The sequence below is a fragment of the Alnus glutinosa genome, chromosome 1 (assembly GCF_958979055.1).
Source record: "Alnus glutinosa chromosome 1, dhAlnGlut1.1, whole genome shotgun sequence".
Lineage (NCBI taxonomy): Eukaryota > Viridiplantae > Streptophyta > Magnoliopsida > Fagales > Betulaceae > Alnus > Alnus glutinosa.
In genome coordinates, this window is record NC_084886.1 from 3,450,699 (window position 1) to 3,521,924 (window position 71,226).

At 35.1% G+C, this 71,226-nt stretch overlaps 7 protein-coding genes across 10 annotated transcripts in view; 2 read left to right on the forward strand and 5 right to left on the reverse strand.

The window, feature by feature from the left end:
* LOC133866263 (protein NSP-INTERACTING KINASE 3) overlaps positions 1-1,156 on the reverse strand; it is a 7,148-nt gene extending 5,992 nt beyond the window's left edge. Inside the window, exon 1 of the mRNA XM_062302795.1 lies at positions 209-1,156. Coding sequence (XP_062158779.1) covers positions 209-308 — 100 coding nt within the window. The 5' untranslated portion in view covers positions 309-1,156. The remainder of the gene's footprint in view (positions 1-208) is intronic.
* A 12,765-nt stretch (positions 1,157-13,921) lies between these two features.
* On the reverse strand, positions 13,922-19,048 carry LOC133858471 (F-box/kelch-repeat protein At1g23390-like). Its single transcript, XM_062293942.1, has 3 exons — positions 18,868-19,048; positions 18,698-18,774; positions 13,922-15,028 (listed from the first exon to the last, which is right to left on the reverse strand). Exons 1-3 carry the CDS (start codon positions 19,046-19,048, stop codon positions 13,922-13,924), a joined length of 1,365 nt encoding a protein of 454 aa, XP_062149926.1.
* Positions 19,049-26,292: 7,244 nt separating this feature from the next.
* Positions 26,293-27,877, reverse strand: LOC133866272 (F-box/kelch-repeat protein At1g23390-like). Its single transcript, XM_062302804.1, has one exon. It carries the CDS (start codon positions 27,841-27,843, stop codon positions 26,719-26,721), a length of 1,125 nt encoding a protein of 374 aa, XP_062158788.1. The 5' UTR covers positions 27,844-27,877; the 3' UTR covers positions 26,293-26,718.
* Positions 27,878-33,981: 6,104 nt separating this feature from the next.
* On the reverse strand, positions 33,982-39,733 carry LOC133866280 (ATP-citrate synthase alpha chain protein 1). The gene is made up of 13 exons (XM_062302809.1): positions 39,587-39,733; positions 39,343-39,449; positions 39,004-39,180; positions 37,509-37,670; positions 37,291-37,371; positions 37,089-37,140; positions 36,870-36,984; positions 36,651-36,732; positions 35,654-35,749; positions 35,430-35,531; positions 34,870-34,986; positions 34,663-34,779; positions 33,982-34,295 (listed from the first exon to the last, which is right to left on the reverse strand). The coding sequence occupies exons 2-13, from the start codon at positions 39,439-39,441 to the stop codon at positions 34,224-34,226; spliced, it is 1,272 nt and encodes a 423-aa protein (XP_062158793.1). The 5' UTR covers positions 39,442-39,449; positions 39,587-39,733; the 3' UTR covers positions 33,982-34,223.
* A 12,155-nt stretch (positions 39,734-51,888) lies between these two features.
* LOC133858480 (uncharacterized) lies at positions 51,889-52,950 on the forward strand. Its single transcript, XM_062293953.1, has 3 exons — positions 51,889-52,215; positions 52,301-52,528; positions 52,606-52,950. The coding sequence occupies exons 1-3, from the start codon at positions 51,889-51,891 to the stop codon at positions 52,948-52,950; spliced, it is 900 nt and encodes a 299-aa protein (XP_062149937.1).
* An 8,082-nt stretch (positions 52,951-61,032) lies between these two features.
* On the forward strand, positions 61,033-65,841 carry LOC133866285 (uncharacterized). Of its 2 annotated transcripts, none has more exons than XM_062302815.1 (7): positions 61,033-61,231; positions 62,287-62,495; positions 62,590-62,672; positions 63,794-63,880; positions 64,125-64,273; positions 64,518-64,649; positions 65,321-65,841. In XM_062302815.1, the coding sequence occupies exons 2-7, from the start codon at positions 62,315-62,317 to the stop codon at positions 65,508-65,510; spliced, it is 822 nt and encodes a 273-aa protein (XP_062158799.1). In that variant the 5' UTR covers positions 61,033-61,231; positions 62,287-62,314; the 3' UTR covers positions 65,511-65,841. The 2 variants fall into 2 exon arrangements, with proteins under 2 accessions (XP_062158799.1, XP_062158804.1); XM_062302820.1 differs by having other exon boundaries at positions 62,312-62,495.
* A 1,713-nt stretch (positions 65,842-67,554) lies between these two features.
* The window catches only part of LOC133866296 (uncharacterized), a 5,026-nt gene continuing 1,354 nt past the window's right edge, over positions 67,555-71,226 (reverse strand). For all 3 annotated transcript variants that reach the window (XM_062302835.1, XM_062302825.1, XM_062302830.1), the window contains 7 exons: positions 70,913-70,946; positions 70,354-70,578; positions 69,677-69,766; positions 68,993-69,058; positions 68,807-68,898; positions 68,608-68,655; positions 67,555-67,975 (listed from right to left, as the gene is read on the reverse strand). In XM_062302835.1, coding sequence (XP_062158819.1) covers positions 67,858-67,975; positions 68,608-68,655; positions 68,807-68,898; positions 68,993-69,058; positions 69,677-69,766; positions 70,354-70,578; positions 70,913-70,946 — 673 coding nt within the window. In that variant the 3' untranslated portion in view covers positions 67,555-67,857. The remainder of the gene's footprint in view (positions 67,976-68,607; positions 68,656-68,806; positions 68,899-68,992; positions 69,059-69,676; positions 69,767-70,353; positions 70,579-70,912; positions 70,947-71,226) is intronic.

The following is a 71,226-nucleotide window of genomic DNA, read 5'->3' on the forward strand; positions in this document are numbered from 1 at the left end:
AAGGGTTAAACTTTTCATTGTCCCCTTTTTTCCTCGAAAAGTCTCACCAAAAATTGTAAAAATGAGAAATGAACTTCTTACCTATCTCTGAATTACAATTCTAAAGAACAGTATTACTTACAAAGAAAAATGAAAGGATGAGTAATAATGAGAAAAAAAAAAATGCTAAGGTAAAGATAATCAGAAAAAAAATCCTCAGAGAACTTACCTTCATAGTTTATACCAGTTGGAGAAAGAGTAGCAGAAGAAGTCCCCATCAATGCCAAAACCAACAGACCCACTTTCCAGAAGATGAAACTACTTTCCATACTCTATTCTCAGTTCAGTAAAAAGATTTACTATCTTTTCCCAGCCAGTACCCACTGATCAAGACCACCATAACCAACAAGCACAAAAGCCATTCTCACAAGAACGTCTGAACATTTTCCTTATCCAAACAAAAAGTCACTCTCAGAATCAGAAGCCCATAAAGCATTACCATAACAGGAAGTCAGGGGTTACTAAAACAAAACTCTGTTACTTTTTGATAAAACTTGAAGATACCAAAACCCAGATGCTAAAATAACTTGGCCACAAAATACCCAGCTCGGAAACAGAATTTTGATTCAAACTGGGCGGAATGGGCACCAAATGAGCTGGGACAAACAGCAAAACGGAAGAGAATTTCTCGAGAAAGCAAGCGAACAAACATCTAAGCCTGAAATTCTGAGATCCTAGAGATCTGGGAATGCTGAATGTGATTTCTATATGTTTTGGCCGATCCCCACAAATTCCATGTGGGAAGGCTGTGGGTTTCTACTAGCCCTGCTCTGCTCGTCCCCTACTCCCCTGTGATTCCCATACCATTATCTTCTTCTTTTCTTTCACGCTCACAGATAAAGATCTATGAATATCACTCACGCAGATGGAACCAAACACGCAAAGGCCAAAACAAAATGCCAAAGTGGACACAGATACAGATGCAGACCTATTACCGAAATTTTTTCCTGTTTTTGTTTTTTCTTTTCTGAAAAAAACAGAGACGCAGTGAAAAATCGAAAATGGGTTTTGATGGCCTAGTACAATAAGAGAATTCAAAAAAAAAAAAAAATTGTGCAATTTAAAAATTCAGTGATTGGACTGAAGGGATGCGTGGGATTGTTCAGATTCAGAGAGAACAATGGGATGGATGTCCATATGCGGAAGAAAAAAGTTGCAGGTAAGTTTTTGGCAGGTCACGTGCTTTCATTGTCTTGGCCTCTGTTGGCTTTTTGGCTTCAGATTGCTTTTTTCAAATTTTAATAATCGCATTCTGTTAAAGTTTTTGCAGTCCATGCCCCACCGCGCTAAATTGCGCCAGATAAAATTTAAATGGTGTTTTAACGGAAACCCTTCTTAGCCTTACTCTGTTACTCAGTTTCTCTTACCAAAAAGGAAAGTTAAATACCATCATCTTTAATTTGCTGTTCTTGTTGCTGTATTTAAAAAAAAATAAAAAATCTTTAATGAGTAATATTTACTCACTAACTTTCTCACAAATTTTTTTTTTTTTTTCTCTCTCACATGATTAGCACACTTTTTTCTCTCATTTTCTTCCCTCATCTTTCATTTCTCTCACACAATGGTATCCTTATTTAATGGATACGAAGGTTTCTTTATTCCTGACATAAACTTTGTGGTTCTTTCCTTTATCTTTTTTTTTTTTTTTTTTTTTGAATTTGGTTGAGAAGTAAATGAAAACTGATAGCTTGTTGTATAAAAAGATTAAATAGAGAAGAATAAAGAAATCTAAAAAAGTATTATTTAAATGATATAGTGATAGTAAATAATTAAAATAGTGAGGCTGCTGGAGGAACTTTAAAAAAGTGACTCACCAAAATAAAGAAAAGTGGTTTTTAGCTACTTTTGGTAAGGCTACTTTTGGTAAGCCTACTAGGAATGCTTTACAACCTAAGTTTTTAGTTGTTCAACCATATCTATGTTCTTCTGCAAATTAGGTAAGATCGGATAATTTTTTAACCCATCTTGTGTATTCTGTAGTTTGGGTTTCAAAAACCCATGGCATTGAGAAAGAAAATGAATAATTGCACCATCGGTCCCATGAGTTTACCTAAATTACAAATTACTCCATACAGTACAAAAAGTTCATGAAATTTCCATGTGGTAAACTATAATTATAAAACACTCCTCGAACCTGTTTTGCGTTCACCAAATTAACAAATTCAATTAGTTTGCTGCATCATACCCAATAGAAAATCGACGCGTGTTCATTATAATAAAAAAAATAAATAAATAAAACCACCCCATGCTTGGGGTGGCGCACGGCCTCCCACAAGCCTTAGGGAGGCCTTTGGGCAACCCCTAGATGCATCTGGGAGTAGCCCCATTGGTTGGGAGTGGTTGTCCAACTAGCAGCTACTTCTTCACTATTTTCTATTTTCTATTTTCTATTTAAAATAAATAAATAAATAAAAAGTTATATTTATTTATATTTTTAATATATATATATATATATATATATATATATATATATATAATGAACACATGTCGATTTCCTATTAGGTATAACATGACAAACTAGAAGAATTTGTTAACTTAGTGGGCGAAAAAACGGGTTTAGGAAGTGATTTGTAATTATAGTTTACCATCGGGAGTAATTTGTAATTTAGGCCAACCCCAATGACCAATGGTGCAATTATCACGAAAGAAAATCACTAGTTGTTTCGAGTTATGGCATAACAAAAATTATGCTCTTTGCCAAATGGTCTCATCTAGATAGATAAGAGAGAGATGAGAGAATGGGGGAAAATGTAGATTAAAATAAAATAAAATAAATAGCAAGAGATAATGTTTCAAAGTTAGCATAGAATGTAATAGATAACCTGTTAGAGTATATATTTAAAAAAATAAATAATTAAAATACGAAAGTATGTATTTTGAATAGCTAAAATAGATAATATTGCTGGAGATGCTCTTATACATACAAAAACCAATGTTGATCCCAATGAAAATGCAGCGATTAGCTACCTACTTCTTCGCCAGATGCATCTAGGGGTTGCCCAAAGGCCTCCCTAAGGCTTGTGGGAGGCCGTGCGCCACCCCAAGCATGGGGTGGTTTTATTTATTTATTTTTTTTATTATAATGAACACGCGTCGATTTTCTATTGGGTATGATGCAGCAAACTAATTGAATTTGTTAATTTGGTGAACGCAAAACAGGTTCGAGGAGTGTTTTATAATTATAGTTTACCACATGGAAATTTCATGAACTTTTTGTACTGTATGGAGTAATTTGTAATTTAGGTAAACTCATGGGACCGATGGTGCAATTATTCATTTTCTTTCTCAATGCCATGGGTTTTTGAAACCCAAACTACAGAATACACAAGATGGGTTAAAAAATTATCCGATCTTACCTAATTTGCAGAAGAACATAGATATGGTTGAACAACTAAAAACTTAGGTTGTAAAGCATTCCTAGTAGGCTTACCAAAAGTAGCCTTACCAAAAGTAGCTAAAAACCACTTTTCTTTATTTTGGTGAGTCACTTTTTTAAAGTTCCTCCAGCAGCCTCACTATTTTAATTATTTACTATCACTATATCATTTAAATAATACTTTTTTAGATTTCTTTATTCTTCTCTATTTAATCTTTTTATACAACAAGCTATCAGTTTTCATTTACTTCTCAACCAAATTCAAAAAAAAAAAAAAAAAAAAAGATAAAGGAAAGAACCACAAAGTTTATGTCAGGAATAAAGAAACCTTCGTATCCATTAAATAAGGATACCATTGTGTGAGAGAAATGAAAGATGAGGGAAGAAAATGAGAGAAAAAAGTGTGCTAATCATGTGAGAGAGAAAAAAAAAAAAAAATTTGTGAGAAAGTTAGTGAGTAAATATTACTCATTAAAGATTTTTTATTTTTTTTTAAATACAGCAACAAGAACAGCAAATTAAAGATGATGGTATTTAACTTTCCCACAAGCCTTAGGGAGGCCTTTGGGCAACCCCTAGATGCATCTGGGAGTAGCCCCATTGGTTGGGAGTGGTTGTCCAACTAGCAGCTACTTCTTCACTATTTTCTATTTTCTATTTTCTATTTAAAATAAATAAATAAATAAAAAGTTATATTTATTTATATTTTTAATATATATATATATATATATATATATATATATATATATATATATATATATATATATATATATATATATATATATATATATATATATATATATATATATATATATATATATAATGAACACATGTCGATTTCCTATTAGGTATAACATGACAAACTAGAAGAATTTGTTAACTTAGTGGGCGAAAAAACGGGTTTAGGAAGTGATTTGTAATTATAGTTTACCATCGGGAGTAATTTGTAATTTAGGCCAACCCCAATGACCAATGGTGCAATTATCACGAAAGAAAATCACTAGTTGTTTCGAGTTATGGCATAACAAAAATTATGCTCTTTGCCAAATGGTCTCATCTAGATAGATAAGAGAGAGATGAGAGAATGGGGGAAAATGTAGATTAAAATAAAATAAAATAAATAGCAAGAGATAATGTTTCAAAGTTAGCATAGAATGTAATAGATAATCTGTTAGAGTATATATTTAAAAAAATAAATAATTAAAATACGAAAGTATGTATTTTGAATAGCTAAAATAGATAATATTGCTGGAGATGCTCTTATACATACAAAAACCAATGTTGATCCCAATGAAAATGCAGCGATTAGCTACCTACTTCTTCGTCTAGAAGCACGGGGGCAATGACAACGAATTAGGCATAAGCTACCCCTCTATTCGGCGATGGGTTATGTGTGATTTGTTTTTTGTGATGTGGCGAGGATGAAGTAGAGGTAGGGTTCTTGATGAAAAGTTGATATGACAATATTTGAGTATTTGGCAAAGATTATGTGGAGGTGATACACATGACGCAAAGTGATTGGACCAACTCATTTGTTTATTTACACGTGACAAATGGTCACTCGAAAGCAGACAGAAAGATTGATTTTACATTGTACGTCACAACGCACAAAAATTTAATTTCATCACTTTTAAAAATTCAACGAATGATTTGATACAATGCTGACAATTTTTTACACGACTTGCAAATTTGACACGAACTCAATACAAAATTAGCGGGTTACGATTGATGAATTTGACACGTTTAATTAAATAGGTTTGTATTAGATTTAACTTATATAGTCTTAGATACCTATGTCTAAACACTACCCAAACGAACATACAAACACAAATTGTCGCGTAATCACCAAATGCATATGTACCAATTTTTTAATTAACCTATTTTTTAAAACGAAATAAAACTTAAGTTTTATTTTTAAAAACCAAAGGATTACAAGCAACAACAACCCAAAAAAGTTCATTAAGTGTGCGTTTCCCAACAAAAACATATCCAAACCATATAAGCACTGTTTTTTTTTAAAAAAAAAATTTATTTGAAACCATATAAACACTGCTGAGTGCTGGAATTGATAAAAATAAATAAATAAGAAATGGGTTATATATAGTGACTACCCGTCACATCAAATAAGCCAGGTGAAATCTCAATTATATTATATATATATATAAAACACGAAAAAAAGGGAGTTGAGGGGTGTTCGGACCGCCAAGAAAAAGCCTTGAGGGAATGGTAAATTTTTTAGAGTGCGGTGGTCCGTGTGGTACCACCCCAAACCCAATATATTTATTATTATTATTTATTTATAATTTCGGAGGTATGGTTGGAATTTCATATTTAATTGAAATATGAAAACAGCCAAAACTTATATCCTGATTTGGCAAGGCCAAGGGTGAGCCTAAATTGTCCTATTTATTTATTTTTATGAAAGAAATCTTTTGTGACCCAAACAACAAGAAAATACATACCAGGAAAAAATAACTGGTCCAAACAATACAGAAAAAAGAAACAAAAAAATCTCACAAAGCCCTACAAACATGACAACAATTGCTAAACACCAATACAACACAAGGAAAACAATCACATGAAAGAAACTATATATTGAGAAGAAATCTGTATGAAATTCGTGACGCTTCTATTCGTGTTAAGGGTCCTCGGTTTGTGACTATTGAAGACATCATCTTATTGCCTTATATGAAAATGATTGATAATACACAACACATAACTAACTTAATGGAACTAATTAATTTGTGTATTGAATTATAAATCGAGAAGAATCTTGTATATAATATAAAACACCAAATAACCCTCTAGATTAAAGTTATCTTTATAGATTTTGTATTTATGCTTGTTCCAAATGCAAATCATGGTATTTATTCTTGTGTAAGTTGGAATTAATGGAAAACAAGAGCCATTGTTTAAAATATGGCATCAAAAAAGACACATAAATTATAAATATATAATATATGGGTGGTGTCCAGCATTATTCTTATATTTATCCGTAAATGAATTTTGGCCGATAGTAGAGGAAAATAAAATAAGAAAAAGATAGGCATGGAGCTTGAGGAGGGAAAAAGATCCTTGCATGACGATTGACGACCGTCCGTTTTGGATGCATTGGAAAGTCCCATCAACGGATACGATGAATCGAATAGTCTCAATGGTGGTTGCTTTTCAGAGCTCTACAGGGCATGGGCATGTGAGTACCAATCTTTGTCTATCTGGGCCATATCTTTTTTCCCAAGCAAAAATAATAATAATTTAATACGAGTATTTTTTATTTTTCATTTTTAAAAAAAAGGAAGGAAAAACTAACGTACGCCGTGGTGGAGGTGCGTGATGGTTTTTGTACCCTTGTTATTCTCCGTTGGATACCGTGAGAGAATCTCCAAAATGCGACCACCGGGACACATGCCCCATGCCTTGGGCCACATGGAGAATACAGTGATTTTATTATTATTGTTCTTGTAAAGCCAGGTTTTTTTTTTTTTTTTTTTTTTTTTTAACTGGAGTAAATTTTTTTACTCAATTTATTAAATTAATTTTAGAGTATTTGAGTTAATTCAATAGATTAATTTTTTTTTAAAAAAAATCATTTGGTTCTCTAAGAGTTTTCAAAGTTTACTTATAAAAAATAATGAAAAAAAAAAATCAAATGGATTTTTATCCTTTTATCGACAAAGTGAAAGATATATATATATATATATAGTATTGGCTAAAGTGGAAAGTGGTGTGTAATCGGAAAATAATAATTTGATATTTGGTTGATGCCTTGATGTGATCCGGGCTTAGGAAGCTGAGCCCAAGGGTATGTTTGTCGCTTTAGCAAAACTAAATATTCTCCAATCTATTAACCTTTAAATAATCATATTTCCCCGATGCTCAAACCATTCTCACAAATAAATGCCAGAGAATTCCAAACCAATGATTCGAGACTCGGAACTCGGAAGCCAAATCTAAGGGGGCAAGGGCATTTTGGCCGCTTAGGATTATAAACAAAAAGGGTAAAGTCCCCGAATTCCATTTCCGCCTGTTGGCTGCAGAATATAAGGAACAGTTTTTTTTTTTAAAAAAAAAATTATTAGTATTTTTTTTTTATAGATAATAAAGAACAGGTTTTACTCGGAACGTGTCCTGTTTACCACGTAGACACATGAAGCGGTATTTATTTAAAACTCAGGGGAAAATGCTTCATTGTCGGTGAGAGATGATAGTTTATTAATGTTTTTATTTTGGTATTTTTCGGATGGAGTAAAAATGATAATCAACCGAGAAATAATTTTTGTTTGAAAAAAAAATGCTTAAGTAAATTTTGAAAAATAATTTACACATTTTAAAAGCATAAATCATTTTTTTTTTTTTAGACGGCAGAAGCATTCGTCCATCTTTTAAGAATAGACTTTACCGTTCAAGCAGTCGACCACCTCTAGAAACGGAGCATAAATGTTTACTAAGTTTCAAAAATTATTAATATTTCGCCCAATTTTGATAAACTTTTAACAATAGTGCCATGCAATATACAATCAAACCAAGACACATCCAAGAAACTAAAAATATTTTTTAAAACGTGTTTGTGTTTTGTTGATTTGTGCTTTTGTAATTGTTCCATAATTAAATTTATATTCACAAAAGAGGAAGGAAAAAAATCGATCGAGGCAACTTCTTTGGAGGAATACAATCAATACATTGAAAAATAAAAATTGGATTTTAAAAATTTATAGAGGAAATCCAACGAAAACCAAATTTCATAAAACTTAATAAACACACTTGCAACATTCTCTCCACATACAGCCCAACATCCCGCATTTGGGGATCTCCCATCTCTAAAACAACGCATTGGGGCCTTTTTCTCTTTCTGTGTTCTTCCATCTCCATACCGACTGTTTTGGGCACCAGAAAGCAACATTTCATGTATAAAAAAAAAAAAAAAAAAAGGTGTAATGTTTTATATTACATTTTTATTTTAGAGTAATTATAAAAAAAAACATTCACATTACTCATCCCATGTGAATAGAGGTATGTAATGAATGTTTCTGTATCATCTCTTTTGTTTTAATTTATTTCATTGGGTTGTTGACCAATATTGTTACATCAATTGAGTCTAATGGAGTTGAAATAAACATGTAATATATAATATTTTTTTGAAGAAAAACAATGCCAAAAACTAAATTTTTAATTTCATAATTAATTATCTTACCAAAAAACCACCGCCATTGAATTAGTATTTAGGACTGTCACATCAATATTATCAAATTATTATGAAATAAAAATATAATATATAATGTTATTAGTGTAAAAAAAAAATAAAAATTTGCCCTTTAATTTACGTAATTAATTTTTAAAGGATGGTCAATATATTATAGGTGAGACCGTGAGAGAGGGAAAGGAGGGATGACCTTTGACTCTTGTCGCTTGTTTGGTTGAAAAAAATAAAAGAGGAGAGAGAAGGAGGAGAAAGGAAAGGACATGTCCTTTCCAGTTTCCACCACCTCACTATTTTATCAATCTGTCACAGGTTGGATATTGAAATGAGAAATAGGGGTTGATTTTTTTTGTTTGTGGAATTTTGAATTCAAAATTTACGACTATCACTCTCCAATCAAAGTGACTGGTAGACGGACCCCATCTTATGGTCAGAGCAGGAAGAAAAAAAGAAACCTGTCGTCACTTTTCTTGATTTTTTTTCCCCTCCATAATTCATATTTTTACTCATTCCTTTTACTTTTTTATCGTGGGAGAAAACCCAACTCCCCATAATATGGTTTTTATTATGTAAGATTTTAGGTAAATTGATAAAATTATTGAACAAATTACTACTCACCAATCGATGGGGTGAGGAGAGCTGAAAAAACATTCATTAGCACCTTTTATTTGACCTTTAATGAATAAATATTTTCATTAATTTTGATAGAATTCAAGCACACTTGATGGGCTTTGCTGCTTCCCATTCACCGTTTGACCTAATGCGGAAATGGCTGACTCTGACGCGGTCGTCGTTGTTGTCGTCTTCTCTCGATGGCAAAATTTTCTTGTTGGGTGAGCAGATGAGATGGAAGATCTTTGACGTGTATGCTTTCATCAAACAACAAGTCCATGAGGGGCCCAAATCAACTTCCGCCAAACTCTACGAGACTAAAAAGATCGACGTTGATGAAGATATATATATGTATACTCCTGCCGTCTGCTGATTGATCGGGAAAATGTGGTCCAGCATAGATGCTGCTCTGCATGATTCCGCGATAGCTTTTGAAAACTTTTCCTCCCGAAAAGCGAATGAAAAGACGAAAAAGGCAGACTTTGAATGATGAAAAAGAAATCCCACAAACAATAGTAGTATAAAGCAGGCCCAACAGTAGCCAGAGATAATTAAATTAACTGGTCACTTTTCGTGTAAATAACTCTCTAACTATGCAAAAATTTGTAATTTTTTTAATATTTTAATTTTTGCAATCTTCTCTTAATTTTCCATTGATATTTACATATTTGCTTGCAGTTAATGCCACATTTTAACTATTGTAAACATTTTTTTTTTTTTTTTTTTAGAACTTCACTTATAATTTTTAAACTTTTACCAATTTTAAAAGAAGGTACTTCAATTTTAAAACGTCTCAATTTAATGTATCTATTTTTCAGAAAGTTTCAATCTTAGTCTTTTGTTAAATTTTTTTGTTAAATCCTATCAAAAATTTTAAAATACCCTGTGTTTATTTTTTTAAAAAAAAAATTATAATAATTTTTAGAGATTCAAGCATAAGTATTTTTATAAAATTTTGTTAAATTCTAACCAACATCTAAATCCTTACATTTTATTTTCTTAAGAAAAAGGAGAGACATTTTTAAAATTTTTACAGGATTTAACGGAAAATTCTAACGAATTAGTTTAGATTAAAACTTTCAAAAAAATAAATATTTTTAAATTAAAACGTTTTAAAATTTAAATACCTTTTTTTAAGAAGGATAGAAGTTTCAAAGGGTTAAAAGTGATTTTTTTTTTTTTTTTTTAAGAAAAAGTTGATCAAATGTATTAACACGTGTAGCGTGTTGATCACATATATAAATAATGAAAATTTTAAATGGGTGCCCGTGATTCATGAACATATATATATATATATATTTAAATTCTACTTAAATCTTTTAATAATACTCTATAGATGGGACTACGGTAGCCACTAGCCAGGCATATGAAATCCAAGAGAGAGAGAGAGAGAGAGAGAATTGAGATGATTTCGAGGGGGCCCGTGAGTGAGCAAGTTGAGCAGTTTGTTGGGGTGGTGGGGTCCATCCGGCAGTGATGGATCCATCCTGATGAACTGTAAACCAACTGTCTCTACCAACTCGGGTCATCTTCTTCTTTTTTCTGCCTGGTTGGTGGTTTGGTAACGTGGGTTATATTCTGTTTTATTATACCCCGAAATGCCAATTCAAACAAAGTAATTCTTAAATAAAATAAAATAAAAAAGTAAACAAAATGACCTGGAATCAATTCACATATTTCACAGTGAAATTCTATTATAGTCTACTTACTTTTCTTTTATCCAAAGCCAAAGGGGTCCCCCTATTCTAAGAGGAGTGTAATTTGGAAAACTCTTTTTTCTTAAAAAAAAAAAAAAAATCTATAAGAAGAAAACAACCATGAAAGGAATGCTTGTGAGAATAAATATATTTTTTACACAAGTCAGTTTAATAAATTTAAAGAAAAATCTCTACTTTTTAAACTCCTTAATTGTTGCATCATTTATAATTACTTTTCAAAACTTAAAAAACTCTTAATTTGATATATTCATCTTTTATTTTTTTTTTCAATTTTATTACTCTGTTCCATTGAGAATTTTCATTAAATTCTGTCAAAATTCTCAAAATATCATTTTAAAAAAAAAAAAAAAGATTCAAGAGTGTATATTTTTTGCAAATTCTATTAAATCATTACTAATGCCTAAATCTTTAAAATTTTATTCTTTTTCCTTTTTTCCTAAAAAAAAAAAAAAAAAAAAAGAAAATAAAAGGGTTATACACCTCTTTGCTAGGATTCACGTGAAATTGAAAGAAATTTAAAAGATGAATACAATAAATTAAGAAAAATTTTAAAGTAAGAAAAGAAAACTCTGTGGATTAATTAAAAGGTTATATATATCATTGTTTATTTAATTGTTTGCTTTGCTAGTTGATTGCTCTAAGTAATCCAAGATAATGGTGACGGACCACTTATCGAGATGGCTACTCAACTATTTTCAACGGGGTTTGGAATGATTTCGGCTTTTCAAAAGAAACAGATTTTTGTTTTTTTTTGGCGAAAAGTTGTAGTCGTTTTGAGTTGGTTCTCAAAAGCTATCTAAAAAAGCAAAAGCACCCTCATGATCACTAAACAAACTTCAAGTAATTTATGCTTTTAAAAAAACTTAAAAAGAAAAATAATATGCATATTACACTTTGAATTGGTTTGTAAAAATTTTTTTACAACCCACATATAAGATTGATATGTGTATTTTGACATGTGTTTACAAAACACGTGTTATTTTTATATGTAAATTGTAAAAAATTTCTTACAAATCAATTTTTAAGAAATTTCTGTTCTTACACTTTTTACTATAACTTTTCTTATGAATTTACGTGAAAGCAACAAAATTTAATGGGTAAATAAAAATGTTTATTAAATAAAACCTTAAAACTTGAGACGGCTAGTCGGCTACATCATCTTGAAGCCGGTCGTTCGGGCGAAACCTGTTATTCAATATTCAATATATCAAGTGGCATAGGGTATTGGGCTGAAAATTGGTCTGGTGGATCTTGGCTAAACCTCTACGCTCAGTATTACCACTTTTTGTGGGTTAATTCGAAATACTGTTTGGCTTATTGGTTAAATTAGGATAATAACAACAAAAAAAAGAAAAAGAAAAAAGAAAAAAGAAAGAAGAAAGAAGCCGCCATCCTAAAAACCATGTGTTACTTTTCTCATGTAGAGAGGAAAAAGACTATCGAAGGTTCAACTATGAAAAGGTGTAATTAAAAAAATAATAATAAAATAAAACTATTGAAAAGGTGTTAGACCCAAATCACAATGTCAGTCGTGGTCCTCGAAGAATGAAGCCCAAAACTAAGATTTTGGGTTCGTGGGAATGAACACAAATGCTCCAGATAAATGAACTCTCGGCTTGGGCCTGGCGTCCGGGTTGCGATTGTGGACGTTGATCCGGAGAACTCAATAGCTTACTAGACTTGGTGTTTGGGTTGGGTTTTCAACCGGAGGAGTCACAACAAAAGGATGATCAGGATCCGTGGAAGATTTTTTTTTTTTTTTTTTTAATTCAATTTATTAAATTGATGTCTTTAGAATATGTTTTTTTTTTCTTTCTTTCTTTTTATGTATTTTCAATTTTTATATGCTTTAAAAATATATATCAATTTAATAAACTGTGTTCGAATATTTTTTTCCAATGTAATTTGTAAAATAAACTTTGTCACACATAAACTATCAATGATGTACGAATCTGATGGCAAAGTGTAGTTGATGTTTAACAGAAGTTACTCACACGTGAAGGGGAGCGTAAAAGTATTGATTAAATAATTAAATTTGCTTCTCTCAATTGACTTGAGCTTTGAGAAAAGTAGTGATTTAACAATTCCGATTGCCAAATGACATGGTCAATAGTCTCTGCACACAAATCACATTCGGGATAAATGGCATCCTGCATTATCCTTTTTTTCCAAAAAAAGATTTTATTTGGTGGGTAGTAAATTGTGACATTGACATCTTCACCGTCCTCAAATTCTCATTTTCCAAACCCTATATCACACGTTAATGTAAATTGAACCATTCAAATTTTTCTTCCAGACTTCTCTCTTTGAAATTGTAAGCACTTTTTACCGAAATTTTTTCATTCAAAGTGCATATCCACATCATTTGAACTCTTTTTCTACGAAGACTGATGCCCCAAACTGCATGCCACATACAAAGCATCCTTAGAAGATATGGACTTTATAGCTTTAGTAAATCAACTTAATTAATAGCGTGATGATCTAATGGAAGCATATATAATTAACCTTCTTATGATAGGTGAGTTGCATGTAGTTAGATTTAAACATCAAGGGATGATTGCCACCATCCAACTGCCTATTTATATACTGTACGTACAAAGGATCCTTAGAAGATATGGACTTTATAGCTAAATCAACTTAATAGCGTGATGATCTAATGGAAGCATAATTAATTAACCTTCTTATGATAGGTGATCGAGTTGCATGTAGTTAGATTTAAACATCAAGGGATGAATATTGCCACCATCCAACTGCCTATTTATATACTGTACAGTATATAACATGTTATTTGCTTCTTCTTACATGTATATCAGTATATGTAAAAATAAATCAGTAAATAATATAAAAAAACAAATAATAATAATTATAAAAAAAACAAACAAATAAACTAAAAACAACAGAAAGCGGACACGACTTCCAAATCAAAGCTGCCATGCCGCGTATGCCATTGCGAATCTCCGTCGGTCTCTGTGTTCCATGTTACTCCTTGTTATAATAGCGAAACTGGAGATTCCCAGACCTCAATGCCTCATGCAAATCTGCGAGTCCGACATTCGAACACGTGAACACTAAACTCTGCAACCCACTCCCATCTTTCACGACCACATTCCGTACACTCCCCCATGTGCACACACCGTTGGATACCTCGCACACAATCAACTCCCCAGGGTCCGACGGATTGTGCAAATACGCCAAATCACCCATCGATGTCATAGTAATCGACAGCACACGAGGGCTCTGACCCTTCAGCTTTCCCACAAGCTCCGTTGGCATCTCACCCATCTCCCTCAGCTCTGACATTTCACTATTCACTTCCCACATTTTTACGCCGTTGTCATTCTCAGCGTCTATGATAAGACCCGCCACAACCATGCGTTCATTGACGAATCCTATCACGGAGGAGAAAACCTTCTTGCCGGGCCGCAGATCGTAAGGTCCGCGCCAGGTCTTGGAGCTAGGATCGAAAGAGTACGTCACACCGGAACTCTTCTCCATCACGTACATTCTGTGCTTGTCCACGGCTATCGAGAGGCACGTGGAAGCGGCGGTATCCTCAAGGATCGCGGGTATCGAGTTGCACGTGTCCCACCTTTGGGTCCTCAGGTCGTAGGTCTCCAATGGTATCGGGTCGTTCCCGAAGTCGCACATGCCGCCCGCTACCACGACGAGGTGGCCAACCACCGCGACTATTGGGTCAGACCGCCACACGATCGGAGCGTCTGCCCGGTGCCACGTCAGGTGGAGTGGATCGACGGAGAAGGCGAACCTGAAGGGCGAGAGCATGTAGAGGAGGGTCGAGTGCGACGATTGGAGGGCCGAGACGTGGTCGATCGAGGGCTGCTGGATCTCCACCCACACGTGCGAGCGTGTGTCGTACGCGTGGGCCGTCGTCTCGTACGGGTGCCGGGAGCTTTGCGTGTGGACAATGAGCCACGGTTTTATTTTGTTGAAGCCTTCAAGGGAGGATAGCACGGGTTGTTTCCAGGTATCGGACACGTGGCATGCGAGTGCGAGGTCTACGAGAGGCACCTGCGACAGAATGGCCTCTAGTATGTCTCCATATATGCATTGGATCTTCTTTTTCTTCTTCCGCCATCGTTGATTCGTTTTACGTTTCAGAGAATCACTCGTACGTTGTTCGTAGGTTGAGTTGATGGTCGGGGAAGGAAAGCTTTGTTTGGAAGTTGGTTATATAGATGGAGCCTAGAGGAGGAAATACAACGGTATATATGAATAATGATAGTTGGTTCATACAACACCCCTTCACAAGGGATAGGTCCCATAGTGTATGGGACCTACCCCTTGTGAAGGGGTGTTGTATGATTGTTGTACACTTGGTGTACAACAATCACTCCCCCGGTATATATAGGGTGATTTGAAATAGTGGTCGACTTGGGGAGTCGTCGTGGCTCTCGTCCAATTAATTTGCGTTTGCGTAAAAGTGTATGTCTTTGGAGTAATTATTGGAGAAAAATATGAGATGGTTGATGGATAAAAGAATGAGAAAAATTATGTTTCAAACTATTATTTCTTGGATGATATATATATGCTCAGTCCTGTCGATGCATGCGATTGACATAATTTAAATTATGTACGTGGCAATTAATGTCAATGCCATATATTGTCATGACTCATGAATTAATACTTATATATTTTAGATTGTGACTCAAGATTTTGGCTCTTAATTTTAACTTGGTGTTTGAATAAGTTAATAAAAAAATAAATAATAATAATCATACGACACGTAGCCTGCCCTGTTTGACGCCGCGTTCTTGAGCCCTGACCTTGTAATATTAATTAATTAAAGCCGCTTTCAAGTTTCAACAATGTTTAGGCCAGGCAACGTACACTAATATATTAACTAAACCACATGCATTTCCCACGTTTAGCCGTTTAGGCCAACAAATCACCAAAACCAATTTCCAAATTTGTGAGTTCAAAGAAAAGGAAGTTGAACGTACGGGCCCTTAAGCCCTTTCCTGGCCTTTTCTATTTATATGTAAGAGCCGTATGCTGTACGTACACAACGACGCAGGACAAAAAAAAAAAAAATAGTGGATGATGTATATAATAATATATTATACCATAGAGCATGACATTAATTAGTATATATATACCATGCACTTTTTCATGGGATCTTCTTTGAGATGAAGGCGTACAATGCATCATCAAAAAATCGAGTAGCTAGGATTTAAATATGGAACATAATTGTCATGATCAAACATTTATCGTAAATATGTAGCGACGAAAAGGAATCTGTTATGTCTTATTGGATATATCTGAGCTTAATTTATTCAGAACAAGAATTTTTTTGTAGATAAATGAGAATTTTGAGGAATATGATCCTGTACATTTTAAGTGAAATAAAGAACGATCATTTTATGGTTTAGATTAAATTTTACAATATTTAATGGTGTATATGTTGTCAAGTTATTTAAAATTTTTAAATGACATGACAACGTAAGCAACATATACACGGGATGATTGCTTGGGGAGGGGCTCGGAGAAAAAAAAAAAAGGGTTTAATTTCGAGGTAGGCAATAACGCTATCTATTTCCTTATATATGGTATTATAAATGGGATCTTAATTATTGGCCCTGGCCTCTTTAATGCAAGTTTGATGATCGAGATCGGATTTTACTGGCCGGCCTTTCAGGATAAGGAAATGAAGCAAAGGTTGGGGTTATTAATTACTAAGGGTACGTTCTAATTGAGACGTCGATCTTCTCGTTCCCATATATATATATATATATGCATGATGACGAACGTGGACGTAGTAATATATTTTATGCCTAACATTATAAACAAAAAAAAATTAATTGTTAGTCTCCAACCCTTTTGGGATGATTTTGATGCAGCTGTCAAGGAAAAAAAATTGATGTGTAATACAACATAATGCGAAAAAAAATTGTTGGACATTGAAGACTCATCATGGTGTAATTCTTATATTATGCACAATGTAAACAATGAGAATTTATGCACTTTGAAGACTCTTCATATTTATCTAAATATTCAATTCAAATAAACGTTTGATAGAAAATTATGCACGTTGGATTAATTTTATTAATGTAAAAATTAGGCTTTTAAAATATAGTAAATAAGTGAAACTTTTCAAGAATTTATGGATTTTTTTTTTTTTTTTTTTTTTTTTTTTTTTTTTTTTTTATGAATGTGAATAATGAGACTTAATTTCAATTTCTAATTAAGGGCCTTAGTTAGAAACTATTTATTAAATTTTTACCATATTAAAGTCTTAAAATTTGTTTTAGAAATAACCTTTATTGTATAATTATTAAGTGCGAAAATTAATTAAAGAGTATTTTATTAACTTTTTACCATATTAGAGGTTTAAAATGCTTTTTTGAGCCTTTATATTAAATTTTTCAATATTTATTTTGATTTTTAGATTTATTTTTTTTTTTTTGGTTAATTTAGTTTTACATAAATGCGCATGCAGACATTAATTGGCCTGCCACAGTGGACCGACAGAAGGCTTAGAGCATTCACATTGGATCATGTAAAATTTCATCTAGAATAGCTAACGAAAATCCACTTTTGCTAGTTTAGCTAATGGATTTTAAAAAGCATCATACATCCGATTATCTATTCTTAACTCTATATTCTTTTTTTACTCTTATTTTATTATTTTTATCTTTTTTCTACTTTTTGTCATTTTACTTTTTTCACTTTTTTGTATGTAGAAAACAATAAAATAATGGATAGATTAGTGAATAGTGCAACTCCACATGTAGAGTTGCACTATTCACAAATCTACCAAAATTATATTTTAGATTTAGGATAGATAATTCAATGGAGGGATGTTTTTGTGAGTTTGTTATCTATTATAGATTTAGAGGGACTTTTACATGATCCAATGTGAGTGCTCTTAGTTTGATCTTTTTGTTAATGTGATAACGAGAAATGCTAGGCACTTTCATTTTTAGCTTAAATGATTTTTTTTTTTTCACATAAAACTAAAAATTCTCATTACATTTTGAAAAAATAATTATTTAATGATGATTTTTAGTGTGGTAAAAGAGTACATATTTGAGGGTGTGTGAGTGAAAATTTGTAGCATTTCTCATGTGGTGAGAGCCGTGGACTGGTGTAACTGTCATATCAGAGTGTGATATAAATATTAATCAAGTGTCTATCAAATAATGAAGTGAATTTAAAATTACTAATAGGGTTGTGATTGATCAAATAATGGGTTAAATATATTTTAGCTTCCCAAACTACCACCCTTTCTCCGGATGGCCTTCCAAACTACCGATGCTTAGATTATGGCCGCCCAAACTATCACTTTCTGATTTTTTGGTCCCATCCGTCTATTTATGCAGTCAATTCTAACAGAAATTGGCCAAAAACCTTAAAATATTCTTCCCTTAACCGTGAGAATTTCAAAGTGTATGAGGGGTATTTTCGGATTTCTGTTTAGAATTAACGGCATAAATGAACGGATGAAGCCAAAAAATCAGAAAGTGGTAGTTTGGGAGGCCATCCGAAAAAAAAAGGTGGTAGTTTGGGGGGCTAAAATATATTTATCCCTCAAATAATAATTTTAAAAACTACTTTATTATTTAATATGCAATTAATAAACATTTATATCGCAAAATTACTCGCCAATCGTGATACAAGCATCAGTGTCACTCATATTCACCATTCATGTGGCTCAACTACGCACTATAACTGCCAAATCGTCGTACAAACACCGGAATCACACATATTCATCATTCATTTGGCTCAACCACCTACCGACGACTTTGAATGAAAGCAGTTTGAACTAGAAGGATGCACAAAATCTGGGATCCGGCTTATGTGCAGCACATTTGCTGTTAAAACAATTGATGGTTCAGATTTAAAGTATTCTCTTTAAGATAAAACGACATCGTGTAACATAGAGACGAACGTTTAAACAAAAAGACACTTCGACGCCGTAAACCGAGAAGGGAAAAACCCTTCCCTTCCGGCAAATGTTCCTGTTTTTCCAAACCCATCATAGTTCGGCAACAGCATCTTCAACTTCAGCCTTTTCTTCCTCGTCTGCTGCTGATTCGAGACACAAACTGAGAAACACACACGGTTGGATGGACTGATGGAGCCCATTTCCCGGAGAGACGAAAGACCTCTCTTTGAGGGTTGTAGATTTCCTGTGGCCTCCGGCCCTCCATCCTTTGCAAGCCGTTTGATGCACTCAGAATAAGATGTTCACATGAATTTAATTGAAAAAATATTCTATAAACTGTTGACGTTGAAAGTTCAAATCAGATAAAGTTGCAGACTTTGAAGAGATAAATTTTGAAAGGCTTTTCTTTTGTGGTTGGAAGATTTGGGCTCTCATATATATGCAAGCCATGTGGCGAGCTTAGGAAAAACAAAATAAAAAAAATAAAAAAAGAAGAAGAAGAAGAAGAAGAATTGTGCATAGATCTAATGTTCTCAGCCTTTTCTGATTCAAACGAGCAAAAAAAAAAAAGGGCTCTTTAACTTGACTCCATGAGTTTCTTCACAACGAGAAGGCATGAAATATGTGCAGATCACCTTGCCGTGTGCGTTGTTATTTGGTGCAGATCTATCCGTGTGTGTTGTCATTTTAGGTCTTGAATCAACAGGACGAGTAAGAAGAAGGTGAAGTTGAAGATTTTGTTGCCGATGAACAACTAGAGTTTTTAAGGTTGGAATTGAGGAAGAAGTTGTCAAACTGACATGGGTTTGGAAGAACAGGTACAATTGCCGAATGAGGGGTTTTTCCTTTCTCCGTTTACGGCGTCATGAAAGTGTCTTTTTGTAACTTTGTTTAAAGGGAAAAATATATTTTAGCCCCCAAACTACTACCTTTTTTTTGGATGGCCCTTCAAACTATTAATGCTTAATTTTTGGCCCCCCAAACTACCACTTTTTGATTTTTTGGCGTCATCCATTCATTTATGCCGTCAATTCTAAACAGAAATCCAAAAATACCCCTCATACACTTTGAAATTCCCACAGTTAAGGGAGGGGTATTTTCGGATTTTTAGCCAATTTCTGTTAGAATTGACGGCATAAATAGACGGATGGGGCCAAAAAATCAAAAAGTAGTAGTTTGGGGGCCATAATCTAAGCATTAGTAGTTTGGGGGCCATCCGGAAAAAGTGTGGTATTTTGGGGGGCTAAAACATATTTAACCCTTGTTTAAACGTTTGTCTTTATGTTACACGATGTCGTTTTGTCTTAAAGAGAATACTTTTAAATCTGAACCATCAATTCTTTTAACAGCAGATATACTGTAGTAAAAACTACAGCACATAAGCCGGATCCCAAAATCTGTTGCATTATCTGTTTTAGGCAAAAGCTAGCGTAGATGATGTTAGAATATTATTAAAATAATTAAATTTAGGGTTAAATACTCTGATGGTCCATGAGTTTTGAAAATCTTATTTTTTAGACACTAAGTTTTAATTTGCATCACAGATGATACCTCAATTTTTGGAAATGACAAAATTAGTATCTCGGTTAACTTCTCTGTCCAAAAACTAACGGCCCGCCACTTATCAACTTTAGAGGTTGACACGTGTCACTGTATAAAAATAATTAAAAAGTAATAAAATTAATATATATATATATATATATATATATATATATATATATATATATATATATATATATATTAAAAATTTTAAAAAAAAATTGAAAAAAAAAAAAAAAAACAAGCCAGCCCCTTGGTTTGCAGCATTCTACTAACACCTGATAGTGTTTGGTTTGGTTTAAAAAAAATCCCTTGAGATAACGTTGATTCTCTAAAAGTTACCCATTTTTGGCAGACCCTTTTAATTATGCTTAATTAATTTATTTTATCATTAGTTTATATTATTATGTATTTATTATGCCGTTATATTAAATTTTTTAATATTTATTTTGATTTTTTGATTTTTTTTTTTTGGTTAATTTAGTTTTACATAAATGCGCATGCAGACATTAATGGGCCTGCCACAGTGGACCGACAGAAGGCTTAGTTTGATCTTTTTGTTAATGTGATAACGAGAAATGCTAAGCACTTTCATTTTTAGCTTAAATGCATTTTTTTTTTATTTTTTTCACATAAAACTAAAAATTCTCATTACATTTTGAAAATATAATTATTTAATGATGATTTTTAGTGTGGTAAAAGAGTACATATTTGAGGGTGTGTGAGTGAAAATTTGTAGCATTTCTCATGTGGTGAGAGCTGTGGACCAGTGTAACTGTTAGATCAGAGTATGATATAAATATTCATCAAGTATCTATCAAATAATGAAGTGACTTTTAAAATTATTATTGAACTTGTGATTGATCAAATGATAATTTTAAAAGTCACTTCATTATTTGATAAGCACTTAATAAACATTTATATCACATGCAAAATTACTCGCCAATCGTGATACAAGCATCAGTGTCACTCATATTTGTTAAGGTTGGGTGACTTGAAAATCAAATCGGTGGACCCACCTGTTTGCTCTTTCCTTCTCAAGTGTTTGAAAATCATGTACAAGTTACTTTTTTGGATTTGGTCATTTATGTGTTGACCAATTACTTGCAGGAGAGGAAAAGATTGCACCGCCTATTGATTACTTTTCCAAATTGGGGATTCTTTTATTCCTTGGTTGATTCCTTTACAGGAAATAAGAGGAAAAGGTGCGGACCTCAACCACTACAAAAGGAGAAGTGTGCAAACAATGACCGCAGAGAACAAAAGGAGAAGAGCCACACGGTGAAGTGAGGGTTGCTGTGTTCTCAAGAGGAGTGAGCAAAAATTTGAGAGAAAATGAAAACGTGAGAGCTCCATAAAAAGAGAGGTTTTTTTTTTTTTTTTTTTTTTTTTTTTTTTTTTTTTTATTATTCTCCTTTTGGGTTGAAGTGAGACTTTGGTGTATTGGGGCTTTGGGTTTGAGTGATTTTCTCACCCTGTTATTTCCTTGTATTCACCTTTTGGTTGATTTTATCCGGAATTGCCTACGCTAATAGACGTACTTCAATTTAAATGAACCACTTAAATCTAGTATCGTGTGTGATTACTTATCTTTGTTATTCCGTATTTTTTTTTTTTTTTTTTTGCATCTCACCGATTCAGGGAAATAGGACAAAACTTCCCAACGATATTGACCATTCATGTGGCTCAACTACGCACTATAACTGCCAAATCGTCGTACAAACATCGGAATCACACATATTCATTTGGCTCAACCACCCACCGACGACTTTGAATGAAAGCAGTTTGAACTAGAAGGAGGCACAGAATCTGTTGCATTATCTGTTTTAGGCAAAAGCTAGCGTAGATGATGTTAGAATATTATTAAAATAATTAAATTTAGGGTTAAATATTTTCATGGTCACTGAGTTTTGAAAATCTTATTTTTTAGTTATTAAGTTTCAATTTGCATTACATATGATATCTCAATTTTTCAAAATGACAAAATTAGTACTTCGGTTAACTTTTTCGTCCAAAAACTAACGGAACGCCACGTGTCAACTTTAGAGATTGACATGTGTCACTATATAAAAAAATTAAAAAATAATAAAATAATAATAACATTTAAAATATATATATATATATATATATATATATATATATATATATATATATATATATATATATATATATATAAATTTAAAAATTGAAACAATAAAAAAACAAGCCACCCTCTTGGCCGGTCGTGGGGTGGTTCGGCCACCCCTTGACAAAAAAAGAAAAAATCAAGATCGGCTTTGGCCCTTGGGGGTGGTTCGGCGACCCCCAAGGGCCAAACCCTCCAAATTTTATTTTTTTCGTTTTGCTCTTGGGGTAGCCGAACCACCCCCAGACTAGCCAATCTAGGGGTGGCCGAACCACCACCATGACACTTAAGGGTGCCCCCAATGGCAAAACTGATCTTTTTTTTATTCTTTTTTTTTTTCTGTCCAGGGAGTGGCCCATGGTGGTTCGGCCACCCCAGACTGGCCAGCCACCCCCTTGGCCAAAATGGGGGTCACCAGCCACCCCCTTTTTTTTTAAAAAAAAAAAAATTATTATTTTTTATATAATGCCACGTGTCAATCTCTGATGTTGACACGTGACGGACAATTAATTTTTGGACGGAGAAGTTAATTTGGTCATTTTTCAAAATTGATATATCATCTGTTATGCAAATTGAAATTCAGGGACTAAAAAATAAAGTTTTCAAACTCAATGACTAAAAAGGTGTTAAGCCCTTAAATTTATTATTATTTTAAAAAATTTAAGTTTTGAGATAAGTAATGAGTTACTAAATTAAGTATGGTCCTTACTAATTTATGTGTTAAAATGTCTCCATAATTATCTTTTTATTTTATTTAAATATTTCACATAGAGCTTACTTGTTCAGTGAAAAATGTTACAATATCAATTAAATAGTTAAATTTATTATTTATGAGCAATTAATAATTTAATATACAGAGAAATTTTAAAGACCAAACTTCTTTGAAGTTCAGGATTTCTTTCCCGTGAACGAACGAGCCTGCAGAGACTCGCGTTCTCATTTTGATTGGCCATTTCCATTTTCCCGTGTTGCCGCGTCACAGGCGCCACTTCGACTCAATGCAAACATCAGAATCACTCATATTCATGAGGCCGGATCCGGCTACTATGCGGTAATGTTGTTACTATTTATGTAATTTTTTATTTTTTATTTTTTTTTTATATTTTTCACTATTAATCAACGTTAAAACATTCTCACTTTTTATATCACATTAATAATTTTTTATTACAATTCAAATAAAAAAATTCATTACAATACAAAACTTTTTTACTTTTTTATACAAATTCTTTTTATTTTATATCACATCATCACTTTTTTACTAATTCCAAAACTAACAACTCACTACTCTGTTATGTTCTATTCTTTGCCAAGCAAGCCCAAAACAGTTGAGATTCATTAGAGTACTAGTAGCAGATGCCCTATTATGCATCTTTATCCTTGGGTAGCTACAATGCTACCCAATCCAATATTTTAATAGAAAAAAACACATCTCTCTCTAACTCTTCTGTAGCTGTGCCCTCACTCGCCGGATCCTCTTCCCTCCTCTTCTTCACCAAATTCCCCCTTGTAGCCCACTGCAACACTGTCCGTCAACAAGATGTGCCTGTCCACTCTCACGGCCACCGCCACTTCACCGATTCATGGTTCCTCTGCTTCATTGCCTGCCGATACAGCCCTTTCCAGTAGAGCCAAGAAAAAAACAATGCGATAATCGCCAGTGAGTTGTCGTCCCTCTCCAAGTTCAATCTCTCCAGCGCGCTCTTGCCGAACTTCGGCCATTTGCACTTCCTCTCCAACCTTTCGTCGCTACCAACCAGCTCTTCAGGCCCATCCCTGTCCTCCACGACAAGCTGAGCGACGCCATCTGCTCGCTCTCAGGAACTCAACTCCGTCAAATCCTTGAGGAAGCCTCCAGAGAAGAAGAACAAGCTCTATGGTAGCAACAACACTGGCAAACTAAACGACGCCATTGAGGAAAACGGCCAGGCCGGGTTCGTTTTCGTGAAGGATTTATGGGGATCATCGAAGAAGACGACTGACGAAGAAGACTACTCGGCCATTCAAGACTCAGGAGGCCAAGAGCCTCCACGCAATGGTGACGGAAATAAATGAGAGAGAGTGAGAGTGAGATACAGCCGGATTTGCTACGCGTAACCCATGCGGCTAACTGCAAGCGACTAAAAACAAAGTTTTTTGTAGTGTATATATGCACGAATCACCAAGTCCTTCCTTTTCTGGATGACAAATTTTGAGTGCTGGCATGGGATTTTCCACTTTTTTGTGAATTTTTCTTTTTTTTAAAAAAAAAACGCAAAGATATTTTTAAAATTTTTATAGGATTTAACGGAAAATTCTAATAGATGGTTGAAATTAAAAAAAAAAATGAAAGATAAATACCATAAATTAACACTTTTTAAAGTTTGAATATCTTAATTGCAAAAGTGATAAAAAAAAAATAGAGATTATAAATTAAGTTTTCCCAATTGTTTCTCTCCATTTGAAGCCTATTCGGATCACATGCATGACCAAATCTTTTCGATCTGCCAATAATTATTGGAAAGCCCAAATGTTGTTATCGTCGAGCTAGAGTGTTTTGAAGAAGACATGTTATTTAGTACATTTGAATTTTTCTTCTATCATCCAATTTTAAAAATTAATCATTAAATCTGTAGAATCTACAGAGGACGTGAGTCCTACAAATTAAATGTATAATTTTCAAATTAAAAAAAAAATTGTCGGATTTTCTCTTTGGGCTAGACGAATTATAGTGTTGGTCCAAGCCCATTGCGGACCTCAAGATAAATTATATAGGCCACATCTAGCATTGTTCGGTCCATTAACGAAATGTTTCTTCGACTAATTCTAATGCTCCGTTTGTTTCGACGTAAAATGATTTTTGAAAAATAGTTCGGTATTTTCCGGTGTTTGGTAGAGGCGAAAATAATGGTCAATCGAAAAATGATGGTCAATCGAAAAATGATTTCCGTTTGACAAAAAATGCTTAATAAATTTCGAAAAATGATTTATGCTTTTTAAAAGCGTAAATCATTTTTCATAGATGGTAGATGCAGTCGACTCTCTTTTAAACAACGCAGTCGACCTTTACGTTCAAGCAGTTGACTATTGCCGAATTTCAACAAGTCAAATTCCGACTCCAGTCGGTGCCGAAATTCGACAAATTAAACCGGAATTATTTTACAACGAAACAAACGGAGCATATGATAAATTCACATGTGCATTTACAATTCCTGTGACCCGTCCATTTTTTTGGAAAATTTAAATCTTCAAAGTGTCGCTCAAATGGGGCAACCGTTGGATCGTTATGCAAACATCGGAATCACTCATATTCATGCGGCCCAACAACGTGACCCACTGACGACTTTTAGCATACTGCAATTTGAACCAGATGGGGCCAGAGCCTTTAATATCTGTTTGTTTTGTTTTTTCATAAATTTTTGTAAATTATAATAATGCACGTGTTTGTAAATCTTATCTATATGACCCAAACCTCTATAAAAAAAAAAAAAAGAAAAAAGAAAAAAAAAAGAAACAAAATGACAAAAAGAAAAACAGTGGAAATTAATGAAGGGTTTTGAATTTGGGTAATGATTGCTGCACCACTGGTGCCGGAATACAACCCTTCGGCTTTTGTCAAATTTATAGCTTTGCCTCGTACATCGTTTTTAGAATGATTGGTGAAGCTTTTTGCGGACCGGCAGGCAGGCAGGCACTATATATGTACGGATCATCACCAAGTCCTTCCTCTTGTGGATGACAAATTTTGAGTGCTGGCATGGGATTTTCCACTTTTTTGTGAATTTTAAAACAAAAAAACAAAAAAACACAAACATATTTTTAGAAAAGTTGGGTGAATACCCAATTATTACACACAACCTCTTATTACAAATTTTAAGTTTCTACTAACATGCATACGTAAAAATAAATAAATAAACAAATAAAAAGGTTAAAAAAAAAAAAAAAAAAACCAGCAACAAAAATAAAAAAATGCTAAAGAAAATGATAGATTTACAACACCACCATAGTAATTATACAACACCTTCTAACATGGGTGTGGCTCAGTGTGTGGAGCCCAGTATGTGGGGTCCACTCTCATGTGACTCTCATGTGAGGGAGTATTATGTAATTATTGTGGTGGTGTTGTGTAGGAATCAAATACCAAATGCTAATAACAGGAAGCGCAAACTCCAGTTCACCAATCGGCCGGTGCCACGTATCCCTTTAGGAATCTCTTAGTGCTCCATACAGTTACTCCATGTCTTTAATGGCGAATCTCCGACGCCCAGACCTGAGTGAGTCCTCCACATCTCCGAGTCCTACGTTCGAACACGAGAAGACTAAGTTCTGCATCCGAGTCGCATCGTTCACCACCACATTACGTACACTCCCCCACTTGCACACACCGTTGGATACCTCGCACCAAATCAACTCCCCAGGGTCCGACGGGTTGTGCAAATACGCGAAATCACCCATCGAAGTCATACCAATCGACGTCACACAAGGGCTCTCACCCTTCAGCTTTTTCACCAGCTCCTTCGGCATCTCACCCATCTCCTTCAACTCTGACATTTCACCATTCACTTCCCACAATTTTACGCCTTTGACATTCTCAGCGTCTCCGATTAGACCCACCAGAACCATCCGGTCGTTGACGAACCCGATCACGGAGGAGAAAACTTGCTTACCGGGCCGCAGATCGAACGGTCCGTGCCAGGTCTTGGTGCTGGGATCGAACACGTGCGTCACGCCGGAACTTTTCTCCATCACGTACATTCTGTGCTCGTCCACGGCCACCGAGAGCCACGTGGAAGCCGCCGATTCCTTGAGAATCGCTGGCATCGAGTTGCACGTGTCCCATGTGCGGGTCCTCAGGTCGTAGGTCTCCATCGCGAGCGGGTCGTCCCCGAAGTCGCACGTGCCGCCCGTGACCACTACGTGGTGGCCAACAAGCGCGACAATTGGGTCGGGCCGCCAAACGAGCATAGCGTCTTCCCGGTGCCAGGTCAGGTGGAGCGGGTCGAAGGAGAAGGCCAGCTTGAACGGCGACAGCATGTAGAGGAGGGTCGAGTGCGACGACCGGAGAGTGGAGACGTGATTGATCGACGGCTGCTGGATCTCCACCCAATCGCTCGAGCGTGGGTCATAGGCATGGATGGTTGTCGCGTACGGCGACCGAGTGCTCTGAGTGTGGACAAGGAGCCACGGCTTTGTTGGGTTCAAGTGTCGGAGAGACGATGAAACGGCGCGTTCCCATGTCTTGGACACGTGACATGAAGGCGCGAGGTCGATGAGAGACACGTGCGATAGTATGGTCTCTAAGATGTCTCCATGGATTGGAGCTGCTTCTTCTTTCACCTCTCTCTCTTTGGCCATTGAAAAGAAGCTTGTTGGTGCGAGAAGGAAAGGATGCTCAGGGTGCTCCTTATATCGAGTGTGACATGGAGCAGTGTGTGGTTGGATTTAGTTCTTCAAATTTTAAAAATATCTCAATATTATTGTTATGTTATGTCGTTATTATTATTATTATTATTATTATTATTATTATTATTATTATTATTATTAGGGAAAAGTACACATAACCCCCTCAAATTACCACCTCATTATTATTATTATTAGGGAAAAGTACACATAACCCCCTCAAATTACCACCTCATTGTCAATGTACTCCACAAACTACCAATTGTGTCAATGTCCCCCCTAAACTACCAAAAAATGTCAATGTCTCCCTAATGACAAAAATGCCCTTCATAAAATTATTAAAATAAAATAAAACTAAAACTAAAAAATATTAAAAAAAATTTAAAATAACAAAAATTTATTCCAAAAAATAATAAAAAATTTAAAACTGTTTTTTATTTTTTATTTTTTTAAAAAAATAATAATTTTCAGTTTTTTTTTTCTTTTAAAAAAATTGCTCTTTTTCGTTTTTTATTATTTTAATAAAAACTGTTTTTTTTAATTTGTTTTATTTCTTTTAAAAAAAAAATAAATAAATTTCAGTTATTTTTTGTTTTTCTTTTAAAAAAAAATTGTTCTTTTTCATTTTTTAATTTAATAAAAACTGGTTTTTCTTTTTCTTTTTTTCATTTGTTTTATTTTTTTTAAAAAAAAATAAAAATAAAAATAAATTTCAGTTATTTTTTGTTTGCTTTTTTTTTTTTTAAAAAAAAATGTTCTTTTTTCTTTTCTTTTTTTTCGTTTTTTATTTAATTTTTTTTTTTAGTTTTTTATTTAATTTTTTAGTTTTAGTTTTAATTTTTTGAATTTATGAGGACATTTTTGTCTTATTCAAAAAAAATTAAGGTCATTTTTGTCTTTTTGTTGGTCTTAGGGGGGACATTGACATTTTTTGGTAATTTAGAGGGAGACATTGACACAATTGGTAGTTTGGGGGGTACATTGACAATTGAGTAGTAGTTTAAGGAGGTTATGTGTACTTTTCCCTATTATTATTTTTTTAAAAAAAAAACAACAAAAACTTCACTTACTACAATTAATTTTTCATTATTTTTATAATTATATCCTTAAACTTTTAAAAATGCCAATTTAGTGTATCAATTATTCAATTTTTTTTTTTTCAATTTCAACAATCCGTTAAAATTTTTCGTTAAATCCTAATAGAGATGTGTCAAAATTCCTAAAATAAACATTTTTTTTTAGGAAAAAAAAAATACAAGGATTTAAGAGTTTGTTAGGATTTAACAGAAATTTGCAAAAATACTCATACTTGAATCTTTGAATCTTTTTTATAATTTTTTATTATAAAAAAAAAAAAAAAAAATACGGGACAGAATTTAATAGAAACTTCTAACAGATGATTGAAATTGAAAAATTTATACATTAAATTGATATTTTTTAAAGTTTAAAGATATGATTGTAAAAATAATGAAAAATTCGAAATGGTAAGTAAAATTTTTAATTTTTAATTTTTTTTTAATGACATAAATCCATGTAACCACAAAACTTCGTATACTTACTCGAGTCATGCAAATCTCATATCTATACAAAGTGATCTCCGCACCCGAATTGGGCAAACGTGATCTTAAAGAATTGTTTGTACAAGAGGATAATTGAGATTTGAGATGCCACCGACCCACCAATATCATTCACAAGTTGAACGTGCACGTGAAAGTGGCGTACAATATTCTTTCAAAAAAAAAAAAAAAAAAAAGTGGCGTAAAATATGAAAAGTATATTGGGAATTAAGTGGGCAACCAGAGTGGACCGGCCGGCAGCAAATCCACGGCTGGGTGCTGACTTCTTCGTATTAATATTTTTTGGTGGACAAAACTGACTGAGAATGAGAATTAATTTCAGTTTTACGTTGATTACCCACGTCAATGGGGGTACTTATCCATTTGGAGACGACCCAAAAATCTCTTTCTTTATTCCTTCATCCAGTGGTCGACCCAGGCTTGAAAAAATAGAGAGGTCAAATTGAAAAAAATAAAAATAAATTGAAGGGGTAAAACTAAAAAACAAATTTTTAAAAGAAAATTTTGGGGCTGGGGGCGGGCCCCCTTGGCCCATATGCAGGTCCACCCCTGCTTAAACCTTTTTATGGTCGGGTGGAATAGGTCTTTCTACCAATTTCTTATCAAAACGAGCAATGATACATGGGGAACAAATAACCGTTTTTCATCATCCATTTTTTTTCATTTTTTAAGTAAAAAAAAATTAAAATTTATCCTTTGATGTTACATCAAAAGACAAATTTTTAAATTTTTTAATTAAAAAATAACAAAAAAGAGTGATGGAGAATGATTGTTTGTGCCCCACTTATCATTTTCCTTCAAGCATCTTTTTCTCTTTTTCTTTTATACATATATAAAAAGGGTTAAATATATTTTAGCCCCCCAAACTACCACCCTTTATCCCGATGGTCCATCAAACTACCAATGCTTAGATTCTGACCCCCTAAACTACCACTTTTTGATTTTTTTGCCTCATCCGTCTATTTATGCTGTCAATTCTAACAGAAATTTGTCAAAAATCCGAAAATACCCCTCCCTTAACCATGGAAATTTCAAAGTGTAAGAGGGGTATTTTTGAATTTTTATTTAGAATTGACGGCATAAATGGACGAATGTGGCCAATAAATCAGAAAGTTGTAATTTGGGGGCCTAGAATCTAAGCATTGGTAGTTTGGAGAGTCATTCAAAAATATAATAATAATTTAAGTGGGTAAAATGCTTTTAACCCATATAAAAATCATTCCTGAGTTGTGCACATGAGGGACTGAGGCACCCAATAACAAAATCCACAAAATTAAAAAAGTAAAAAATAAAATAAAAATGCGAGAATCGAAATTTTCAAGTGTGGCCTATAATCTCTTCCAGCATATCCAACAATAAAATATTCGACCCACGTTTTAACGTTGGCATGCACATGGTGGGCTACGCATGCCTGTCAATTTATTTATTTTTTTATTATTATTTTTATGAGAGCTCTCAATCTACGTTCTCAATGCCTGAACTGTTTGCTTAATTTATTTTTAAGATAATTATTGATCGAATTAACTAGATCAATTAGTTTTTTTCACTTATGAAATTATCAAAACAAAATTAAAAAACTCTTTGTTCCTTGCGCATGCATGTTGTAATATTTGAGTTTGTGTTAATTAATTTTTAAAGTAATCTCTAAAAAAATGAGCCTAAACTTTATTTGTTCGCAGATTAAATTAAAAAAAAAAAAAAAAAAAAAATTTAGAGTTAAGTTTTTAATTTTTTTCGAGTTTTGCTTAAGTTGATCATTTGTGTGAATATATTACGTTGGAAATGGACCTTCCTGGGTAGGTGAGTTGCCGTCATATATTTGGTGACTAATTTGGTGACTCTTAGAGCTTCGAAGGGCAAGCTTGTTGGTCTTCCGTGGAAAGAGTTGGGAGGATGAAGATTCAACACCCACCTACCCATTACCAACACCAACTCCTGGATTCTTTTCCGTGCTATAAAAGTATAAATGATACGTCGCCGCTTCAAAGTAAATCACCAACCAAACACAGCTTACCAATCAATGAACAACTCCTAAACCCCCTCCTCAACACCCATCCCCGTCGTATCCTACCAAAACGTGGACTCCTCTTTTTTTTTTTTTTTAAAATAAATAAATAAAACATTGAGTGTAGCACAGAGGATAATTATTTTCGGTTTCGTATTAAGGATTCCGGCTCATCGTAACTTAATAGTAAACCATAATTCGGCGCCACGATTAGACAAGATCGTACCCCGTCATCGTGCCATACCTAGCCTAGGCCTTAGTCCATCATACAAGAACTTATTAGTAAAATTAAAGCGTACGATCAAACTGCATCATCAAATATTGAGTTACTAGAATCGAATTAGAGCTGTCGCCGTGACGAAGATACAATGAATTAAAATCCATTGTATAAATTGTTGAATTCGAATAATTTGATTCGATGAACAATATGATATCAGATTACGAGAAGAAAGAAAAAAAAAAAAAAATGAGGAAAGCAAGATTAAATGTTTGAGCAGAAAAAGAACTAGGGTGCCAGCTAATAATGCTAATCTAACGAATGTTTTACAGCTAATCAAACCCGTGGTTTACATGTGTAACTCAATATAAACGCAGAAGATGTTTAATTTGACGAGGACATGACAATGATATATATGACAATTAGCCGTGCTTGTTTCCTATCTTAAAGTAGTTTAATGGGTTGGGGGGACCACGACTTTTGTGTTACAGATCAAGCTGAGAATGCCAGCAATTTATAATGAAACGTGTTTTTTTCATGGCATTATTTTACATTAATTTTATATTAAGATAGATCCATATATATGGATCTACATATATATAAGGCTCATATATATAAATCTTACCTCCCATGTGTTTAGATATAAGATTAATGTAATGTAACGTGATTATTTCTCATTTATAATACTGTTTGCGTAATTAATTAGACAGCTTCTCATCAAGATTAGATATTAAAGAAAAACGAAAGGATCTCCTCTTTTTTTTCTTTTTTTCTTTTTGAACGTAAAAGCCTTCTTCATTGTTGGATCAAAAGCCCGAAAAACAACCGAATGGTTACAATAACAGAATAAATACACATAAAGAAAGAAGACAATTACAGCCGCTCAAATGATTAACGTCCCCAGGAACTCATTTATATTAAAAAAAAAAAATTGTTTTTAAATGAAAAAGTTGTCTCTGATGTGATCAGAGACAACTTTTTGATTTAAAAATGAAAGGATCTCCTCCTCTTGAAAATGGGAAATGATAAACGTCCTCCAAGAACCCATTTATATTAAAAAAATTGTTTTTAAATCAATCTGAGACAACTTTTTGATTTAAAAAAATGAAAGGATCTCCTCCTCTTGAAAATGAGAAATTATTAACGTCCCCAGGAACCCATTTATATTAAAAAAAAAAAATTGTTTTTAAATCAAAAAGTTGTCTTAGATGTGATTAGAGACAATTTTTTTTATTTAAAAACAAAATTTTTAATATAAATGGCCTGCAGGGGGACGATTGAATGTCCCCGCATATCAGGCCTCCTTGAAAATGGTCACCAAACGTGTCAGATCATAATTCATAAGGATGGTCCCTTTTCACTTTCTTTCCTCATAAATATTCTCACCTAACAATGTAGATAAGATTTCATCCAATTCCATCCTATTGAGTTGGCGTTGCAGTTGATTTCAATCAGCTGGATACCACACCTTAATAAGTAGAAGTTATTAATTTGAATCTTTTTTTCCTTTTTTTGTGTAAAAATGAAAAAAAAAACAAAAATAAGGGTTGATTTAAATACTGATAGACACTGTCACATTAGCCTAATACAATAACGACGGAATAAATGTGTCATTTTGAGCATTGCTTGTGATATATTTAAAATTCTCAAAATACCCATTTTTGGGGTTAATAATAATAAAAAAAAGTTACAAAGATTTAGACATAAATGTTTTTGAAAATTTCATTAAATCTTTATCAACGCTTGGATCTTCGCATTTTTTTCTTCTTTTCTAAAAAAAATATGGAGAGTATTTTGGTAATGTAGACACCTATCCGTTAGGATTTAACGAAAAAAATTTAAAAGAGTTGTGACATTACAAAAAATTGAAAGTTCGATACATTAAATTGAGAGCTTTTGAATTTTGATGAGGTAATTGCAAAAATAATGAAAGTTCAGATGATTAAGTGAATTGAAGTTTCTTCTAAAATGATTAAAATTTTAAGAATTACACACGAAGTTATCTTAATTTTTTTTTTTAAGAGATCACAATTCGAAAAGAAATGATATTTTTAAATAGCATTTACTAGAATATTAATCAATGATAATATTAGCGAAGCTCTTTGGGGAAAAAATTAAGTAGAATTAGACAATATCATTTCCAAGATAAATAATGTTATATATTAAATTCTCATTGCACCTCTATTTTATTGGTGCATTAGGCTGATGAGGCACCAATAAAATAGAGGTGGAATTAGGGTTTAATATATAACAGTTATCTTCCCAAGATATATATAACTCAAGAGAAACAAAAATGTATCAATGTGAGCTCTTTATTATGGTAAAACAGCACCATCAGTTTGATGATAATAAGAGTAATAATAAAAAGCACCATCAACATTACATCTAATTCTCGGACACCATTATTTTTGGCCCATTAACATATAAAATTACATTTTTCTGGTACAAGGAAAATGGAAGTAAGATTTAATAAACACTTGAAACTTAGCACAAAAATGAAAATAAAATACAACAGAGAGAAATCTTCAAGATTTTATTATGCAGCTGCAGTGATGCACTGAATTGCCTGTTTGCATATTCCGGTCATTGTTGCTTCAGGCCCGTAAACCTACGAGAGAAAATAGAATCAAGAGACGTTTAAGAGGCATTTTAAATCCTAATATCCACAATAAGGTTAGCCCCCCCAACCCAAAGATTAGGGCCTAAACATTGGGCTTGGCTCCTATCAAAATTATAGAAGTCACTCTTGTGTCCCTTCAAGAATGATGTGACTTTTAAAATTACTACTTGATTAAAATTCAATAGTAATTAATCACACGTTTAATGATGGTTTTAAAAGTTACATCATTTTTTGAGGGATACAAGAATGACTTATAGTATTACTCAAAATTAGATGCGTTGACCCCGACAAGAAATCTTAGTTCCATCCCAGCATATCAGCACAAAAGCTATGGAGGGTTCAGTTATAATATTACCTCGATTGGGATGCCAATTTCGTCTCCAAGTGCCCGCATTTTTGCGAGGCCACTTTGGTAGTTAGGACCTCCTCTCCTCACATATACGTGCATCCTGGCTGCTTTAAGTTTTGATTCCTGATTTATTAACATTCCATAATCAATTACTCTTATTACAAGTAAAGGAACAGAGTGAAATCAAGCGAAGTTTCATTAGATTAAGCTCACCTTCTCCTTCATGGCACGAATTATACCATTAAATGTAGCAGCAACATCAGTAAAGTTGGCTATTCCTCCTCCAACTACAAGGGCTCTCTTCCGGCCATCAGGATTAGCAGTTGCACACTGTAGAAGAACAATGAGAGTATTTGAAGAGCCAACAGGTAAGAGATTATGAAATTCTGAAGGCGCACACATAAATTGGAATGTGATCCTCATGCTAATTTTAAGAAAATTTATGGGACAAAATAAGCTGATCAAGCACAAAAATAGTGTTTATGTGGTCCTGACGAGGACGTCAAGGGTTTAAGGGGAGGAGTTTGTAACACCCTGGTCCCATATTGGGAAGAGATAAATAACTCACATAGAGTAAGTGGTTTATAAGAGATAGATGAGTACTTAAGTCCTACATTGTTTAATTATTAGGTGAAATTGGGCTTTATAAGTGATTATAGGGAAAGCTTCAAATTGACTAGTCTTTTTGGGGTGATAACGCAGATGTGGCTAGCGCTTTTCCTTTGGTCATTACAGACAGAAAACTAAAAAGAGTGTCGATGGTATGTCCTTACATCAATTACAACTCTGGCATACTGTAACACTTCCTCTTCTTTGGGAGCTCCACTATATTCTGCATAGTTTCCAAGGTCAGAAGCATAGCCAAGATCTCCAACCTGATTAAGCAATATGAATCAGCACACAAGAAATTTATGCTAAGGTGAAACAAAAAGTTAAAAATAATAGGAATTTCACTCCTGTTAAATATATTTCTAGGTCTAAACAAAGAGAAACACACCGTATCTGCATAGATGACACTTGCACCTCCTCCAGCTACCATAGTCCAAATTCGTCCCTTTGGGTTCAAAACTGTGAATTTCAAAGATGCACTTGTCTGCAAACAGAAAAAAACAAAACAAAACAAAAAATTAATTAAGAAACTTAATAAGATTCTCATAAAGGAAGGTAGAAACATGTTTCACTGAGATGGCATAGAAATCATCAATACGAATATACAATAGAGAGATATTGAAATATGAGAATTTTAATTTTAGAGTGACATATCCAGAAGCCAAAGATGATTTGCAATGCCTTATTAAGAACTTAGCGGATTAATATGTTTTTGAACACTGAAATATAATCCTAAAGATACTATTTACATAAAAAGTTGTAGCAATGGCGGATTTAAGGTGCAGTCAGTTTTTGGCTATACAAATGGATTAACATGTTTTTAAACACTGTATATAATCCTATAGATACTATTTACACCAAAAGTTGTAGCAATGGCTGATTTAAGGTGCAGTCCGTTTTTGGCAATACAAACACTTTCACAAATATACTGCCTAAGGCTAATTGTTGTAGACGTTTCTTCACAATAACTATGATAGAGAAAATGATGATCCAGAAAATGTCCATTCAAACTGAAAGGATTCAAAACAATGTTACTGCATGGATCGGAGTGTAAATTTTATTATTTTCATCCATTAAAGAATATTTAAGTATTTAAAAAGTCTTTTTAGAATTGTCAAGTTGTAAATATTTAGTTACCGAAATTTAATTATAAGTTATTAAATGGTAAAATTAATAGAAATACACAACTTAGGTTTTCTTTATTTTTTATTTTTTATAATAGAAATACAAAACTTAGTTTCGGCAAGAGATAGAGATCTCAAGATTGAAGAAGAAATAGAGAGGCAAAGGATGTTTTCTTGAGACAAATAAAATAAAAACTAAATATTGTTTGAATTTTTCTCAGGACTAGATGATTAGTGAATGGAAACAGATTTCAATAGTACCTTTTCATCTAGTCCATGAATAAAGCTCTCTGTAGGACTCATAACTCTTCCAAAAGGCATTGGAAATTCAATATTGCCCCACCTGCAAAATCAAGTCATGTAAGATGAGATTAAAGGTGGCAATCCATGCACTAAAAGTATCAATCTTCACAAATTGTTTCATTCACAATGAAACAAAGCAAGAATGGTAGAAATCAACAAGTCAAAAACGGAACATACTTCTTAAAGTTCTTGAAAGCAGCAGTGTCATCCAACTCGCCTCTCATATCTAAAGGATAAGGCTTTCCATTGACAAATGTGAACGGATTCATCTCTAAGAAAGTGAAGTCCAGGTCTGGCACATTAAAACTTAAAAAGTTAACTTTGAATTTAATTGGTTGATAAATTTGTCTTCAAAAATACAGTATGATATCGATTTGTCAAGTATTCTTAATGTACCTTGAAACAGTGTAAAAACTGTTTTGATAAATTCTTCGATCTCTACTTTGATCTGGATGATGAAAAAAAAAATTGTCAGTGATTTCAACTTTGAACTAATGCAAGTGTCCACAAACATTAAGAATGATATTCAAGAGACAATGAGGCTATAATTATGAACAAGAAGAAATTGGCCGAAGATCATCAATTAAGTATAAATTACCTCCAAAGGAAGGGTTGCAACAAGTGGAGCACATAATTCTGAGGTTATAGACACTCCTGTTGGGAGAAATATAGTCTTAACCTGGATAAAGTATTTATATTCCTTTGTAAATTATAGAGCTCTAAGGTTGAAATAATATAAGAAAGCAAAGAGAAAGTACAATTTAAAAATTACAAAGCTCTTTAATATAATGAATTCAAATTCATATTGAAGAGAACCTTGTCCCAGTTCTCCTCGATTTCAATTCCTCCACATTCCGAAAAGCTTAAGCTGTTTCCAAGTCGCTCTGAGACGATGTTAAGGTAAAACTCTTCATTGTGAGGGATGAAAGGTTCGACAATGAATGTTGTTATAGGTCCTCTGCATCCACCCATTTCTACCTATAAACCAAGCACATATAAAATTATGTCAAACACCCAAAATCCTTTAAATGAATGAATGTCGTTATAGGTCCTCTGCATAACTTCCTGAAGTATTTCTTTTTGATAAGTAATAACTTCCTGAAGTATTTCACCAACAATCTAATCTTTTTCTCAAATTTTACTCTCAGCAACTCCTATGTTTGAAGCAAGATGTTGTCTAATTAGACCGTGAATTACAAATGACTCTGTACACAAACGAGCGTGAGTAGTTAAGCTTCACATCAAATAGAAGCTCAGTGGCTGATATAACTGTTGAAAATTATTTCATGAAAATCTAAATTTATCTCTTATTTGAATATATATGAAAATTTAAGTTTATCTTAAATTTGAATATTTAAATTTCCCTCTATTTCTTTTTATTATTCTTTGTCCCACATTGAAAAGCTATGAGTATTTTTTATGCTTTATAAGCATTTATCAAGCTCTTATATTAAATAAAATTTTGAGTATGCATGTGCTAGTTGTGCTAATTGCGTCACCCAGTACGAGGCACTGGTCGTCGCACGCACGTACGCGTGTCGCTTAGTCGCTTTGACGCTTTAGACGCACTTAGCACGTTCGCATTGTCGCACACGAGATTATTAATTAATTACGTGTGTATTTTTCCTGATGTGTACAACTGCTTTTCTAACAGTAATATTTTCAAATACGTAACTGTCAGAAACTATATTTTCTAACTGCTTTTTCAACAGTCAGAAAACTGTGTTTTCAACAGTTAGAAAATGTATCAAAACTGTTGTAAACTGATTATGGGTTTTTTTGATAAAAAACTATATTTTCCAGCAGATTACAGAGTTCTTCTTCTTCTCTTCTTTTTGTTTTTTCTTTGCTGTTACAGAATTTCGATATTCAGAGTAGTGTTCAGAATTTGCAATCTGCACACTACATTCGGGCAGTATTATATCCTGAGGACAAAATTGTTGTATTCTCTTTTGCAAAACTTATTGTTTAAGTGGGAGACAATATTTGTCTAAGAGACAGATTTACATTCGCCTTACTGTCCAGTGTTCTTTCTACACAGTTTTTTAATTTTTATTTTTCTTCAATTTTCTGTAGTTCCACATCTTTAGGTTTTTTCCAACAATAACATGACTGAACCCACCATAAGCTTTTGGCTAAAGCACTGTCTCAACATGCTATATTAAAATCTCACTTAAAAGACTGATAAAATTGTACTTCAATGGTTGATATAACATGAACGAACCCAAAACTATAGGCTTCAAGATCTCGCTTGCAAATATATAGAACAACTAAATCATATGTAAGAATGATAAAGGGGAAAGTAAAACACCTCTTTGCCAAGGCGCTCCTTGACAAAAGTAGAGACTTGAGACAAATCCAGATTCAAGGCAACCAAACCGCTCTTCCCACGCTTTCCGAACAACATATCAGGTTTCACAACCAGTTTTGTCGACAAAAGCCAAGGTTCCTTCTGCGCCAGCTCATTGAAATCAGTGGATTGTGTCACCTGAGGCACAAACACCACAACAAATAAACAAACAAACGCATCATTAAATTTCAACAATGTCACCTTAAAACACACACCACGCAACACCAGCTAATCCCTACACGAAGTTTTCTCAAACATCTGGTTTGCGATTTCACATGATCCAATCCAACCACCACTTACTTGTGCGGATTTGATCGGTAGCTCTCTGCCAGATAGCCTCTTGAAGTGCTCCTTCAACAATCTCTTGGAGTCGTACTCTCTGATCTTCTTGCGTGCCATTTCTCAACCTGTTTTCGTTTAATTCCACCAAATCTCACCCGTCAATATCCAATCTCAGATCTAGATCATCACGCACACAGATCTGAAAATAAAACAATTCATTTGGAAGATAAAGCATAGTAGAGAGCCAAACACTTCAAATTACCGTTGACAGAGAAGCAGAGGAGGATCTTCTATGAAACAAGAACTGAAATCTCTGCGTCTATGGATTCCTATATTTATAGTTGCCAAGGTTTTTTTTGTTTTTTTTATTTTTATTCATCCAAAAAAAAAAAAAAAGTTTTTTTCAAGAGTTAGTTGGGTTTAGACTTGGTGTGTTTCTTTAGCGGGAAGTAATTAGATATAGCGAGTGGAGGAGTTGGGACACATGCCACACCTACCGCCTCGGACCAACGTTTCAACCACTAACCGTTTGTGTGACACATCATTTGAAAAAAAAAATAATAATAATTACACTATTAATCCATATGGTATGTCATAATTATTTTTTACTCCTTATGGTTTAAAAAGTTCATGAGAGATCCTCGTGATATACAATTATTATAAATCGATCCCTAACATCAAATTCTGTTAAAATTTTTAATAGATTCCGTCAAATACCACGTCAACAACACGTATCTATCTTAATAAAAAAATATAAATTTATTAAAAAATAAATAAAAATACCTTTTTTATTTTGAATTTTTGAAAAAGAAGTGATCATACATCAAAGGTGTCGCCGACGTGGCATTTGACGGAATCTGTTAAAAATTTTAACAGAATTTGACGCTAGGGATCGATTTGTAATTATTACATACCACGAGGACCTCCCATGAACTTTTTAAATCATAGGGAGTGAAAAATAATTATGGTATACCACATGGACCAACGGTACAATTATCCCAAAAAAAATTAAAATGTCTAGTATTTTCTTTTTGTGATTATTTGGTGGAGGTGATTCGGTGCATCGCCGGCACAAATCGAATGATGAGGCAAGCGTGCGCATCAACTTGTGTCGAGAGTACTTTTTTAATGTTCCCTATGGTCCAATAGTGGGAATCCAAGATCGCAGACAATATTCGGAATCCTTGGTTTTGACTTGGGGTTGTTTATTACATTTTTCAGGATAAGAATTCTCTGAAAAATAATAAAACTGAATAATTTATTTAAAAATAATGATTAAAATTTAAATTATTCAAAAATAAAATAAATAAATAGATCTGATCTATTAATCCTTAGCACAGAGTTGTCCCTTAAAGTCAAGCAAATAAAGAATGAAATTAATCTGCCTTGAGCTTGACGGTGTGGGGTTGGAGGCTATGTGGCGGCTATATTTGGGTTTTGTGGAAGAGAAAAAGGGAAATATAAAACCACCATAAATGCTCTGATGCACTCATTTTTATGAGTAATGTCATATTTTCACATTTTTTATTTTAAGTTGTATTTTTAAAATCTTCATTAAATTAAACTTCATCTCAAATTGACAAATTAAATAATGATTTTCAAAAAAGTTACAAAAAAAAATAAAATGAAAATTAGTGTAAAAGAGTGAGAATATGTATAACATTACTCTTTTTATAATCAAATAGATCCTCAATTTTATGGTACATAATCCATTTTATATTCTAATAGGACCTTTGGATTTGTGATGCATATTAGACCGTGTAATACTTAACCGTGTTACATTCCTTTAAATTTTAAATGACATATAAATATCTTATGCAACAATATATATAGTATCATATTTGTAAAATTTATTATGAACTATAAAATAATTAATCTCTATTTAAATGAAATGATGTATGATCACTTCTTTTTCATCAAGTAAAACCAACCTCTTGGTGATTGCCTGAATGGCAAGGTTGATTGAAATTGGCCGTCATCTCCTTCATTTTTTTTTTTTTTTTTTCTGTAGAAAAAAAAAAAGCAAGTTGAATCTAAACTAGGCAAGTTGCAAACTACTCTTTTGACATGAGCACCATTCATGAAAATGATTTTAGTAATGTGGGTACCAACTTGCCGCGTGATATTCTGATTGACATTTGAGTCATTGTCAAAGAATTTGTCAATATGCATCTATTTTAAACATGATAAAAGCCTTCAAAGTGTAACAATTGATATTGCCTTCGTACCTTGCCAGCAAAATGCCAAAAAATATCGAATATGTTAATTGACTTTTGAAATTCACCTATCCGAATAACTCGAGACCCGGCTCATATGAACATGATCTTTTAAAATCCTCTCTCAATTGAGTACTCGAATTAAGTATAATTTAGAGATATCATTGTCAAACTCAATAATGTACATCTTTACCTCCTTTTTGGGTAACCCGGAAGGAACGACACCTCCTAACTTTTGGAGAAATTTGGTGCAGCTTGTGAATTGAACCACCAGGATCTATAAACAACCATGAAACGTTAGCTAGCGTAAAACGTGGGATTTTTTTTTTTTAATTTTTTTTTTCTCAAGTCTTTATTATGGTGATTGACTTTTTAGTGTCTTTTTGGTGGCGTGATTCACAATTACGCTTTAATTACTCTTTGGTCCACTTGGTAGTCGCCACAACTGTTTTACACGCGTGGTCAAGTTGACCGTAGTTTCGTTTTTTTTATCTGTTGCGTGCTCCAGACTCCACTTGATCTAGCGCCGTTCTGTCTTCTGTGGGAATTAATTTCACGGCGACAGAAATTTTGAAGCAGAACATGGCATGGTTGGCGAGAATTAATCCTTTTAATATAAAAAATTAATTAATTTTAAAAATAAAAATACACTTTTCTATTGTTTCTTTTTTTCCTTTTCGATTGAAATTGATTTTTTTATATTAAAAGGGGGAGAGTAAACGTCATCTCTTTCTATCAATTCTCCATGGTTGGGTTGGGTATATACTTGTTTGAAGTATTATTAGGAGCTTCTCTTTGATTTTATTTTGTTTTTAAGTGTTGGGAACAAAATTATATTTTACTTCTTTTTTTTTTTTTATCAAAATACACTTTGTTGAAAATAATCTCACTTAGAGCATTCCTAGTAGCCTCACCAAAATAGTTAAAAATTATTTTTTTCTATTCTGGTGAGCCACTTTATTAAAATTTTTTCAGCAGCCTTACCATTTTAACTAGTCAATATTCAATATTCTATTTAAATAATAATTTTTCAGATTTTTTTATTATTTCTCTATTTAATATTTTTGCAATGAATCTTTCATATCCTTGAAATAAGGACATTATCGTGTGAGAGAGATGGGAGATGGGAGATGGGAGAAGAAAATGAGAGAAAAAATGAAAAAAGTGTGCTGATCATGTGAGAGATAAAGGTGAAACAAAATTTGGTGAGTGAATATTACTCATCAGAATTGGTGAGTAATTTCACTTATCAAAACTTTTTGGTTAAAACTGTGAGGCTGGTGGGAGTGGTTTTTTAGTATTTTCATCAAATTGGCTCACCAAAATAACTAAAAAACTATTTTGATGAGGCTACTAGGAATGCTCTTAGTCCGGTCCTACTCAAAGGTCATGGGCCTCCCAAAAAATATTGATTTCAACAAGTAGGCTTCTTTCGATCTTGGCTCATGAAGGGTTACAACTGGCCTAGGCCACGAAAGCATATATGTTTCTGAAAGTGTATGCATAAAGCAAGTCAGCTGGCTTCCTCCAGTAGAAGGGTCGTGCATATGCGATGTCCGGGTCTACTACCTACCTAAATATATCTTTAGAGTAGACAAATAGTTGTTTAGCCAGCTTGATAGGAAGCCCTCGTTGAGAGGTTGCTTCTTGGGTTAAATAGCTTTAGTTAGCAAAGTTATGCCCCAGAAAGAAGTATGGACCTCGGACCTGTGCGGCGCATCTCTCGAAAAAGAGACCCTTGGGAAAATGCATGATAAGCCACCCCCGGATATGTCTATTTCGAGAGATACGTAATCTGTTTCATACTTGGATCTAGCCCCGAAAATGAACATGTCCTGGGCCCAAAGTTCGACTTCCTCTACTTAGTATTGGGAAGACGGTGTCCCATAAACCAGGGTGTCAACATGGCCGTCAAGATCAAAGGAGATGGCTAGGTCGCAATCACGAATAATCCTGTATCGTTTACAATCTCGAAAACCTGGTCAGAATCTTACTCCATAACAAATACGGAAATAACCTCAATTCGGGTATGATAATTATTCCTAGTCCAAATCAAGCTCTGGCATCATTCCTTGGACAAGCTAGGGATGAAACTTTGATTCAGGTTTTTTTCACCTTCAAGCCTATAAATATGCCCTTATACCAGATACGAGACTTAGATTGAGTTACTGAGGATTTAGCATATTATTTTCTCAAAATTTGACTTAGGCACCGGAGTGAGACTCGCCGGCACCCCGACGAGTTCTCTTGACTTTATTTGTTTTGCAGTGATCGGAAGAATGCAATAACCATAAAAGAAAGCGTTGTCCACGCCATACCGAAAATTGTTCTAAAGAATGCAAAGATCATATAAAAATGTGATGTCCATGCCATACCGGGGTGGTGACACAGTGTGACCCGCACTAGGTCTCACGGTAACCCAACCGTGGGTCACCAGACCCATAGCAAGGGTCACCACTAGACCCACTGCGAGGTCACCACCAGACACGACCGGGTCTGGCTGTGACCCATCATGGGTCTTGTGTTTTTTTTTAAAAAAAAATAAAAAATAAAAAATGTTGAAATTAAGGGTAAATTTAGAAATTTTTCATGGGTATAAAAGGTAATTTCACCCATTTTGCTGCTTGATTTAACGTCAAACCCTAACAAATGTGGGGCATTACATAAAATTAGAAGTTTGATGGGTTAAATTGAGAGTTTTTTAAACGTTAGTGAGTCATTTCAAACGAGTGACAGTTCATATGGATTTTGTGAAGTTTCCCCTTATTTTTTTATTTTGTAAATGTTACATTGAATTCGAAAAAATGATGGTAAGAGAGCGAGTTTCATATTGTTGTTTTTTGAACAAGGAATGACAATTTTTAGTTTACTCTATTTTTCATTTGGTACTTTCTTTTTCTTTTTCTTTGTGTGTGTGTGTGTTATGCAACATTGTTTACTTGCTTAATTGATGGACAACATTGACCCTGGACCCGTGCGGCGCATCTCTCGAAAAAGAGCCCATAAAAGCTTGATAAGCCACCCCTGAATATGGCTATTTCTAGAGATATGTGATCGGCAGCATACCCAGATCTAGCCTCGAGAATGAACATGTCCTGGGGGCCCATAGTTCGACTTCCTCTACTGAGTATCGCGAAGGTGTCCTGAAAACTGAGGTGTCAACATGGCCATCAAGATTAAAGGAGATAGTTAGGTCGCAATCACGGATAATCCCGTATCGTATGTGATCTCGAAAATCCGGTCAGAGTCTTACTCCATGACCAATAGGGAAATAATCTCGATTCGGGTATGATAATTATTCCTAGTCCAAATCAAGCTCTAGCATCATTCCTTGGATAGGCTAGGGACGAAACTCTAATTCAGGTTTTTCTCCACCTTCTAGCCTATAAATAGGCCCTTATACTAGGTACAAGACTTAGATTGAGCATATTATTTCCTCAAAAGTTGACTTAGACACCGGAGTAAGACCTGTCGGCACCCAACGAGTTCTCTTGACTTTATTTGTTTTGCAGTGATTGGAATAATGCAAGAACCATTGAAGAACGTATTGTCCACGCCATACCAAAAATTGTTCTAAAGAATGCAAAGACCATCGAAGAACGTGATGTCCACGCCATACCGGAGTGGTGACACAACGTGACCCGCACTGGGTCTCATGGTGACCCAGCCATGGGTCACCAGACCCATAGAGAGGGTCGCCACTAGACCCACTGCAGGGTCACCACCAAACACGACGAGGTCTAGCGATGACCCAAGTTGGGCTAGCGTGACCCATCGTGGGTCTTGTGTGTTTTTTTTTTAATGTTTTTTTTTAAAAAAATTAAGGGTAAATTTAGAATTTTATAATTTTTTCAATGGCATAAAAGGTCATTTCACCCCTTTTGCTGTTTGATTTAACATCAAACCCTAACGGATGGGGGACATTACATCAAATTAGAAGTTCGATGGGTTAAATTGAGAGTTTTTTAAACGTTAGGAGGATCATTTTAAAACGAGTGAAAGTTTATGGGGATTTTGTGAAGTTTCCCCTTATTTTATTTTATTTATTTTTATTTTGTAAATGTTACATTGAATTCGAAAAAATGATGGTAAGAGAGAGAGTTTCATATCGTTTTTTTTTTAACAAAGTATGACAATTTTTTAGTTTACACTATTTTTCATTTAGTACTTTTTTCTTTCTTTTTGTGTGTGTGTGTGTGTGTGTGTCATGCAACATTGTTTACTTGCTTAATTGATGGACAACATTGACATTTAAGTTTTTATTATGTATTTGAAATGCATTTGTTTCTTTTTGTCAGAGCACTGCCCTGTCAAGGCGAAAGCTACGGGCTCGAGCCCCTTCAGTCCCGACGGATCCAAATCCAATAAAAAAAATACACCAATTCATCTATGCATTTGCTGTGAAAAGGAGAACAAAACAAATAGAGTCAATGTAAAATTATCATCAATCGAATCACTGTTCGAGACCCAAGATTCTACTTTATCATCAATCCAATCACCTTTTATGTTTTTTATTTTTCTTATCAATAAATAGATCTCTTTACTTGTATGACTTAAATGTCTCGTATTTCTCAAAAAAGTAGGGGTGGGCATTGGTTCGGTAGTCGGTTAACCGACTTTTGTCGGAATGCATTCGGTTAATTTATTTCGGTTAAGCGGTCGGTTCAAGTTGGTTAAGCGGTTAATAGGCGGTCGGTTAAGTCGGTAAAGCGGTTAATATGCGGTCGGTTAAGTTGGCAAAACGGTTAATAGGTGGTCGGTTAAATCGGTTAATATTCGGTTAACATGGGTAATGAAACGACGTCGTTTTGATTTTTTAAAGGGAAAAAAATAGGATCAAACGTTTCGTTTTTACTAAAACGACGTCGTTTCGTTTTATGTCGGTTCGGTTAATCGGTTCGAAATCAACGGCGGTTCGGTTACTGCTTAAACGGCGGTTCGGTTCGGTTACTGCTTAAAAAGGCGGCTCGGTTCGACTCAGTTACCAAACCAGCTTTTGGAATAAAATTTTATACCGACTACCGAACCAAAAATTAGTCGGTAAAGTGGGTAGGCGGTCGATGGTGGTTCGGTAAGCGGTCAGTAGGTGGTAGGCGGATAATTTGCCCACCCCTACAAAAAAGTGATTGGATTGATGGGGTTTGGTATGATACTTACAAGATCGATGAGATTGATATTCAAATATTTCTTCTTAGAATATATTAAATACAAAATTAAGGGTTCCAGTGGTAGCTTATTAATTAATATAAGAAATATTAATTAATATAAGAAATTAGCAGGCCCTGAGTGATATTATGTTATTTTTATGGGATTTTATCAAATATGTTTATGAGTAGCTTATTAATTAATATAAGAAATTAGCGGGCCTTGAGTGATATTATGTTATTTTTATTGTTATAAATATTTGAACGACTCGTTTAGGTACTTATAAGATTGTTAAAGTTGGGTTTTATAATAGGTATAGTTAAAAGGTTTTTATATTGCCAAAAAAGTTTGGCTTCAAAGGAGTGCATGTATAGTAAGTAATGTGTTGTTTTTTCTTATAAAGTAATGAGATGTTGGTTGTACTATAAACATTTTAGTTATTTTTCAACCAATCAGGTCGGATCTTGTTGTTCATGTTTGTGTTTTTGAGTTCTCAATATTCTTGAGACAATTTTTATTTTATTTTTTCCTAATAGAACCACCAACATTATTTTATTTACAAATTTAGTAAGCTAATTGGAATTAGGTATCAACATTCTCATACTTTTAAACTTCATAAATTTATAAATTTATTAGATATATGGATTTATGCTCTTAAATAAATAAATATATATATATATATATATATATATATATATGGTAGAAACTTATGCCATTGCAATAATAATAATGAAATTATTAGGGTTGACAATTTTTTACACGACTTGTGAATTCAGAACAAACAATATGAAGTTATAAGGGTTGGGTTTGGGCTAAATGGGTCGGTTCATAAGTTGACCCGACAACCCGTTATATATATAAAAAGAAGATGGAAAAAAGAAAGAAGAAGAAAAAAACATGAAAGTGCAAATGTGAAACATCACCAATGACTATCCATCTCTACTAAGCCACTCGTGACTCTCCTCTCCAACGCAGCTCGTTCGAAAGGTAATCCCTTAATATGTAGACTTCCAAACTAACTCGAACACAAAGACATATTCCTAGTAATCCCTTTCCGGCCTCGATTTCTCTTGTTCATTGACTTCTCCATCCAATTTAGATTCTTCAGTGCATGCCAACTGCGTCTTCTTTTGTTTCGTAACAGATTTATAATAAAATTTGTAATTTGTGAATTTTTGGATGTAAATCGCTTCGGATGATTGAATGTAAAAGGAAGGGGTTTGGTAGTGTGTGTGATGGGCAAATCATAGAGTTTGGTCGATGAAAGATTTGAAGTATATATATATATATATATATTTTAAAAAAAAAAGATTCAGGTCAGATGAGTCGTTTCAACCCAGCGCGACTCGTATGCTAAACGGGTTAATCATGTCGTGTTAGGTTACCTAGTAAATTAACGAGTCATATTCGGGTTTTGGGTGTCAACCCGTTTAGCTAATTGTGTCGGGTTTAAATTGACCTTAAACGGGTAGCTAATTGTGTCGGGTTTAAATTGACCTTAAACGGGTTGCCAGGTCAACCGAACCTGGCACACCAACCCGTTTTGCCAGCCCTACTCAATCTACCACCTAATTTATAATAGGGATAACTACACTTCACCCCCCTGATTTATCCACGGTGTGGCGATTTACCCCCCAATGTACAAAAATTGGTACATGACCCCCCCGAACTTGCTAGCGTGTAACGAAATGGACCTTCCGTCCAGTCGCCCGTTATTTTGGACGGCAAGTCGGTCACGTGCAAGTCACGTGACCGTTTCAGACAGAAATTCTACCCAAAATACCCCCGCCTCACCTATCGTTTGGATTTAGACATTTCGTGCGTGAGGTCCCCACTTCCACTTAGCACGGACGGCTACTTTCGAAGGTTCTACACGAACTGACCCACCCACAACCTGTCGCCGAAATCCATACCGCTCAACTCGTTCATAATCGTTGTTAAATAAAGGTTAGTGGTTTTTTAATGGAGAAAGTTTTTTTTTTTGGTAGGCGATTTGGGGGGGTTTTGTTAATCTAGGGTTTCGGATTTGGGGGTTTTTGTTAATTTAGGGTTGTCGGCTTTGGGGTTTTTGTTAATGTTGTTTGTTTAGTCTCATTTTTAATGTAGAAATTGACTGCAATTTGGATATAAAAAAATGTTAGGGTTTGTCGGGATTTGGGGGTTTCGCTTACAGTATGTGTTTTTTAATCATTTGTGGTCTCGATTTGTATCCTTTTTTGCTTTGTTTGTTGTCTGCCGAAAACATAATTGGTTTGTTAAAGTGCATTGGGTTTGATTTGTTAAAGTGCATTGGGTCCCGATTTGTATCCTTTTTGTTGTTTTTTACTAATTTATATGCAGTGGGGTCCCGATTTGTATCATTTTTTGATTTGTTTGTTGTCTGCCGAGAACCTAATTGGTTTGTTTTGTTTATATGCATTGGGTTTGGTTTATATGCATTGGGTCCCATGTGGTTTGTTTTGTTTACACCTTATATATGCAGTGAAGTCCCAATGCACTATTTTTTTGCAATTGATTTTGGAGCATTATTGGGTCCTTATTTAATATGTCTCTGCATTGGTTAATATGTATGTGTACCTATCAAATATATTTTTTTGCATATTAGTTGCACTATTTTTTTGGAGCACTATTTGTTTTGCATGTTACTACTTTATATGCAGTGGGGTCCCGATTGCAGTTGTGCTTTGCATATTAGTTGCAGTGCCTTATTATTGTGGTCCCCTTGTCCCATGCATAATATATTTTTTTGTTTGCATGTGTAGAATGAAGCTAGTCTTTGAGATTTATTATTGTGGTCCCCTTGTCCCATGCATAATATATTTTTTTTGTTTGCATGTGTAGAATGAAGCTAGTCTTTGAGATAAACTATGGGGGTAGGTTTGACAGAAAATATGGATGTATTTATGTGGGGGGTCAAGTGGATGTCCATCCGGATAACGTTGATAGTGATGATGTGTCATTTGTCCTGATAGAGTCTATAGTGGGACAATATGGGTATAGTCCAGGTGATTTGATTTACTTTAGGGACCCTACCAAAGATCTAGTGGATGGTCTACAACTAATATCCTCGGATTATGATGTAGCTTATATGGTTGCCAAACATGTGGATACTCATAATGTAGTCCTTTATATTGTTTCTTTCCAAAATGATAGAGGTGGGGATGGGGAAGATTTGGAAAATAATGAAGAGGGAGATGATGGAGGTAGGGTTGATTTAAATGATCCATGGTGGGATGATAAAATTAGTGATGATGACGATGTTTTTGAAGATTATCTGGTGGATAGTGCTGGCCCCTCAAAAATGCCAGAAACTGATGAGGGCGTGGAGGGTGATGGGGAGGATGGGGATGGGGATGGAGATGGTGGTGATGGTGATGGTACTAAGGTTGAGGGTGGGGGTGAGAGTGGGGGTACTTTGGGTGATGATGATGGCCAGAGTAGGCCATCTAGTATAAAAATGTCATTGTTTGAAGATGTTAAGGTGGATGAGAATGACTCTGAGATTGGTAGAAGTGACATCCTATTGTCACCAGTACCTGTCAGTGATGAAGAGGATGGTGGGACTTCATGTGGGACTTCATCTCACCCTGATGTGGAGTTCCATGAAGTTGACATTGTCAATCCAAACCTGAAGCTTAGAATGAAGTTCGCTAACATTCAACTATTTAGAGAAGCTGTTAAGCAATACAATGTGAGAAGGGGAAAGGACATAAGGTTTGAGAAAAATGAAAGAGCCAAGTGTGTAGCTGTGTGTAGAGATCCAGGTTGTGGTTATAGAGTGTATGGTAGACAGATGGCGACTGAGGCCTCATTTGAAATAAGGTCCTTAAGACCTACACATTCTTGTACTCGAGTATACAAGAGCTCAATTGTCAATTCGAGGTGGATAGCAGATAAACTTTATGATAAGTTTAAGGTTCAACCAGACATGCCACTGCGAGTGATACAAGATGAAGTCAAGAGGAAATGGAATGTTGAAGTCAGTAGGAGTCAAATGTATAGGGGTAGGAAGAAGGCAGAAAAGAAGATATACGGTTGTCTGGGTGAACAGTATGGCAGGCTGTGGGATTACTGTGAGACTTTAAGGCGTACTAACCCGGGTAGCTGTGTAGTGATGAAGGTTGAAAGACCAAACCCTAATTTGCCTGCTAAGTTTCAGAGACTCTACTTGTCCCTTGCAGCCATGGAGAATGGGTTCTTGGAAGGTTGTAGGCCTGTCATAGGCCTAGACGGGTGCTTTCTAAAAGGACCTTACAAGGGAATGCTACTGGCTGCGATTGGTCGAGATGCCAACAACAACATGTACCCAATTGCAATCGCCGTTGTAGAATCTGAGACAAAAGACAGTTGGACCTGGTTCCTGGAGTGCCTTGTTTCAGATCTTGGTCATCATGAGAGGCACACTGCTCCTACATTCATTTCTGATCAGCAAAAGGTTAGTTATATTACTTGCATAATTTTACATATTACTTTTAGCTATTTTTTTTTTCTACATATAAACTTACCCATTTTGCACATTGGACTGATGTAGGGTCTTGTGCCAAGTTTTGATGTTGTTATGCCAATGGCGGATCACCGAATCTGTGTAAGGCATTTATATGCCAACTTTCGAGATAAAGGATTTCGGGGGGTGGCCTTGAAGGAATTGTTGTGGAAGGCAGCATCGGCATATACTGAGGTCGAGTTCAGATTTCAGATGGAAGAGATGAAGAAAGTCAGTCCTGATGCCTTTGACTACCTAGACAAGATTGACCCCAGCGGATGGTCGAGAGCATGGTTCAGTGACTATCCTAAATGTGACCTCCTTGTCAACAATATATGCGAGTGTTTCAACTCATACATCCTGAAGGCAGGTGACAAGCCAATTCTGACGATGCTTGAGATGATTAGGAAGCAGCTCATGAGAAGGTACCAACTTAAAAGAGATGGCATCAACAAATTGAAGGGCAAGTTGTGCCCTAGAATTGTTGAGAAGCTTGAGGCCATTGGTGAGGCTGCATCGGACTGCCTATCCCGTTTTGCTGGTGATGGCATATTTGAAGTAGAGCAGGGAAGAAGGCAATATGCTGTGGATTGAGGAGGAGGACATGTGGTTGCAGACAATGGGAGGTGACTGGGATCCCATGTGCACATGTACATTCTGCCATAACATTTCATGGGCATAAACCGGAGGATTATGTAGATTCATGTGTATAGCATTGAGATGTACAAGAAGGCTTATGCTCCCATCATATATTCAATGCCTAGTGAGGAACAGTGGGCAAAGACTGCGCATGATGTATTGGATCCGCCTAGATCAAGAAAGATGCCAGGCAGACCTCGAAAGGCCAGGGTAAGAGGTCCTGATGAGTCGAGAGTTCCTCAGAATCCTTATAGAATGAGAAAGTTTGGATTGAAGGGTAGATGTGGGATTTGCAAGCTGGTTGGACACAACAACAGGACCTGTCCAATGAAGAAGGACCAGCCCTCGACAGAAGTTGATTTGCCTACTCCACCCCCAGCTAGTTTGCCCACTCCACCCTCAACAAGTGTAAGTCTCACTAACCAATATAGTTGTATAGTAGTTGATGTGCTATTAATGTATTATTTGATGTGTTATTAATGTTGGCCTTCAGACCCAAAGCGTTGGATGTAGCAGTAGTACAAGGGAAGGTGCACAACCAGCCTCCAACAGTCGAAGGGGGGGTGCACAACCAGCCCCCAACAGTCGAAGGGGGGGTGTACAACCAGCCCCCAACAGTCGAAGGGGGGGTGCACAACCAGCCCTCAAAAGGACTATTACTGGTGCTACACAGCAACCCACTGCCACTGCCCCACCTATTGCAACAGCTGAGAAAAATTTGGTACTTACTTTAGTTTAGTCTTTAAAATGCATCATACTGTTTATTTGTCAATATCTCATATTTGAAATTTATGGCAGCAAAATCCTGTTGGACTTAAAGTGCCCAGCTGGAACAGGCAACCGCTAGCACCCAAACCATGCATACCAGTTAGAAGAGTGTCTAATCGAATCAGGGCCATGGTGCAGAGTGTTCCAATTCAAAAGGGTCCACCTGTTTTGATTGACCTCACAGCTAGGACTAGTACTGATGGAGGAGGGAGAGTATTTGGGTTGACCCCAAGAACCCCACAAGTTGCAGAACACGGTGCAGCGACAACATCCTCAACACCGGCGAAAGGAAAAAGGATCGCCCATACCATTGAAAAAGGATTACAGATTATGGAGTCAAAGCCGAAAAGGAAAAGACCAGAATGGAAGCATTGAAGTTTTTGTTTTCTGGAATATAATGACATTTTGTATATAGGAAAGGGTTGGACATGTAGTTTATGTAAGTAGTTTGAATTGCATGCTGATTTCTTTTGGACAGATTTCAGTGTCTTTAAAAAACCTATGGTGTAGTGAATGCATGCTTTTGATATGTTTGAACAGATTTCAGTGTCTTTAAAAAACTTATGGTGTAGTGAATGCATGGTATGTGCATGGTATGTGCATGGTATTGGTGAATGCATGCTTTAACACAAAATTATGTTTGGACAGAATTATGTTTGGACAGAATTGGTAAATGCATGGTTTTGGTATGTTTGGACAGGTTTTGTTAAATGGGTTTGGACAGGTTTGGTTTGGTGAATGCATGGTATGGGTGAATGCATGCTTTAACACAAAATTATGTTTGGACAGAATTATGTTTGGACAGAATTGGTAAATGCATGGTTTTGGTATGTTTGGACAGGTTTTGTTAAATGGGTTTGGACAGGTTTTGTTAAATGGGTTTGGACAGGTTTGGTTTGGTGAATGCATGGTATGGGTGAATGCATGCTTTAACACAAAATTATGTTTGGACAGAATTGGTAAATGCATGGTTTTGGTATGTTTGGATAGGTTTTGTTAAATGGGTTTGGACAGGTTTTGTTAAATGGGTTTGGACAGGTTTGGTTTGGTGAATGCATGGTATGGGTGAATGCATGGTATGGGTGAATGCATGCTTTAACACAAAATTATGTTTGGACAGAATTATGTTTGGACAGAATTATGTTTGGACAAAATTGGTAAATGCATGATTTTGGTATGTTTGGACAGGTTTTATTAAATGGGTTTGGACAGGTTTTGTTAAATGGGTTTGGTGAATGCATGGTATGTGCATGGTATTGGTGAATGCATGCTTTAACACAAAATTAGAGTGGACATGCATGCTTTAACACAACCGGACTCAAATAAGTTCAGGTTCAACACACATACATTTTTCATTTCCAAAACATCATCCATTACGTACCAATAATGGTTTACATAAAGTAACCATAAACACATCACCATAAACCCTGCCCAAAACATCACCCTAAACCCTAAACATCATCACCCTAAATCTTCATGGTAACAACATACGATCATGTTTGGAATCGAATACACTCTTTGATTCTGATCCAGCCATAAGCAGATACACAATCATCAATATCCATGTACATACAATTATTGACTTATAAATCTTCTTCATTGTTTGGTAATTGATCTCCTGAATCTCGATTTCTTTACGGAGGGCAGCATTTTCAATCTCCATATTTGCCCTCAACTTTGCAACTTCAGCTTCAACTATAAGTCGGCATCGTTCGGCTTCCTCTATCCCCATATTCGCCTTCAACTTTGCAACTTCAGTTTCAACCATTGTATGGCATCGTTCAGCGTCTTGAATCAAACTTCCATGCCACTCACGCAAACGACTTACCACCCTCTCTCCATGTGAACACATTTTGGGATCAACCCATTGCCAGAAACCACAAGCTCGATTTATCTGAAAAACGATAACAAAAATAAATCAAAAAATAAATAAAATAAAACAGACAGAAACAAAGGTTATTTCTGGCTTATGTTATTTGAAAATTAATCGTCGTAGGCTATTTATGCACTTTTCCATATCATTTCAAAACTCATTAATCTTCAGAAAATTAATGAGTTTAATACATGTATTGAATTTGATGTTGAATGATTATGTAAAGCAGGAACGAGCTGTGAATATGAAACTGAACAAAAGGTTTGAGAGAAAAATGATTCTCTGATTTAGTATTGAATAGCATAATCAACTGTACATGACTCGCAGTATATATATACCGAGTTACATGACTTGCTTTGCAAGTTATAATCTAACAGTCTAACTAACTAACAAAACAAAAGTCACGTGTCTATACAGAATTAATCACATGTGTAAAAATGTAATCTAATAACATGCTCCAAAAAAAAAACTACTAAATAAAAATCAACCCAGTTCATTTTTTTTAAAAAAAAATATTTATATAAGTACAGTAAGAGGTAAGCAGCATTGCTCTTCATAAAAATTGCTGAAGATTTTCGGTTAAATTACCTTGTAATTTTGGCATTTCACAAACCTTCTACCAAATTTTTTTTTTTCGGTGTAGGAGGTTAACATACAAGCCGGACGCTCACAATAACAAATCGGCATTACTGCAAAAGTTGCCCCATTCGTTGTCGACTCCGACTCCGTAGAAGCAGTGCCTGATGGTTGCATCTTCGGGAAATGGTGCGAAACTGATCAGAGATGTCGAAAATTGGAAGCCCACTTCGAAAACCCTAGTTCCTAGTTCTTGCAAAGAGCCGTTGGTGAAGGAGATGAGAAATATGTGCGAGCACAGGGGTGTATAAAGATGAGGTGAGGCGGGGGTATTTTGGGTAGAATTTCTGTCTGAAACGGTCACGTGACTTGCACGTGACCGACTTGCCGTCCAAAATAACTGGCGACTGGACGGAAGGTCCATTCGTTACACGCTGGCAAGTTCGGGGGGGTCATGTACCAAATTTTGTACATTGGGGGGTAAATCGTCACACCGTGGATAAATCAGGGGGGTGAAGTGTAGTTATCCCTTTATAATATTTTTCAAACTTTTAAAAGTTGTAATTGATCCCAAAAACTGTCTAGCCCTTTTCACTTAGCTCCCTTCATTAGGAATTTTCGTTAAATCCGACAGAATATGAATCATTTGACATACAATTAAATAACAAATTAAAAAAGAAGAAACAAAACAAGCAAAACATTCGGAATGGAGATTGGTTCTGGCCCTATGCACGTTCTGACAGCCTAGTGGAGTTGCAGAGTAAGCTATCGAAGGTAGCTATTGGAGGAAGGGATATTCCTGTGTGGAATAGTATAACAGGAAGATATATCTATGCAGATACTTGGGAGTCTTTAAGGAAGAAGGAACCTTATGTGGATTGGTGGAAAGTGGTGTGGCATAAGGTTGTTGTCCCTCGGCACTCTTTTCTTTTATGGTTGGTGTTCAAAGATGCCTTAATCACTAGAGAGAGGATGTGTCGATGAGGTTATATGGGAGATTGCTTGTGTTTATTTTGCAGGAGTAGAATTGAAGACAGAGAACATATATTCTTTCAATGCGGGTTTAGTAAACGCATTTGGAAGAACGTAATGAATCTTTGTCTGGAAGGACGTCACTTTGAGACGTGGGACAGTATAGTTCACTGGTGCCTATCCGATATGAGGAAGGATTGTGACGCAGCAGGAATTCAAAACAAACAAAAAATTAAAATAAATCTACAATAATTCAGAGTCTCACAAAATTATCGAAGATGAAAGAACAAACCAGCGTCTCACTGGCCTTGGCAGCGTCTCGCCACCAAGAAAGAAGAGAGGAGTCACACCTCAAAGAAACAAAACTGTTTTTCATAATATCATAAACTGTTTTATTATAAGAGAACATTATACTTAAATAAACACTCTAACCCTAACCCTAACCCTAATGTGACTGACTTTGGGCCAAGGGCCAAGCCCACTTTTAAAATGACAAATAACTTAAACTTAAATGACTAACTGTGGACCCTTAATGTGACTGACTTTGGGCCAAGTGTCAAACCCACTTTTAAAATAACAAATAACTTAAACTTAAATGACTAACTGTGGGCCAAGCCCATTATTGAATTACAAACAAAAACTAATAATTTAACTAAAAATAAATGACATATTTATTCTTGTCTTGTCCTGCATCATTCTCCCCTTCTTCGAAAAGAACTCATCCTCGAGTTTAGATGGCAATGCTTCGCCCAATTGAAAGTGCTATGGGCTGAAAAATGAGGAACATTGTCGTAGTAAGCCCAATAGAAATTCTCTCTCTCTCTCTCTCTCTCTCTCTCTCTCTCTCTCTTTTTTCACGTGTCTTTGGGAAGACAAGTCTTACCACGATTTATCAAAACCAAGGGGTCTTCATGTTGTACTTCACGCGGTTCAAGCACCTGCAACCTTGAAAACAAGTGAAACAATTTATTTATTTATTTTTATTTATTTTATTTTTTATGCCTTTGACCAAGACTTCCTTTTTGGATCATTTGAATGGCTAGGATTCAGGAGTCTTGCTCTTCCTCTTCCAGCTTTGACCAGCTTGCGCACTCCTTTTATTCTCCTCTTCTTCCTCTTTCTGAACCAATCATAAGAAACAAAGTCCCTGTTCATCGTCTCATGAATCAAGCATAATAAAACTCGGTCCTTTCCTTTCCTTGTAAGCCAAACGAGATAGGGGCTTCTAGAAGCTCCATCCAGAATTTGTGCAACACAGTTGTAGAGGTGTAGATATGCGGCCAGGGGCGAGAGTTCCTGGATAATGGTCTGTTCAACGCTGGGTATGGATTTGGGTATTGGCAGTGGTTGCGGGTTTTGCGGTGTGGGTATCAACGGTGGTGGGTTGATGATGGGGACACACGGTAGGGATGATGGGTTGATTCTATGGGTGTCACGGCACAGGGTTGGCGGTGGGTTGGGTTGTTCTAGTGTTTCTAAGATGCCGATGGTGTGGGTGCTGCTGTGATGCTGGATCAGTGGGCAACTGGGTGCTGGATGGGTCATGATTTGTGAGTTGTTTGGTAGAGACAAAAATTCTACCGTGATGGTGGTGTCTTTTTGTGGAGTAGGCAGCTTGGGTAGCAAAGGTGGTTGGTATTTGAGAATGGATGGTGATTGTGGATTGTGCGATGTGGGTATCAACGGTGATGGTTCAGAATTTTCGGATGGGATTTCCTGTTGAATTTGGGCTTTGGTTTTGTCTTGTTCTTGAATAATGGAGGATGCTGAATGGGTGTGGGCGATTGGTGTTGCTACTAGATCTTCGAAAAAGATTGGATTTGGGTGCTTGAAAATTGTGGACTTAGTGGTATAAGTGGTTGTGACTGAATTTCTAATGGGATTTGTTTGGGCTGTTTGGGATTTTCTGATGGGGTTTCCTTTGGGTCTTGAACGGCTGAGGTTGTCGATTTGAGGTGGGTTGGGGTGTTTGGTGGTTTGGTTTGCAGATGAGAAGCTTGGTTGTTCATCGGTGGAGAGGGTTTAGGTATCAATGATGGTTGTGTTTTGGTTTCTTGGGGTTTATGAACGGCAGTTATTGCTGGTTGGGGTTTGCTAGAAAAGACGTAACGCTCCATGCGTGTGAGACCGTCGTCTAGCCGTGCAATGCAAAGGCGTACCTGGTTCAATACATGAATGGCGGAATCTCGTTGCTATTGATTATCATAGTTGTCCCCGTACTTCTCTCGCAACTTGAATCTCATCTCTTCCCAATCGATGATGGGTGGTAGTCGTAGGCGGTGATGATATTCTTCGACACTGTGCCACCAATCATGTGCTTCACCCTTGAGCACATTCTTGACGAAACGCACCTTTCGATTTGGGGGGATACCAATCCATTCAAGAAAGTCTTCCAACGCATTGAGCCAATCTTGGAACGCCTGTGGATCCCTTCCGCCATAAAAATCTGACACAACTTTGCCCCCGTATTGAGAATGCTCGGAAGACTGGCCACAATCAAGATCTTCATGCCGTCCATAACTCATCGACGGATATTAAAATCGGATCTCGCAATTGTTGATAAAAAACAATTGCAGGATGCTCTGATACCAAATTGACGCAGCAAGAATTCAAAACAAAACAGAAAATTAAAATAAATCTACGATAATTCAGAGTCTCACCAAATTATCGAAGATGAAATAACAAACCAGCGTCTCACTGGCCTTGGCAGCGTCTCACCATCAAGAAAGAAGAGATGAGTCACACCTCAAAGAAACAAAACTGTTTTTCATAATATCATATACTGTTTTATTACAAGAGAACATTATATTTAAATAGACACTCTAACCCTAACCCTAATGTGACTGACTTTGGGCCAAGGGCCAAGCCCACTTTTAAAATGACAAATAACTTAAACTTAAATGACTAACTGTGGACTCCTAATGTGACTGACTTTGGGCCAAGTGTCAAATCCACTTTTAAAACAACAAATAACTTAAACTTAAATGACTAACTATGGGCCAAGCCCATTATTGAATTACAAACAAAAACTAATAATTTAATTAAAAATAAATGACATATTTATTCTTGTCTTGTCCTCCATCAGATTGCTTTAAGACCAGATTGTGTATCCTATGTTTAGGAGCTGCTGTCTATTATCTATGGAAGCAGAGGAATGCTATTCTGCATGGCAGCACTGTGTATACTGAGGAAGATCTACTGTCAAGGATTAAATGGGAGGTTAGAGCTCGAATATTGGTGAAGGGGAACTTCAAGAACTCTAGAGAGAATTGTAAACTGGCTCAGTTATGGAATTTGTGCTAATTCCTGTTGGCTAGTTGGAGTTTTGGGACTGCTTAGACTTGCTGGGTTTTGTTTGCTGCAGTTTTGCTAGGAAAGGAGTTTGTGTCTGTTGTAAAGGATTAGAGGGGTTGTTGTGAACTCCCTTGCCTTGTTGAGTTTCTGATGTTTTGCAGCCTTGCTAGGCATGGTGTTTTGGGTTGTATTTGGCCTCGGTTGTGTTGTTTAGTTTGTTTGTTGTAAGGGATTAGTGGGGCTGCTGTAGCCTACTTTGCCTTGCGTAGTTGCGTCTAGTGTGCACCATTTATGGTGGGATCTTTTATAAAACCAAACACATGTGGGATTTTGTAAAAGGTGTTTGGTTTTATAAAAGATTTCTTTCATCGAAATAATAATAATAAAAAAAGCAAAAAGAAAAGGCCAGTTGTGGGACGACGCAAGAGACCCATGATCTTGTAGTGGGTCTATGTGAAAGGAGACAGACCCACGGCTATCAGATCAGAAAGGGCTATGATATACATATACATGTATAGAACCAAATATAGAAGTCAGAATTTCTTTCTTTATGTTTCCTCGATACTATATACATTACCAAATATTGATCATTTGTTGCATTAGTGTGACTCAATTGATATTAAAAAGATTCTAATTGACTCTCATCTTTATGTTTATTTAAATATGTGACAGTATGATGCTTACAAAACCAAAAAGGAAGAAAATGGTGAGATATTGGAGAAAACTAAGCTGATCAAATCAAAAGGTTATCCCTGGAACTCTTAATGCCTGGAAGTTCAAATCCACAAGTCTCCCTCGTTGTATATATTTTTGAATCACTTTTTACATTATTATTGACAAAATCTAATCCAAAGTATACCATTTTTTTTTTTTTTTGTTCTTCTTCTTCTTTATATCCAAAGTAGGGGTGAAAATGCTGATGCGTTTATTAGTAATATCCGCATAATGCGGTTATTACTTTTAGATATCCGCATCCACATAATATGATTACGATTCGCATCCGCACGGTTATTGCAGTTATTATCTGCTTTCCGTATATAAGATAATGAACTTTTTAAATTACTATCTAAATCTATATGCAAGATTAAATAATGCGGTTATTATTATATGCAATCTTAAACAAACTATGATCTCATTTGTTACATAATTCACAGTTATCAGTCATAGATGGTCATTGTCTTATAGAGTAATTAGCATTTGAATTACCCAAATAAAATAAAAGAAAAAAAAATGCAGTGATACATGACTTTGAGATGATAATAAAAAAACCTTAACATAACTTGAAGGTCATAAACTTACAAAATTCAGAACGATGTCGTTTTAGTTAATTTAATTAAATATGTATAATATATAATTATATATAAAGAGAATGCAGATGCGATTATTCTGCATACCTTAAAATTGCCATCTATACCCCCATATGCATGTAACGGATATATACTATTATTATGTGCTCCCATTTTCATATCTGATTCCAAAATATACCCTTAAAAGAACCGAGGCGAAAACATAAACGAGACCAAGGGTAATCTTGGGAAAACGCCATTGTTGGGCTTTGGCAAGTTTTTCACTTTCGCAACTCAGGCGAAAAAATAAAAGGGTCCGGCTTTTGTGCTGTTCAGGTTCTGTAATTTGATGAATGGCTAGGATTGTTTTAAGATCTTATTAACCTAAACGTCACCGTTTTAAGCTCAGAAAAAATTGAACGAAACGTCTTAAGGCTTTTGGGTTGACGCCGTTTAAGAATAGAGGGGAGCGTCACTCCAGTAAACTTCCCGAATCCCCTTCTTCAGTTGGGGACTCCCATCACACATACTGAAGTTCTTGCCAAACCAAAAAATCTACCGCTCTCTCACGTCTATCTCCCCTTTGCATAACGATCGATTAGAAGAGGAAATTTGATATTTCAAAAAAAAAAAAAAAAAGAAGAGGAAATTTGAGGTATTTGTCTCTCTCTCTCTCTCTCTCTCATCTGCCTCTCCCTTTCTCGTCACTGTCTCTCTCTCTCTCTCTCTCTCTCTCTCTCAGATTTTCTTCCTATGTTTCTACTTAAAAAATCAGTAAGTGATAAAATAGTTGCTTGATTTTCGATTTATATTACTACCCATAGAATTTGTGGTTCGAATGATAAACCCATCGAAGGATTTGGTTAATTTTATATTGATGTTGAAGATTTTGGCGAAGTGACCGAATACCATTTGTCACGTTTTTTTGTTTGTTTTTTCATTTGATTGTTGATTGTAGATAAGCAAATAGATGAATATATGTGCCGTGACGGGTTGGGTTGGGTTTCTGTTTTGCTGTTGCGAGTTTGGGATTTCTATGAGTCTATCTAATTGATGAACAAAATTTTTGGTAAATGGTGGTGCGTGCACTGCGTGGTGGGAACCAATTTTTTTTTTTTTTGTACATCGAATTGGCCCCAAATGGTTAAATGAGTTCTGAAATGGATTGAGATTAAATTGATTGATTTTTTGTTGTTCTTGTTATACCCATTAGTTGGTTTAACTGAAATTTGGTAAATCCTAGAAATTGAAATTGATTGGTTGAAGTTTGCTGAGATTCTGGGTTGGAGGAAGCTTGATTGTAATTTCTGATTGGGTAATTGAAGTAGCCGATTGTGGTAAATTTTTGGTTGATTTTGTTGGTTCTCTGTTTGTTCGGCTAAGTATGCGAAATGGCCAGTTGGTCTGCTATGGCCGAATGGAAGAAGAGCGGGATTCTTAAACGGCGTCAAACCAAAAGCCTTCAGACGTTTGGTTCAATTTCCTCTGAGTTTAAAACGGTGACGTTTAGGTTAATAAGATCCTAAAACAATCCTAGTCATTCATCAAATTATGGAACCTGTGCTGTACTTTTAAAGATCCAAAATTAAAAAAAGAAGAGAGATCGAGTGAGAGAGAATTTAGATTTCTAGGGCTTGCACTTCGATACTCTTTAATCTTTTCTCTGGTGAGATTTCCGATTTACTTGTGCTTTTGAATTCAAATTCCAAGGTTTTATTCTTTTTGTTGGCGAAAGCCCATGGAAGGAGCGGAGCAGTGGAAGATTCAATTGGAGCAGTGGAAGAAACAACTGGAGCCGTGGAAGACTCAACTGGGGCAATGGTTGAACCAAGGGTTCGAACATATTCATCAGATTCCACCAACGCAGCTCTACGCTGCTGTCGCCGTCTTGTTATTCACGACCCTTTTGCTCCTACTCAGTACTATGCTGCCCACATTCTTAACTACGTGTTTATAGTTATATGTTGTGCTACCCAAGGTTAATGGGATTGTGTTTACTTATTTTTTTGGCAGTTCGGGTGCTCAAACGTGCGAAATCGAATACCATTGTGCTCACTGGGCTTTATGGGAGTGGAAAAACAGTTCTCTTTTATCAAGTAAGCGTCAGCATTGCTGGTTTTATTCCTTGAGATGTGTTGGTTGTCAACAATTTGATAATTTAGTGCATCCAGTTGTGGAGATATGATATGTTTGAGCAATGTTTCTACATTAGTCTTACCACATGCACTCCTAGTATGAATTAATTGGCAAAATTGTTTCTTTTTGCTTGTTTTTACTAATTTGGCTAAACCAGTGAAGTAATTGATGCCACATTGAGAGTCCGCCACACATTTTTACTATGGTTGTATTGGGTGCTTTAGGTCTCTTAAGAAGTTGATATAAACACTAGTTTTGTTTTGTTTTTTTATTTTTATATATTATTTTTTTTAATCCTAAAAAAAAAACTAGTGATTATATCAACTTCTTTGCAACTAATAGTTCGCTCTAATCACTTAGTTTTTGGAGTAAATTAATAAAGCATTTAAAAAAAAACTTGGGAAAATTTTGTTAAATTACAGATGTATGTGTACATATCGTAATACTGCAGCATCAGAAGTAATGGCGTGGTGATGAATGATGTTGTTGGTGCTTGTTTTTAATAAAAAGAGCTGTTGGAAAGCTTACGAAAATTTTAGGGGACGATATTTTGCACATTTCAGCAACCTAGCAGTACCGTTCTTTGGTCTTTGCATTAGTTTGGTTTGTTTTCGGTCATGTTCTATTCTGTTATGAAGCTTTTAGAGTGTAGGGGGTGCAGTTTGTTGTTTGTAAGGCAGTTCTGTCTTGCTTGATGTGGTGCATTTGCAATAGCATAGGGATTGAGCTTTCAAGGGGATTGAACTTTTTATCCACAAGATTTAGATGGTGTTCCTTAGAAATTTGGAATTTATTTTTGACATCATTGGCTCTTGGTCATTCTGAGTGTGATTCTTCTTTGATCTTTTTAAATTTTCTTGATTTTGTCTGTTTTTAAAGAGCTGACCTTCCCTTTATTGGCGTCCTCTTCACTTGGGGTGTTCTCTTTTTCCTTCTAACAAAATTTTATTTAGCAGAAAAAAAGATACTTTCCCACATGCTCCTGATATTACTAGTTACTAATTAATGTATATATAAAGATATAGTTTATGCCTTATGGATGCTAATCTGACTTTAATGCATGATTTTATGCTTGTGTCAGCTTCGGGATGGCTCTTCCCATCAGGGTACTGTTACATCAATGGAACCAAATGAGGGTACTTTTGTGCTCCACTCCGAAACAGCAAAGGTAATATATTTTAACTTCTTTTGCTCAAATGATTGAGCAAAGAAGCATGTCCAAATGTCTCGTGTACATACGGATATTTTCTGATCATGCTTTATCTTCTGTATAATATGAGGTAGTATGCTAACTTTTTCAACTGCCATGTGAACATGAGATTGATTGTTGTGATTTTTCTCTTCAATTTATTGTTGCTTATTTGGATCACAGACTCAATGATCTGAAACCTTTCTGCACTTGTACTTGACAGGAGGGAAAAGTAAAACCTGTTCATCTGGTTGATGTTCCTGGTCATTCTCGTCTTCGACCCAAACTAGATGAGTTCTTGCCTCAAGCAGCAGGAATAGTTTTTGTGGTGGATGCTTTGGAATTCTTACCGAACTGTCGTGCTGCTTCAGAGTAAATTTTACTTATTTACTTTTTGCCAAAGCTGAAATATATGGTTAAAATCACTTCTCTCTCTCTCTCTCCCCCCATGCCACCACCACCACTTGCTCACTTTCGTTGTATCGCCCTGGACCCAGATGGGTCCCAATGAGTCTTTGTGTGTAAGCAACACATAGTTGGTGAGCAAATGACAGTTAAAATTGACAAACAAATATTTGCCTGAAAAGACTGTAACATTGATACTTACTTGCAAAAGGTACCTGTATGATATCTTGACTAAGGCAAGTGTTGTGAAGAAGAAAATTCCAGTACTCCTTCTATGCAACAAAACTGACAAAGTGACAGCACATACAAAGGAGTTTATCAGGAAACAGATGGAGAAGGAAATGTATGACTTCTAAATCTTTTATCTCTGTGTTTCTAGTTGATTACATTTGTTGCACATTTTTTGCAAGCTGTGGATGGGATTGTTCTGCTACTTTGGCCCATTTGATAATCATTTGCAGTTTAATTTTTATACACGAGGGAGGGATATCAGTCCATTATATCAATTGTTTCCACAAAATGTTGCTCTCAGTATAGTCATTGCAGTAATCTTATGCTAGTCGGTATGGAGGTAGTTTTGATGTGATATCTTTTATATGGTCCTTTTGTTCTTAGTTCACTGGATGGTGCTCTATGATATTGCACAATATTTATGATATTTCTGGATTCGAGTTCTTTTTCTCACTTGGTTTTTCATCCTCGGTCACTATTCTTCATCCTTGATCAGTTGCATTTTTTTTGGACATTTTTATGTGGTTACTATTGATTAAATTTCACTCTATACAAGTTATAGATGAGGAAGAGTTTTTTGCCATGACATCAATTGTATCCAATAAAATGGTTGTAACAGTGTGATTATTGTAATTGACATTCATTATCCTTTTAGAGTGAGCTGTTGAATTTGAATATGCTCAGGTTGTGGTCGTATTTTCTTTGCTCACTGAAAATACTATTGATACATATGGTTCCATCTTTTAATTGAATTCTAACCCGCATGCTTTCTATCACTTACAGTGACAAATTAAGGTCATCAAGAAGTGCAATATCAGCAGCTGACATTGCAAGTGACTTCACACTTGGGGTACCTGACGAAGTATTTTCTTTCTCTCAGTGCCATAACAAAGTTACTGTTGCAGAAGCTTCTGGTTTGACTGGTGAGACATCTGAAGTGGAACAGTTTATCAGGGAACATGTAAGGCCATAAAAGGATGTTTTCTCCAATTTCTTCGAAGCGTAATGTTTTTGCTTTTAGAGCTTGCTTGAGTGTTGCATGCTGTTTGGAAGAGCTCTAGGACGCTGCAGACACCCAATTGAGCTTGAAGAGGAGAGAAAAAAAAGAGAGGAGGAAAATGTGGGAGGATCTTATTCGGAGAGCGAATTTACTTGGAGACAATAACAGACACTATTGCATATGATGAAATTATTTTGTTTTAAAAGATCTTCAATTGTAATCTTGCCTCTGCAACCTCGCAAACTGGTTATTGGCTAATTGCCTGACCTTCTGATTGCATTTGCATTGTCCATGGTCTTTCATAGATCTTTGCCTTGTTTGCTATTCATTCTATCATATATGGTTATTCTAATGACTAATTGGATGATTTCTACGTCGATGAACATAAAAATGGAGTGCAAGTAAATATTCTGATAGTTGTGATTTCGACAATGCCCTCATTCTCTTATGTCTGCATTTGATGGCCTACTATTTTGAATGCTTGGTTGCAAAGTGCACACGGGCTTCTTCCCAACCCCCTCTTAACAGAAATATAAAACAGAAGAGGGTCTGAAGGGGTCCAACTTGTGTCATATTTAAAGGGGGTTAACATGACCCCAGATGGACACAAGAATACGTGTTCGCATCTGGTTTTGTCATATTGTTGTGCAAACTAGGGATGTGCATTAGAGGTGGTGGAAACGGAAATGGGCTTTTTATTTTCTGCCTAAGTTACTATCAAAAAGTTGAAATGACCTTTGATTCGCTTCTGACGGAGGTCATTTTCGTCTAGCCTCTACCTCCGAAATTTTAGAGGCGGAGTTGGGCTTCCATGTTTGATGGGATCTGATGAGATGAGAAGTCTGACTTTGTCTTTGGGAATTTGGTCATAAATCTTAATGTTAGATTAACAACGATAAACAGATATGAGTAATCTAATTCGTGTCCCATCTTCGTTAAGTCAAAGTTTAGTATAATACAGTTAGAATATTAGTTAAATGATTAGTTCATCAATTTTTTTTTTTTTTTTTTAATTTTAACTTTTAATGTAAGTGGTGATTTAATCACAAGTGAGGAAAAGTGTTACAATATTAATTAAATAATTAAATTCACACATTCTTATCAACTGAAACTTTTGAAATACGTGGTGATTTAAAGTAAACTGTGGTGATTTAAAGTAAACTCTAAGCTCAAATATTTCATAACTACACTTTATAGCTTACTATTCTCCAAAATTGATTGTGAAGTTCATCAATGGTAGCAGTTCTATCATATAATGGCACAAGGGAATCCTCATCTCTCCATATGTATATCTAGTACAACACAACACACGAATATGCAGCTGCAATTTGCCCCTTACAGTGTTAATACTTCGTATCGGAGAAGGCAACACTAGATGGTTCACCGTTCACGTGAGAAGAATCCGAGTATTCCTCAACTTACAGAAGATAAAGAAGGATGAAAATAAATTTATCAGCTATATCTCCTAAAAAAAAAAATGTTGATCACAAAAAGAGTTGTTGAAATCATTTACAAATTAATCTTACTCAAAAAATCATTTATTTTTATTTTTATTTTATTCTCAAAGATTTGAAATTTGAAACAGTGATTTCAATCTTCTTAAAGCTTAAATAGCCACTTACCAAGTTATAATGGAAGTATGGAAGAGTCTGAATTACTTTGAAGGAGAAAATTGAACAGTCTTTATGGATTGATCCAAGCATAAAGATTACTACCGTAATCACCCCTTTTCTTTTAGGATTGAAGTATTAAAAATGTACGTAAGAATCACATGCGCTAAACACACACATAAGTTTAATGGACTCTAACCCAGTTTAGAGAAAAAATCTGTCCATTCAAGCATATCCTTACAATTATAGTACGTTGGAATATTTGTGCACTTCCATTTTGAATTTAGAATCTAAATAAACTAATCTTACAGATGGCTGAGGAAAACTTAGTTGAATTCATTTACAAATCTCACACTTCTGCTCAAAAAAAGTGTTTGCCAGGTCAAAAATGAAAAAAGTAAATAAAATTTGAGTAACAATTTACAATGTCTTTATTGATTTATCCAAGAACAAAGATATTTTTACTACAATTAATCCTCTGTGGAGACAGAAAAACACGCACAGATGATCTGTGTCCTGGAAAATATAATGTTCACCAGCTGATCACAATGTAAATACCAGTTTCTTTTCCATTGCTTCCTGATGTAAAGAATAATGACCTTCGCAGCAACTCACTAAGAATAAAGCCTGTACTACTAATCTTTCAGATGAAATGGTTTGGCCCTAGTTATAAGGTTAAGTGAGGGCAGTGTTAAGCCTGATCTACATCCTCACCTAATACTCTGGTAAGAATCTGGGAATGCTCTAGACAACAACACGCGCTTCAGCCTAACAATTAAAGCAAAGATGCCATAGCTTGGGATATGCATCAAGCCCACCCCGAAGTACCTGTAAAATCCACAATGGCACAACATGATAATATCATGAGAAGCAGTGGAAATATTTGGGTGAGATTTCTCTCAATGGTTGCAATTGCTGAAAGTTGCCAACTGAACCTTGGCAATCACAGAACAGGTGGTGACAGCCTGAACTAGTCCCTCCCACTTGCAAAGCACATAATATCTTTGTTTTTTTAAGTGTTAAGGCATATTATTGGCAACAGATTGGCACTTGCAATGGTTAAATAAAGTCTACCAGAGTTTGTATAGAAACTAACAGTTAATGGGACCAATTTATATAAGATCTGGACAATCATTATCTGATACCATGATTCCGGTGATTAGTGATGCACTCATTCAGGAATTTGGCCATCATCACTAGGAAAAATCATATTATTGAGGCAGTTTCTGAATTTTAAATGCACAGATATGGGCCAATTGGCAGTAGATATGATCAAGCTTAATTTTGTCTATGTTTCTCGAAGAAAAACTTGTCCGTCCATGTTGAGAGTTCCTTTTTGACCATATTTTAGAGTTTAGAGTTAAATGCAACGCTTTCATGCAGAATAAGGAGGTTCAAGAATAACAGTAGTAGTTGCAATCGTTACAATCATTACAATCAAATAGATAATGGCAGCATACCATAAGGGCGCATTCGAAGATGACAAGTCGAGAAATGGATATGGCCACCTGTTAGAAAAAAGGAAAAGGTATAAATGTAATGAACAATAAGCAAGCGTCGATAAGGATAAAAACGAAAAAGAAAAAAAATAACAACAGAACAAGAGTAACAATAAAAGTGTAACAATAAATAATTAATAGAATGTGAAAAATATTTTACCATATGGAAACACAAGCATGTATGACCCATTGGAAAATGACAAATATAGCTGTCCATAGCACAAAATATGCAATCCGAAACATTGGAAACCGCTGGAAATGGGAGACATATAGTTATAAATTTGTAACTGATCATTAAGGATATTAATAAGAAAAAACACTAAAATCGTTAAGGAACCAAACTTACCAAGCAATTTAAGATTGTCTCACCGAGGAGAAGAACAGCATTGATTGAGTGCATACTAACAATCAACTGCAGTTGAAAGGTGAACACATTCATCAGATGAAAAGGGTTTATTATTAGCGATAAAAACACAACTCAAGTTGTATTACGATAAATAAAAAAAACAAAAAAAAAAAACATGTCTGACGGTTGTGACATTTACATAAAACTGCTAACACTTAGCCCTCTGCCTGTGTGGGGAGGCCTGACTTGCTAAATTGATGAAACAAGTTAATATAATTGAAAGGAACTGGGTTTACTGTCACTGACAAAATTCAAGAAGTCTTTTTTCAAAACCACTTCTCATTTTGCTGCTTTCAGTGTCTGCTTCTGATAAGTGGTGGAGAAAATTAATTGCAACTTGACTTGATCCAATGCAACTGTCAGTTCCCAACTCTGACTTAAATTTTCTTTCAAGCAGAACCAAATGCCTTGGTTAATCACTTTCCAAAAAAGAATGTATATGTCATGTCATATCTGTATTCTATGTAAAAAAACATATCCACCGAAAGTGCATTAAAGTGCAACCTTGAAAAAGTCAGCAAAGAAGGCAATGGGGTCTGACTACTGTTTGACTACGTACATTGACATATACAGTTTAAATAAAAGAAGCAACCCACTTAGTGTGATGATAAGGTTTGTACTTACGAAACCCAGATCATAATCTTTGGCTGTTAGAAACGGATAAAGAATGAGCCAAAATACGCAATCAGTGAGCGTCACAGCACCCGCAGACATCTACAGATAGAAAACAAGAATGAAAAAGATAACATCTTATTAATGAAATGGAGATTTTCTTGTAAACAATTAATAGATATAAAAACACTTAACATATGTTAACTTTTTAACATTAAACTGTTTTCTCTTTGACATTAAAAGCAAGTTAAAGAAACAGTAGTTGCCAAATGTGATTAAAATCATACAAATCAGCAGTCAACAACTGGATAGTACTCAAGTTTTTTTTCAAATGATATATATCAAATACTTAAATTTTCTCAAAAACAGGATAAAAAAGAAAAGAAGGTTCATAAGACTTTCTAGTCCACTAACAATGGTAGCAAGGTCAAATATAAGCAAAAGTCAGGTAATCCCATTCTCACTACTATCTACTCAAGGGAAGCTGCTAAAGAAATCCATAGAAAGGGTGGAACTCTTTTTTCCCCCTAAAAAATGAGCTCATTAAGATGCAACCTCAATTTAAGGAACATGAAGAATGGAATATAAGGAACACTAGCTACTGGAGAAGACAAGAAAGAAACTCGAGAATCAGAAGAGTTTAAATTCATAGAGTAACTGTGGCAGCTGAATTTTAGAAGAAAATTTACCTGAAAAATGATTTGAAAGATATAACCCCATACACCTGCAGAATGGCTAGCATGAGGTTCTTCATGGTTATCTGAACTCTTAGACAGATTGGACATATCTGCATTCTCCCCTAACGTGGGAGCTATATAGGTGCCTTGCTCTGCATCTAAACTTGCATGATAAGCCGCATTGCCACCAACTTTATGGTGCTTGAAACATCCATAAATTGAGAATGAAGCTCCAAGCTTCAAATTGAAGTTGAGAGCATAAGTGACTTATCGACGATGATGTAAAAGTAAAATGGAACACAAGGAGGCACCATACTTCTAAATTAATTAAAGACATTGAAACATTGACAGGCAGATAACTGTTAGTTATTCCCTGGAGGAACTAAAAATAGCCCAAGTAGTGTTATTAAACATCTTTGGACAAGAAGATTAATTAAAAAGAACAAACAATTATTTCACTATTTCCATAACAAAAGAGATAAGAGTTATGTCCCGATTTCATCTCTATCAGACTTTACTACAATGCACAAACAAGGATCTGCGCAAGAGTGCTTAGAGTTGAAAATTTTACCCCAAAATAGATCGTGACCAAAGAAAATGTCCACCTGTTCAGCAGCCAACAAAAAAATCACAAGAAACATGATCAGCAAAAGTGGCATATTCATTTATTGCTCATTATCAAACTTAAGAATTCAAAGCTGGTTATTAAAATAGCTCTCTGTTGTTGACCAAAGTAGACATATATTAAGTCCTAGGAGTACTCAAAAATCCATAAATTGAATTGAAACTGTGCTCCATTAAAGAGTGTAGAAGTATAACGTTAACTATTTCTAGCATGCTGAACAAACCCCTAAAAATAATTTAGAGCCCCTGCTTGAGTTATGC

What these genes read in the sequence shown, in the direction of transcription:
- LOC133866280 (XM_062302809.1), bottom strand. Translation starts at nt 39,441, where the DNA reads ATGGCACGCAAGAAGATCAGAGAGTACGACTCCAAGAGATTGTTGAAG. An exon ending in TCGAGGAGAACTGGGACAAG is followed by an intron (nt 37,372 to 37,508) that starts GTTCTCTTCAAT and finishes TACTTTATCCAG; the next exon opens with GTTAAGACTATATTTCTCCC. An exon ending in TTCATGGACTAGATGAAAAG is followed by an intron (nt 35,750 to 36,650) that starts GTACTATTGAAA and finishes TTCTGTTTGCAG; the next exon opens with ACAAGTGCATCTTTGAAATT.
- LOC133866285 (XM_062302815.1), top strand. Translation starts at nt 62,315, where the DNA reads ATGGAAGGAGCGGAGCAGTGGAAGATTCAATTGGAGCAGTGGAAGAAA. An exon ending in GACCCTTTTGCTCCTACTCA is followed by an intron (nt 62,496 to 62,589) that starts GTACTATGCTGC and finishes TTTTTTTGGCAG; the next exon opens with TTCGGGTGCTCAAACGTGCG. An exon ending in AAACAGATGGAGAAGGAAAT is followed by an intron (nt 64,650 to 65,320) that starts GTATGACTTCTA and finishes TATCACTTACAG; the next exon opens with TGACAAATTAAGGTCATCAA.
- LOC133858471 (XM_062293942.1), bottom strand. Translation starts at nt 19,048, where the DNA reads ATGGGCTCCATCAGTCCATCCAACCGTGTGTGTTTCTCAGTTTGTGTC. An exon ending in TCGGTTTACGGCGTCGAAGT is followed by an intron (nt 18,775 to 18,867) that starts GTCTTTTTGTTT and finishes TTGTTTTAACAG; the next exon opens with CAAATGTGCTGCACATAAGC. An exon ending in GCTTTCATTCAAAGTCGTCG is followed by an intron (nt 15,029 to 18,697) that starts GTAGGTGGTTGA and finishes CGATGGCGGAAG; the next exon opens with AAGAAAAAGAAGATCCAATG.
- LOC133858480 (XM_062293953.1), top strand. Translation starts at nt 51,889, where the DNA reads ATGTACAAGAAGGCTTATGCTCCCATCATATATTCAATGCCTAGTGAG. An exon ending in CCACTCCACCCTCAACAAGT is followed by an intron (nt 52,216 to 52,300) that starts GTAAGTCTCACT and finishes GTTGGCCTTCAG; the next exon opens with ACCCAAAGCGTTGGATGTAG. An exon ending in CAACAGCTGAGAAAAATTTG is followed by an intron (nt 52,529 to 52,605) that starts GTACTTACTTTA and finishes AATTTATGGCAG; the next exon opens with CAAAATCCTGTTGGACTTAA.
- LOC133866272 (XM_062302804.1), bottom strand. Translation starts at nt 27,843, where the DNA reads ATGGCCAAAGAGAGAGAGGTGAAAGAAGAAGCAGCTCCAATCCATGGA.